Raw genomic sequence first — 60,948 nt, 5'->3', positions numbered from 1 at the left:
AATGTGGTTCTTGGAGGGGTAATGACTGCCTCACTCCTGAAGTCATCCAGCAATCACTGTCAATATGTTGAGACAGAGCCAGTGAAATTGGAGCAGTGCAGAGGATTTCAAGTAGGCCTATAATCTAGGCCTAAAGGTTATGCATGGCTGAGCATAAACAACACAAGGTCCGTCCCTGAAGACCTTAATTGACACAGTCCAACCTTGAAAAACAGCCACACTTTTTTGCCATACATGATAGCCTCAATCCTGCAAAATCCTCCATTTTTTCAAAGAACTTTTTGAAGGATTTGGGAAAAGTTAGGGTCAGTCAATTTAACTTCAAGGAAGCTTTATAAAATCTCCAAAATCCCATCAAGACTAAACTACATGTAATATCAAATTATCTGTTCATCTTATCTAAAGCTATATAGAAATACATGTGTTCTGAATTTCTGAATCCATCAAACTACATGTACAAAATCAGTGGATGGGATTTTGTGGATTCAGGATAGCTTGGGTTCAATTCAATTCAATTTATTTATTCATCATGTGACACACATGAAATGTGTTTCCCTTTGTACCGCAATAAACATTCAGTAAAATATATCAAAAATACACTCATTACAAAAAGGCGATATTCACAGCTAAGAACCAACAATAGAAATTGCACAGTAAAGAAAACAAAACAAATACATAAAACGGAATGAAAAACATCCTATGGACAACATGCTGAACCCCCCCCCCCCCCCATCTAAAACCTTGGCAGAATGGCAGAAACACAATCCAGATGACATACAGGGCACACCAAACAACAGATGATTTGTAATAAACAATTAAATGAATAGTAATATTATAATTTGTAAATGACAAGGTTTACAAAAAATATACTGAGCGATAGATTCATATACGTTTTAAAAATATTTGCACATATCATAGAACAGCTCAAAGCTACATGCTACCGGTACCTCTGAACAGTAGCATTCCCCCCACCAACTAAACAGTACACTAAAAGCGATCTTGGCTAAAAGCCAGGTCGAAATAGAAAACCAGGGGCCATACGGGGCACAAAACTCATTTATCTGCTAAACGTACAGTTAAAATTGTATAGGGCCTATGGCATTGGGTAAAACAGAATTTTCAAACCTCTTCGTTTATGACGAATTCTACCCGATATATTTGTGACAATCAATGGGTTAAGAGGGCGAGTATTGTCAGACAACATGCAATTGAACTTAAAGGTATAGTCCATCATTTGTAATTTGTGCATTTTGTTCGTTTGAAGCAACAAAAGTGCTCAAAATCTAAAGAAGGGAACTGAACAACTAACCTGATGAAGTTTCAGCTTAGCTTCAGCTGTACATTCCGAGAAAAACAGCATTCTAAGATCTCAATTTCAAATCAAAAGTTACTGAATCATGTTTTGAATTGTTTTGAATTGCAGCTATACGCGACGTCGCGCACTGATCCGACGAATTATAACAACCGCGCGCGCGTGTGCGTCGTTCCAATACTTGTGCGCGCTGCGCTGAATAACAAAACGAACTACTAATTTAAATTTTCCTACGGTGCTTCTTAAGAATCACAGTTGGAAATGCCTTCTTTCGTTGATTACTTCAAAATGACAGCTTGCCAGATAGAATAATTTCACAGGGAGTTTAGTCCCCTTACTATCTTTCAACCAAGTTTGTTTTTCAACAATAATTACGCCAGTTACTTTTCGGATGGCTGCAAATGATGGACTCTAGCTTTAAACGAGAGACCATTTTGTACCAACTTCTGAAGACCTTCAGTATCATCACCAATAATCCTGCCAGCATGTTTCACAATACGTTCTAGTTTCTAACGATTGTAAGAGAGTGAAACCAAGCGATAGAACAGAAACTTAGAACTGATTGGATTGTACTCTGGTAAAACAGTTTTAAAACCCTGGTATTTGCATGAAAAGATTTCAGTTTCCTAACAAAGTGTAACCGTTGATTGGCTTTTTTGTAAACTTTTGTGGTGTTAGAATTTTAGTTTAGCCGACTATCAACCACAGTGCCAAGGTATTTGTCATCTACGACTTCCACAGACTCATCGTTCAGTTTAATGGGTTGCATAGTTTGTTTGTTCTTTTGAAAATTAAAAACGATTTCTTTAGTTTTTTTCATATTGATAATTAAGTGATTTTTAAACACAATAATTCACAAACTGATCAATGTTGTTTCTACACTCCAATTCATCATTGCCAGTTATCAATCATGTCAAGGCGCACATCTGTATGCAACGTATGGGAGGGAAAGACATAACTAAAAGGATGTATACACAAACTTAAACAAAACTGGCAACTATCATGCCAATGTCAATTATGAAATTGTGTTGATTATTTTTGTAACACTGCTGTCAAAACAAAACCTAAAAAGATTACAAATGCGAACAATTATGAAACTTTCTCATGGTCTTACACAAGTACAGTGTACATTCTCTGTTAAAAAAGGCAAAACAGGAGTGATCTTCCACAAAGTGTTCGACATAACGATCAATACAACACTGTAAATGAACTATGGGTGATGACTACCAAAACAGCTCCACTCCATCAACTGGGAGGGAAAGTGACATTGACAAGCTTCGTGACAACTTTGACGAGAGTGTACACGGACTTCTTCAAATAAAATGGTTAAGTATTGAAATCATTGCACCAATCGGCATCCTCCTCAACATAGTCTTTCTCTTCACAGTCATTCGAGTGAAGTCCATGCGTACAATCATCAACATCTACTTATCCAATCTGGCTGTGGCTGACTCACTCTTCCTTTCAAGTGACTTACTATATGCACTGTTTATTCAACCAATAGACTCCTTGCAAGTTGCGGCCCGGGGCGTTCGTTATATGCTTCTAACAGTTTGTAATTCTTTTGTGGTTACCATAGCAGCTGAGAGATTCTCTGCAGTGCGAACTCCTGTGACACACAAAGAAAAAGCCTCTAAATCTCGAGCAGCAAAGATATCAGCAGGACTCTGGGTTCCAACAATTACTGTTGGTGTTATTCTCATATTCTTACCAATAACAGACACTGTCTTCAATGAAATAATCTTTTGGATTCCTCACATTATCAACATTGTCTGTTTAATAGCAACTCTTGCTTTGTACATCTACATAGTAGTGAAAGTGCGCAAGCAATCAGCCCTGTTGCCAAACCGTCCGAAGCGAGCAGGCAAAGTCCTCCGTTTGATAATCATCAATACTGCTGTGTTTTTCGTTTTGAACTCACTAGACATTGCAGCTGCAACTATTAGAATTGTACGTAACAGTTATACCAGGCCGGCTCAAGAGGCTGAATACCTAAAACTTGCAGAAAAACTATATGCTGTGACTATATGTTTAAACATTCTGGAACTTATCAACAGCTCAATCAATTCTCTTGTCTACAATGTCACGAACACTGACTATCGTGCAGCTGTAGTCATGGCTTTCTCATTCCTCAAACTGTGCTGTCATTGCTGCCCAAAACGGAATCTCAGCCGACCATCACAGCCAGGGAAGCAGATTGAGCTTCGTGTAATTCCACAGGCAGAAAATGACCAAGAGCCCCAAGCTGCCAGGCCAAGCAGCAGCAAGCCACCAAGCCAAGGGCATGCACAACACACAGCGAGAAAGCAGCCACTGGACAGCTGTCAAGAACAATGTTCCAGGCAAAGCAGCAGCAAGGCATCCATGCACAGTCAGCAGCATGTTCAAGTGCATGTTGAGATACATGCAGAACCAGCTGGGACCCCAGCGCTTGCAAGTTCTCATCAGGAATAATGCTCTAGCTAGTCTGACTGACTGCAAGCTATCCATGCAAAGGGAACAGTGTGAACATCCAGAACCAGCAGAGAGCCAGCAGTCACTTGCAAGTACTCAGGAACAATGTCCTGGGCTGACTGGCACCGAGCCATCAGCACAAGGGCAGCAGTATGCACATCCAGAACCAGAAGAGAGTCAATCATTGGAAAGTTAATTGTCAAGAACAGTGTTCTCTGGTAACTGATGATGAGTGAAAGCAATCCATGTAAGGGCAGCAGTGATGTCTAAAGAGTTGTGCGTATAGCTTTCAAACTCTAGTATGTCACATTTGGTCACAAGAAACTTTCACAGCACAATATACTGGAGTTGAAACATGTTTTACTTTAATTTAGTAGCGAATTATCGATGCTTACTTGTGGCATTAGAAATGTGCAGGCCCAGAACAGATTGCCACCAACTATCAGTGAAGTAAACAGCTGGAACTCATTCAATGTACATGTACATGTGTATTTATGCAAGTGGTTAAGAAATACTTCAAAATTGTGTTAATTGTTGTACTTGAATGAGGTATTTGTGTGTGTTTAATTAGCAAGTTTGTTTTTGTACTTTTTTTCTGCGAAAATATACATGCATTGGTACAAACAAATCTGTGTATATCCCAGCAGTTGATTTCATGAAACCTTAAGCAATGGTGCAATTCCGCTTACGCCACAATTTATTGCGTAAGTTGCACAACATTTAACGCTGCACAACATTACACTTATGACACATTTCACGAAAGTCAGATTATTGCGCAAGTCCACGACTTGCGCAATAATTTATGGAGTAACTCGCGCAATCATTTTAAGTGGCGTAAGTTGTGGCGTAGCGACTGAAAATGGCATATTTCACCAGCAAATCGGGACTGTCGTGGAGCCCATTAATGCACAACTTTTCAAGGTAGATACAAGACATTCATAAACGTTATGTTTGAAGTAAACAAATTTCTAATTTTTAGAGTTGCCGAACGATTCCGAAGAAAGTCAGACAAAATAATTTTCGAAATGGCGGGCTGAGGTGATCCAACAACAAATTAACACACAAACAGCCTTCATAAACGAACAAATTAACACACAAACAGACGTCGTAAATGCTGCTTTTATCCTCGTCCAAGATGTTTAAAATTATTTACAACGTTACACAGCTACGCCAAGTTTTGTGAAATCGATCATAAGCTTATTGCGCAGCTGCGCAACAAATTTGTTGCGTATAAAGTCTTACGCATGGCGCATCACTTTTTTGTGAAATCGGCTGCTGCAGTTTTAGCTGAGGGTAGCAGCTCAACAAATCATCATGTCTCTCTGTTAGTCCGTTAGTCTGTTAGTTAGTAACAAACACTGACATTGTCTATTGGTCCAACATATTTTGACCGATTTCAACCAAACCTTAAAAGTCAAAAGTATCAGGAGCCTAGCCCCAACAACATGTCACATGACCAGCTGGGGTTAAAGGTTATCCTGGGGTCAAGGTCAAAATTGGTCAAATTTCAAAGGGAAAATGGCAAAACAGTCATCAATATGTTGACCTTGGTCAAACACTAAAAATGACTTCGACAACTGACCTAAAGCTATGGGGCCAAAGATCAAAATCAGGCAAACACAAATGTGTTGGCCTGAAGCTTCTGAGATCCGTTCAAGCTTGTTCCACTGCAAAACTTTTTCAAAAAAGTGCCTTTGAAACAGATTTTGAGGTTTTTATTTGATGAAGGCGTACGACGCTTCACGTTTTTAAACATTTCTGTGAAAGTGCCAAGTCATGAGCAATACAGTGATGTCATGAGCTGGATCTTCAGTGTCACTGCTGATTGAGAACAAAAAGTTACAAAAAAGTTTTGTTTGAGGTTGATGTGACTATTTTGTTCATTTAGCATGAGGCACAGAGTCAGTGCGATACTTTAATGCACAAACTGCTATGTGTACTTAATGCAAAGAAGCTAAAGTTCATAAATTATTTAGAAAATCCCAAAGCTGTAAATGTTACATCCTAAAGCGATATCACAGTAATATTAGAAATAATTATTAAAGCGTACATGGAACAAGTGCACTGGAAGAAAAAAAGATTACAAGTATCTAGTTGTCTACCATTACTTTAATATCGACACGAGGCTAGGATATTTGCATGTTTCTTTGTGAAATTCATCCAATGGCCTTTTAATTATGCAAATAAATTATAATTATGAAATCCTAACCATGGAGCACAATATGAACTCTCAAAGAGCACAAACTGTATGATTATCGTTATCGAGGGTTTAGTGCTTAGAGAGCAAACTCACCGCAAATCCAAAATGTCTTGGGAGGTTTTGGATCTCAATCTTGAAGATCTCTGAGGTGAAATGCTGTTGCGTCAGATAGTGATAAGGATCTGTTTTGGCAGCGCCAGTCACTGGTACGTCAGAGGTGCTGGTGGAATGGTTATCTTGTGGGTCAAGACCTGATGGACAGAAAGGAACAAATTAAAAGACCAACTCCTATCGGAAGAAAATAAATTTACTTTGATTTTTTTAAGCATGAGATATTTGTAAGTTTAACTATGAGTTTCCAAGTGAGATACTGCACAAAAAACAGTTCACAATAACAACCAGATTGATCAATAAATTTCAAATTTTGAATAAGGAGCATTCCAAAGTTGTCTTAATAATAGTCTTAACACTGTAAATTTTAATTGAAAAATCAATGCTACAAAATATGAATGTATTTGTAAAGTTAGAGATAAACCTGTACAAATCTAAATTTGGTTGGTTCCCCAAAATGACCAACTTCTACAGTTCATGTAAGCTGGTATTTTTTGTGTGCGTAATTAAAAACTACCAAATACATATATGTACAAGTAATGCTTGGTTCAATCACCAGTCTGGTATTTGAGCTCGGGGTATGGTTCTCTGATACTTGATACTTTGTTGATGCCTCATAATATTTTGATTTTTTATTTCCCTTTTTTTAATGGGCTTTGTATTAATCAATCAAAGAATGAATGTTTTAAGATATGAATGGCTTTGTAAACTTGGATTCATTCATCAGAAACTGACAAGTTTGACAGTTCAACAAGGTGCAAATTTTTACGAAATTGAAACAATGAAACCGTCTTGCAGCAAATTAAGTCATTTGGCCAAAAGTATCCAGTTTTGCAACTGGGCAATTCCACAAAAAAAGAGGAAACTGTATGAAATCTTCCAAACTACAAGCATCACAACGTCAAATGTGGTGTCAAATTCAAAGGTACATATCAAAATCTTTCATTTGAGTGGTGTGTCGATGAGATGAACTGTAGTGAGTGATTTTTGGACCCAAAAAAATGGATTTTTGGTAGTCATTTTGGCACTCTGTTTTAACATGCAAAATGTGACTGTTATTGAGAGTTTTTGTGCTTCAGGCAGAGACAAAGGTTCATATATTATAAGAACAGAGTTTCCTTACGTTGCAGTTCATCAAACTCAGATTTTATGCCGTGTTAGAAACCATGAAGATGAAGTAACATGAGTGACGTAACGTGAGTGATGGTACCTCCCTGAAATCTAACGTCCCCAACTTCTAAAACACACACTTATTTGATTTGCGAAATGATAGTATGCGCATGCGTACTGTGATGAATCATCAACTATACGTTTTATACATTAACATGAACTGTATAGTGACTTGTCTGTAGTGCCCAGTCACTCATACTAGAACATCAGCATTTAATTGGCTAGCGCTGTTCGTGGGCGTGGCTTAAGTCATCTACTAAGCAATACTGCATTTTCATTGGTTGAGGCACCCTGTGTACTTAAGTAATGAGGTGCATTTATTGTATGTGAATGTATATGACCATGTTGGCCTATAAAAGGCACAGTTCGAGAGAACAAATCTCACTTCTTCGCCTGGTGGGACCAAAGAAGTCAAAGAAGTCTCCTGTCTCTGTTTTATTGTCTAATTGTCACTAATTAGGGTGTAAGTCTCCCCCACTTAAGCCACTTGAGCCACTAGAGCCACTCGAGCCACTTAAGCCACTGGTTAGCCACCCTGAGCCACCGGTCAACCACCCAAACCACAGGTTAATCCACCCAAAACCACAGATTAATCCACCCAATTCCCTAAATCCCAAACACAAGTTGAGTTAGCGCTTTCCCCTGGTGGAGCAGATTTGGGAGTGCTGTTCGTCACTTGGTGCTGTGGCCTCCAACCGCAGGTGCTTCAACTCCATCGGGACTGGGCCAGAGAGGCAAGGGACCGACTAGGCGACCGAAAATATTTTGACACAGCACTCAGAATACGTACACAAAATCCATTAATGCGCATGTACAATGTAGTTTGGTCATAAGGGACGAACAAGTACACACGTAAACATTCGATGGAAGAGTTTAAACGACTGTAGTGTATCAACAAAATATTCAAAATCACACTGTTCGAGTGATGTACCGAGGAGAAAATTTTTCGTCGGTTCCCTGCAGCAGCTCCCACGAGTTTCTACAAACCATCCAAACAAGTCAAAGTGCGAGTCAAAAATCTGGCAGAAATTACTCTTCTTAAGATTTTATCAAAAAGATCTTCGTGTATCAAGAAGCTTACATTTTCCTTATTAAAATGCACTTCGTCAGAAAAAAATATTGGACTCCAATTTGGAGACTAGTCCAAAAAAAGGTAGGTTTTTATTTGAAGCTATCTGGAACTACTGTAGGAAAAATCCAGAATTTTTGCACTCCTTAATAGTGTTTTTCCATCAGATTTACAACTTTTGGTACTTTTCAGGTTATATTGGTGGCCCAGTATGGACATTTTTCCTTTTTCTAACTAAGCATCTCAAACTTTCACGAACACACACGACGAAACATCATAACAAGTTACGCTATGAACGCAGTGCGTCTACGGCTACTTCTGCAGTACATTTCACTAAATAAAATAATGCAGATTTCACCAATAGCTATTAAAAACAACCAAATTAATGTCACTTTAATGAAAACAAATTTGTAGTACTGATACTGACGTAATACTAATAAATAAGAAAGTTTTCAGCCACTCAGACCAGAGTCAGAAGAATACGGGTAACGGCAGATTTACACAAGTCGCGTGTTTATGTTGTTGAATGCTGCCCTCATGTGTCGCTCGATTGGCAGCATGCAAGCTGTTTCAAAACCTCGGTCTGCATCGCAGACTCGCAGCTTCATCATTGAACTGGCATCCGTCTTCTTCTTTTTTACGAGACGCATACGTCTCCCGTAACGGAAGCCTAATAACACCTATTTGTCTCTTCTTAATAGACAACTCACGCTTTCTGAGTAGCTGTGTGGAAATTTCATAATCTTCAAATTATTATAACAGACGAATCCGTAAATGGCTTCGAATTTTGGAAAAACCCTTTAAACCACTTTTTGCCTGGAGGGCGCTGTTTAACTTTACGCTGAACACTAGTTATAGTTTTTCAACTTAATATTTTCCCCAAGAATTTATTTATGTGATTATTCAAGGCAAAGGATTTATTGAACATGGCTATTCATATGGTAGGTACCCAAGAGATTCTGAAAAATTATTTATATTTTTTAGTAGGACTAGGACACCTCGTCGTAAAAATAATTTAAAAAAAACAAAAAAGCAAAATGTTAAATCGCCCAGTTTCCGGACACTTCATAATATTGAATGGCTTTCGGAAAGATTCCCATATCTGGCCATCACTTATGTTTTCCTTCAGCGACCCATCAGCCATCAGAAAGTGATAATAATAATATGTCCTAAAAAGGGCGATCGTGAATTGAAGGGTCCGGTTCCTATAATTATAAGGGAACATTCCACTTTAAAAATTATTAGACCTACCAAACTAGTTGGCGACATTCTCAATCAACAGGTATGTCATAGATAGAGGGCAGGGTTTTGTTTTTTTAGGGAAAAACACGTGACCTGAAAATCAAGATGGCGATCACCATGCGATGTACCGTGAGCACGCACCGTGTGCTGAATCGCAAGGCACAAACCACGCAGGAAAATCATGTTTTCTACCCCTAGAATCTGTTCAAAATTGCAAAACGGGTCTCACTAGAATGAATTGAGAAAAGTCTGTTTTGATTGTAAAGGTGATTTTTGAGCAAAAAAACATATTTTTGACTCTAATTCGATCAAAATAAAACAGGGGCCCTTCACTTCACGCTCGCCCTTAAAAGTCAAATTTAGCAGGGAATTTACTGGGGTATTTACTGAGAAAAACACAAATTTTCAGACCAGTCTCATTCTGCACAGGATGACATTGACAAGTGATGGCCGGATACGGGAATCTTTCCAAAAAGAACATGCTTAGGGGGAGTTAGGGTCCTGCTTTTTGAAAAAAAAGGAAGCGGGAGGCCCTTGTTTTTCTATCCTCCAAAATGGTCGCCCGACAGGGCTATTTTTCAAGATGGCTGCCATTTGGTGTTTTTTTTTAAATGGCTGCCATTAAATTCAGAAAATTACATACCAGCTTTATATCGAAATGTGTTTATAGCTCCATGATGCAACAGATACAATGCAAGAGGCCAAAATTAAAAAAAAAAATGGTTAAAAAAAGAAAGAAAAAAATAAAAGGAGCGAAAGGAGGCAGCCTCCAAAAAGGAAGCAGGCAGGGACGCTTAACATGTTTTTGTTTTTTTATTTTTTTATTTGGCCTAATTTGTTCCCCCCCCCCTCCACTTTGAAAATTTCTGTGAAGGTTTTGATTGAGTTGAAAATGAGGTTTTTTTACTGATTTTATTGGCATTGCTGTTTAATACATTTACATATTTTTTTTTTTACATCATACATATAAATTTTTTTGCAACTATAGGCGCATCCATCAGTGTGGATGAAAGGCGCTGAGGCAGACTGGACGCCCATACAATGCACAGACAGGGAGTGTAGCCACTCCTTGATGAAGGCTCCGCATCTGCACTGTCCATTCTGCTCCCAGGACAGTCTCTTCACTGATGAGATTCTCCTCAAGGCGCACTACAGGGTCAAGCACGTGGATAAAGGCATCAACTTTTGGGGTGAGTTTGCATTTGGGAACAAGACCAAGCGCTTGCATACTTGTGACTGGATCCCAGAAATATGTTTTAGGTTTAGCCAAAGGACAATGTTTTTCACTTTCTCTTCACAGGTCATGCTACAAGATGACTTTTAAGGTCCATATGAGTTGAAGGCAACACTTGTCTAAGTGACAAGCCTGCCGAGTGCAGCATGATCCATCAGGTCAAAAGTCTCAAAGCCAAATTGCCTCGGAGTCTGTGGTCCTCGAACGCAGCAGGATACAACTGAGGCATTGTTCAATGGGATTAGCTCTCATTGTTTCAGAACTGGCTGTTGATGCACTGGTGTTGATAGCTGAAATGCAGCAAAGTGCACCAGACTTTTCCACCTGATGCACTGTGCTGCATGTGGCAGGGTTAGGGTTAATTAAGATAAGTTGAAGGTAGTGGACAGCAGGACAAGGTAGTGGCATTTGTGGTTGTTTTATGAAATTGACAGATACCTGGGCTGGTTATTCTTAGCAGATATCAGTGTTCAATAAACTCAATTGTCACAGGCCATGCCCAAGCGCCAGCTGTGTCTCGGGACGCAGGTGCGGTCGTAGTTGCTGGTGACGTAGTGCTGAAGTGCAGGTTAAAACAGAACAACTTGAAGCTAGTAAGTAACATCCCTCAATGCTGATTTGAACGCATCGAGGGACGGTAGACTGGCTGGGTCCAATGTCAGGGAGTTCCAGTCTCTGCAAGTTTGTGGGAAGAATGATGAGGAACAGACCAGTGTTGTGCAATGGGGCACGAAGAACCGTGAACTGTGACCTCTAGTACTAGATGTGTTCCAGTGTATGTCTACCAAGTTGAAGCGGATCCTATAAAGCATCCCTAGACGGCACTGGAGACGCCTGGCCTTGAGTGGACTCTAGTGCAAGTCGTTAAGCATTGATGTTACGCTGCAGGTGCGGTCGTAGTTGCCGGTGATGTAGCGGGCGCTGCTGTGCTGAAATTGCTCCAGTTTTTTTATATTTTTCTCAGTGTGGGGATCCCAGGCTGGAGCGGCGTTCTCAATGATGGGGCCAACATATGTCATATAGCTAGCCTGTCTCGGATACAGACTTATTTATAGCTTACATCTAAACAGAACTTGACCCGTGAAACCCCAACACCATGTTTTGTTGGATTCTGTCGGGATGGGTACAGTACCCCTGAACTAAGTCAGAAGTAGTATGTGTGTGTGTGCAGTTTCCCATATGGTGTTGGAATTTGCCAGGATGGGTATGGTTCCTAGTAAATCATGCTAGAGATTTAGGGTCAGAAGACTCCCTGAAATAAATTTCACAATCAAACTTTGAACATCCACAGTTTCAGTGCTGCTTCAAGACAACTGAGTATGCCGTTGCTGTGATGTAATGGTCCCCTTGTATAATCTGCATGAAAAAAAAAACACCATGAAATAAATTTAATCAGTTTGAATTTATGTACCTTGTGAGCAGGTATGGTAGTTCTACAAGGATTTGGGTGGATTATATCAAATGCCAACACTTTGTGCCTTTTAAAATGATTAATTGCGAACCTAATTTTATCACTGTACGTTTGTGTCGTAAATTGAATCTTTTGCAACTGTTCAGGTTTTAGTCACATTTTATCAACCTTAACGACTTCACTCCACCATTTATACCCAGGATGTCAACCAGATCTTCACCACATACACTGACCCAGCACCCAACAGTACCAGCCTGGTAACACACCTCATAGTCCCCCAGTCACAGCAGCCATCAGAGACGGACACATCATCCCCGGGGCTATGAGCAGACTGACGGGCAGCAGCCGCAGATCGAGTACCAGTACGCCTGCATCAATGATCCGAGCCAGAGCACTGCCAATGGGGAAGGTAAGATGGTAAGAATATTAACCCTGACCCTCCAAGAATCCTGCAGCATCTACCCAGAGGTTAGGGAGGATAATGCCACCAGCAGTGAAGGATAATTAGAAGAAGCTGACCAAAAAGCCAAGGGGGAGGCATTTGATGCAAGGAAGAACTCTTCCCCCAACCCCACCCCCCGCTTTGTTTTCAATTGATATATCGTGAATCCATATGGAAGAAGGGAATGGGTAGACAACAGCATGTTTAATACAGTTGTCTTCACTCCTGCACTTGTTTGGTCAATAAAATAAATAAAACAACAACCAAAAGTTCAGCATTTATTTAGGGGGTTGGGGTGGGTGAGGGCCAATATTGACAGTGGATTTTACAAATTGAAATTACAAGGTGCAAAGGGTGTGCCATTGGTGTTATTTAAGTTGATTGAATTTTGGAGGATTTAGGAAGGTTCTAAGCAAAAAAAAATCTAATAAGTCAGGGTGGCAGTACATTTTGAGAGCTGACTTCAACAATTAATTAAATATTGGCATTTGTCCTTCACCTTGCCCACCTAATGTTAGGAATACGGTTTGAAAAAGTGAGTGATTGCTTGCACCCAGTTACAAGGAATTACATGTTCTTGACACACTGCATCATTGGGGACTTTCTTGCCTGTATCCTGTTTTTACCGCTACATATTATCTGTCCCATTCAAGCGCAACATATATGTCGACCTTTCTACTCCATAAACTCCTCCCATCATTTCCCCTCTTTGTGTAGCCCACACCTGGAGTGACCTTTTGATGACCGACTTTCATTATTACAGGAATCATTATCCAGGATAATTACTCAACCTTTCCCTTTCGTAAACAGTTGTCCTTATTGAAATACCAGATGAAGGAAGCAAAGAGGATTTGGAGGACGAGACTTGCTACACAGAGCACAACTTGTCGCTGCTGCTGCAGGAGAAGGAAAGTCTGGAAAAGACTCTTGAGGAGGAGCGGACCACGTGGGCCCAGACAGAGCACAGAATGAAAGGTACTATAGAAAGGCTTCGTACAAAGGTGAGTGGGCATTCCATCTGGTCTTGGTCTAAGAATGAGTTTGGATCTTGTTCCCTGCATGCAACAGGTACCAAGGGCGTCAATCGCTTCTCAAAAGTGGGAGGGGGGACATACCTTGATCAGAACTAATGCAGGCACACTAATGCGACTGCGTTCTTTCAGTGGTCAGATTTCTGTCAGGATGCCAGCTGTCATGGCTGTGGGCGATCATGGTGTGCACTGTTGTTGTCATTGCTCTACATTTTCTACACGTTCTACGTTGTTTTATGCGCTGACGCTGCTTATGATAAATGCAGACAAATTGTTGCACACATTTTGTACACAAGCTCAGATGTGTCGTTTATCCTTGTGTAGAGGATTCGTGGTTTCACTCAAACTCTAGTTGCACTAAATAACTGGGTAACAACACATGTGCCTTCTTAAGCATTCAAGCTCCAACTGCACACATCATGAAGTGCATAAATGTCAGACTTTGGTGTGCGCTGTCATGGTTGTGATTGGTTACACATCATGGGGCAGAGCCTAATGGATTGGTCTATTAAAATTCCATCTGTAAACAAATAATTTCTCTGCCCATCCGTCTTGCCCTCCAGGTTGAGTATTTGTCCAACACAAACATGTCACTCAAGCAGCAGCTGTCCATGATTCACACGTCCAGTTTGAAACGTCTAACCAACGACAGCGAGAACCAGTCCATTTTGCAAGAGTTACTGCAACACATGTCTGAGGAGCACACCCAGCTGCTGCACCACCATCTAGCACAGCTACGGCTGTACGCTCAGGCCTGCGCATTATCCAAATCAGCCCCCGAGGAATCTGCAGCTGAATCTACAGTCTTGGTACCAGACCTGGCTGACCAATCACAGGACATCTCAAACATGGCCATGATGTCGTCCTCGGAGGGCACCCTTGGGAACATGGAGCAGACAGTCGTCATGACGATAACGTCTGAGGAGGATTCGGAGCCGCTCGGCAACATCGTGGATAACCCCGGAGATACTGTTGGACATGACTCCTTGACTTTGGATAAGGACGTTCACTTGTCACCAAATGACATTCTGTACCAACTGACAAGCGAGGGACTGTCATCAAGACATGCCACCTCTGAGTCGGGTCACGTTTATCAATCAGGTAGAACTCATTCATATCACAACACAGGCTGTGATGTCACGCAACAGGATTTTCACAAGAACAAAAGTTGAAAATTGGTTCTTTCCAACAGCATGCCAAAAATATTCTGCCCCGATGGCTTTGACAAAAGAACGTTTGATGACAACATGTCAAATGAGGGACCACCATTAAAATGTGGGAGAACTAACAGCCTGAAAGCCACTTAACTAAATAAAACCGGACATATTGTGTAAACAGCGTACACTCAGTGTTGTCCGAGGGCTTAGTTGGGGGGGGGGGGGACTTGAACTAATGAGTTGAGTCTTCATGGAAGTTTGTCTTACCTGAATGAAAAATTTTACCAAAGCAACTGGCCTTGGTCTCTCCTATCTTTTCGAGTTCTCGATGGGCAATCCCGAATCCGCTCAGTGAATGGGCGTCGTTGTAGGCCCAAACAGATCCATGTAGGTCCTCAAATCTATTACTGAAACATAAACGATGCAATTATGATTAACATTGAAACATTTGGTCGTATGTATAAAAACTAGCATTTGCTTTTTTTTTACTACATATTTTTAAGCATAACTTTTATTTGCATGAATAAAAATGAGAGCAAATGCTTTCACTATTTGCTTCAAGCTAAAAGTATTTGCTTTTTTACTTTTTGGCTTTTGCTAGACTAGAAGTGTGGACTGGTTTCAAACTTGAAAAAAATATAAATTTCAATTGACCTCAAAATTAATAAAATTTTAAAATCTAAAACTCCAACTGTGGGACTTGAACCAGCAACCTTCAGAAGTTCAGATTTAGGGTCATCAGTCCGTATTACTTGATTAAGCACAACTTCACACTATTTCGTGGTTACAAAATTAACTGTAAAGTTTCAATTGACCTAAAAAGTAGTAAAATTTTGAAATCTAAAATTCCCAGCGTGGGAATGAACCTGCAACCTTTAGATTTAGAGTCAGCAGTCTGAACCACTGCACTAAGCATAATTTCATGCTTTTTAGTGGTTACGGAATTAACTATCAAGTTTCAATTTACCCAAAAGAAATAAAACTTTAAAATCTAAAATTCCCACCCTGGATTTGAACCCACAACCTTCAGATTTCAAGTCAGCAGTCCATACCATTGGACTAAGTATAATTTCACACTTTTTAGTGGTTACGAAATTAACTATGAAGTTAAATTTACCCCAAAAGACATAAAATTTCAAAAACCAAAACTCCACCCCTGGATTTGAACCCACAACCTTCAGATTTCAAGTCAGCCGTCCCTACCATTGGACTAAGCATAATTTCACACTTTTTAGTGGTTACAAAATTAACTATCAAGTTTAAATTTACCCAAAAAGAACTAAATTTTAAAATCTAAAATTCCCCCCCTGGAATTGAACCCGCAACCTTCAGATTTCGAGTCAGTAGTCCATACCATTGGACTAAGCCTAATTTCACACTTTTTAAAGGTTACGAAATTAACTATAATGTTTTAATTTACCCCAAAAAGATAAAATTTTAAAATCTAAAATTCCCACCCTCGAATTGAACCACAACCTTCAGATTTCGAGTCAGTAGTCCATACCATTGGACTAAGTGTAATTTCACGATTTTTAAATGTTACGATATTAACTATAAAGTTTCAATTTACCCAAAAATAAATAAAATCTAAAATCTAAAATTTCCAACCTGGATTTGAACCCGCAACCTTCAGATTTAGAGTCAGCAGTCCATACCATTGGACTAAGCATAATTTCACACTTTTTAGTGGTTATGAAATTAACTATAAAATTTAAATTTACCCAAAAATAAATAAAATCTAAAATCTAAAATTTCCAACCTGGATTTGAACCCACAACCTTCAGATTTAGAGTCAGTAGTCCATACCATTGGACTAAGTGTAATTTCACAATTTTTAAGGTTACGATATTAACTATAATGATTTAATTTACCCAAAAAAGTAATAAAATTTTAAAATCTAAAATTCCCACCCTGGAATTGAACCCACAACCTTCAGATTTCAAGTCAGCAGTCCATACCATTGGACTAAGCATAATTTCACACTTTTAGTGGTTACGAAATTAACTATAAAGTTAAATTTACCCAAAAGACATAAAATTTCAAAAACAAACTCCACCCCTGGATTTGAACCCACAACCTTCAGATTTCAAGTCAGCCGTCCGTACCATTGGACTAAGCATAATGTCACACTTTTTAGTGGTTATGAAATTAACTATAAAATTTAAATTTACCCAAAAATAAATAAAATCTAAAATCTAAAATTTCCAACCTGGATTTGAACCCACAACCTTCAGATTTAGAGTCAGTAATTAATTAACTATCAAGTTTAAATTTACCCAAAAAGAACTAAATTTTAAAATCTAAAATTCCCCCCCTGGAATTGAACCCGCAACCTTCAGATTTCGAGTCGGTAGTCCATACCATTGGACTAAGCCTAATTTCACACTTTTTAAAGGTTACAAAATAACTATAATGTTTTAATTTACCCAAAAAGTAATAAAATTTTAAAATCTAAAATTCCCATCCTGGATTTGAACCCACAACCTTCAGATTTCGAGTCAGTAGTCCATACCATTGGACTAAGTGTAATTTCACAATTTTTAAATGTTACGAAATTAACTATGAAGTTTCAATTTACCCAAAAATAAATAAAATCTAAAATTTCCAACCTGGATTTGAACCCGCAACCTTCAGATTTAGAGTCAGCAGTCCATACCATTGGACTAAGCATAATTTCACACTTTTTTGTGGGTACGAAATTAACTATTAAATTTAAATTTACCAAAAAGACATAAAATTTTAAAATCTAAAATTTCCACCCTGGATTTGAACCGACAACCTTCAGATTTAGAGTCAGTAGTCCATACCATTGGACTAAGTGTAATTTCACAATTTTTAAGGGTTACGAAATTAACTATAATGTTAATTACCCAAAAAGTAATAAAATTTTAAAATCTAAAATTCCCACCCTGGAATTGAACCCACAACCTTCAGATTCGAGTCAGTAGTCCATACCATTGGACTAAGTTGATTTCACAATTTTTAAATGTTACGAAATTAACTATGAAGTTTCAATTTACCCAAAAATAAATAAAATCTAAAATTCCAACCTGAATTTGAACCCGCAACCTTCAGATTTAGAGTCAGCAGTCCATACCATTGGACTAAGCATAATTTCACACTTTTTAGTGGTTATGAAATTAACTATAAAATTTAAATTTACCCCAAAATAAATAAAATCTAAAATCTAAAATTTCCACCCTGGATTTGAACCCACAACCTTCAGATTTCGAGTCAGTAATCCATACCATTGGACTAAGCATAATTTCACACTTTTTAAAGGTTACGAAATTAACTATAATGTTTTAATTTACCCAAAAAAGTAATAAAATTTTAAAATCTAAAATTCCCACCCTGGAATTGAACCCACAACCTTCAGATTTCGAGTCAGTAGTCCATACCATTGGACTAAGTTGATTTCACAATTTTTAATGTTACGAAATTAACTATGAAGTTTCAATTTACCCAAAAATAAATAAAATCTAAAATTTCCAACCTGAATTTGAACCCGCAACCTTCAGATTTAGAGTCAGCAGTCCATACCATTGGACTAAGCATAATTTCACACTTTTTTGTCGTTACGAAATTAACTATAAAATTTAAATTTACCCAAAAAGACATAAAATTTTAAAATCTAAAATTCCCACCCTGGAATTGAACCCACAACCTTCAGATTTCGAGTCAGTAGTCCATACCATTGGACTAAGTGTAATTTCACAATTTTTAAATGTTACGAAATTAACTATGAAGTTTCAATTTACCCAAAAATAAATAAAATCTAAAATTTCCAACCTGGATTTGAACCCGCAACCTTCAGATTTAGAGTCAGCAGTCCATACCATTTGACTAAGCATAATTTCACACTTTTTTGTGGGTACGAAATTAACTAATAAATTTAAATTTACCCCAAAAGACATAAAATTTTAAAATCTAAAATTTCCACCCTGGATTTGAACCGACAACCTTCAGATTTAGAGTCAGTAGTCCATACAATTGGACTAAGTGTAATTTCACAATTTTTAAAGGTTACGAAATTAACTATAATGTTTTAATTTACCCCAAAAAGTAATACAATTTTAAAATCTAAAATTCCCACCCTGGAATTGAACCCACAACCTTCAGATTTCGAGTCAGTAGTCCATACCATTGGACTAAGTGTAATTTCACGATTTTTAAATGTTACGAAATTAACTATGAAGTTTCAATTTACCCAAAAATAAATGAAATCTAAAATCTAAAATTTCCAACCTGGATTTGAACCCGCAACCTTCAGATTTAGAGTCAGCAGTCCATACCATTGGACAAAGCATAATTTCACAATTTTTAAAGGTTACGAAATTAACTATAATGATTTAATTTACCCAAAAAAGTAATAAAATTTTAAAATCTAAAATTCCCACCTGGAATTGAACCCACAACCTTCAGATTTAGAGTCAGCAGTCCATACCATTGGACTAAGCATAATTTCACACTTTTTAGTGGTTACGAAATTAACTATCAAGTTTAAATTTACCCAAAAAGACATAAAATTTCAAAACCAAAACTCCACCCTGGATTTGAACCCACAACCTTCAGATTTCAAGTCAGCCTCCGTACCATTGGACTAAGCATAATTTCACACTTTTTAGTGGTTAAAATTAACTATCAAGTTTAAATTTACCCAAAAAGACATAAAATTTTATAAAACAAAACTCCACCCCCCCCCCAGATTTGAACCCGTAACCTTCAGATTTAGAGTCAGCAGTCCATACCATTGGGCTAAGCATAATTTCACACTTTTTTGTGGTTACAAAATTAACTATCAAATTTAAATTTACCCAAAAAGACATAAAATTTTAAAATCTAAAATTTCCACCCTGGATTTGAACCACAACCTTCAGATTTCGAGTCAGTAGTCCATACCATTGGACTAAGCCTAATTTCACACTTTTTAAAGGTTACGAAATTAACTATAATTTTTAATTTACCCCAAAAGTAATAAAATTTTAAAATCTAAAATTCCCACCCTGGAATTGAACCCACAACCTTCAGATTCCGAGTCAGTAGTCCATACCATTGGACTAAGTGTAATTTCACAATTTTTTAAATGTTACGAAATTAACTATGAAGTTTCAATTTACCCAAAAATAAATAAAATCTAAAATCTAAAATTTCCAACCTGGATTTGAACCCACAACCTTCAGATTTAGAGTCTGCAGTCCATACCATTGGACTAAGCATAATTTCACACTTTTTAGTGGTTACGAAATTAACTATGAATTTCAATTTACCCCAAAAGACATAAAGTTTTAAAATCTAAAATTCCCACCTGGAATTGAACCCACAACCTTCAGATTTCAAGTCAGTAGTCCATACCATTGTACTAAGTGTAATTTCACAATTTTTAAGTGTTACGATATTAACTATGAAGTTAAAATTTACCCCAAAAGACATAAAATTTTAAAATCTCAAATTTCCACCCTGGATTTGAACCCTCATCCTTCAGATTTAGACTCAGCAGTCCATACCATTGGACTAAGCATAATTTCACACTTTTTAGTGGTTACGAAATTAACTATGAAGTTTCAATTTACCTTAAAAGTAATAAATCTTGAAATCTAAAATATCCACCCTGGAATTGAACCCACAACCTTCAGATTTCGAGTCAGTAGTCCATACCATAGGACTAAGTGTAATTTCACAATTTTTAAATGTTACGAAATTAACTATGAAGTTTCAATTTACCCAAAAATAAATAAAATCTAAAATCTAAAATTTCCAACCTGGATTTGAACCCGCAATCTTCAGATTTAGATTCGGCAGTCCATACCATTGGACTAAGCATAATTTCACACTTTTAAGTGGTTACGAAATTAACTATAAAGTTTAAATTTACCCAAAAAGACATAAATTTTAAAATCTAAAATTTCCACCCTGGATTTGTACCTCATCCTTCAGATTTAGAGTCAGCAGTCCATACCATTGGACTAAGCATAATTTCACACTTTTGAGTGGTTACAAATTAACTATCAAGTTTAAATTTACCCAAAAAAGTAATAAAATGTTTAAATCTAAAATTCTCACTCTGAATTGAACCCACAACCTTCAGATTTCGAGTCAGTAGTCCATACCATTGGACTAAGTGTAATTTCACAATTTTTTAAATGTTACGAAATTAACTATGAAGTTTCAATTTACCCAAAAATAAATAAAATCTAAAATCTATAATTTCCAACCTGGATTTGAACCCGCAACCTTCAGATTTAGATTCGGCAGTCCATACCATTGGACTAAGCATAATTTCACACTTTTTAGTGGTTACGAAATTAACTATGAAGTTTCAATTGACCTTAAAAGACATAAAATCTTGAAATCTAAAATTTCCACCCTGGAATTGAACCCACAACCTCAGATTTCGAGTCAGTAGTCCATACCATTAGACTAAGTGTAATTTCACAATTTTTAAATGTTACGAAATTAACTATGAAGTTTCAATTCAATTCATAAATAAAATGTAAAATCTAATGTTTCAACCTGGATTTGAACCCGCAATCTTCAGATTTAGAGTGGGCATGCCATACCATTGGACTAAGCATAATTTCACACTTTTTAGTGGTTACGAAATTAACTATGAAAATTTAAATTTACCCCAAAAGACATAAAATTTTATAAAACAAAACTCCACTCCCCCCCCCCAGATTGAACCCATAACCTTCAGATTGAGAGTCAGCAGTCCATACCATTGGGCTAAGCATAATTTCACACTTTTTTTGTGGTTACAAAATTAACTATCAAATTTAAATTTACCCAAAAAGACATAAAATTTGAAATCTAAAATTTCCACCCTGGATTTGTACCCTCGTCCTTCAGAATTAGAGTGAGCAGTCCATACCATTGGACTAAGCATAATTTCACACTTTTTTGTGGTTACAAAATTAACTATAAAATTTAAATTTACCCAAAAAGAAATCCAATTTAAAATCTAAAATTCCCACCCTGGATTTGAACCCACAACCTTCAGATATCAAGTCAGCCGTCCGTACCATTGGACTAAGCATAATTTCACACTTTTTTAGTGGTTACAAAATTAACTATCAATTTTAATTTACCCAAAAAGAATCCAATTTTAAAATCTAAAATTTCCACCCTGGATTTGAACCCGCAACCTTCAGATTTAGAATCAGCAGTCCATACCATTTGACTAAGCATAATTTCACACTTTTTTGTGGGTACGAAATTAACTAATAATTTAAATTTACCCCAAAAGACATAAAATTTTAAAATCTAAAATTTCCACCCTGGATTTGAACCGACAACCTTCAGATTTAGAGTCAGTAGTCCATACAATTGGACTAAGTGTAATTTCACAATTTTTAAAGGTTACGAAATTAACTATAATGTTTTAATTTACCCAAAAAGTAATACAATTTTAAAATCTAAAATTCCCACCCTGGAATTGAACCCACAACCTTCAGATTTCGAGTCAGTAGTCCATACCATTGGACTAAGTGTAATTTCACGATTTTTAAATGTTACGAAATTAACTATGAAGTTTCAATTTACCCAAAAATAAATGAAATCTAAAATCTAAAATTTCCAACCTGGATTTGAACCCGCAACCTTCAGATTTAGAGTCAGCAGTCCATACCATTGGACAAAGCATAATTTCACAATTTTAAAGGTTACGAAATTAACTATAATGATTTAATTTACCCAAAAAGTAATAAAATTTTAAATCTAAAATTCCCACCCTGGAATTGAACCCACAACCTTCAGATTTAGAGTCAGCAGTCCATACCATTGGACTAAGCATAATTTCACACTTTTTAGTGGTTACGAAATTAACTATCAAGTTTAAATTTACCCAAAAAGACATAAAATTTCAAAAACCAAAACTCCACCCTGGATTTGAACCCACAACCTTCAGATTTCAGTCAGCCGTCCATACCATTGGACTAAGCATAATTTCACACTTTTTAGTGGTTACGAAATTAACTATCAAGTTTAAATTTACCCAAAAGACATAAATTTTATAAAACAAAACTCCACCCCCCCCCCCAGATTTGAACCCGTAACCTTCAGATTTAGAGTCAGCAGTCCATACCATTGGGCTAAGCATAATTTCACACTTTTTGTGGTTACAAAATTAACTATCAAATTAAATTTACCCAAAAGACATAAATTTTAAAATCTAAAATTTCCACCCTGGATTTGAACCCACAACCTTCAGATTTCGAGTCAGTAATCCATACCATTGGACTAAGCCTAATTTCACACTTTTTAAAGGTTACGAAATTAACTATAATGTTTTAATTTACCCCAAAAAGTAATAAAATTTTAAAATCTAAAATTCCCACCCTGGAATTGAACCCACAACCTTCAGATTCCGAGTCAGTAGTCCATACCATTGGACTAAGTGTAATTTCACAATTTTTAAATGTTACGATATTAACTATGAAGTTTCAATTTACCCAAAATAAATAAAATCTAAAATCTAAAATTTCCAACCTGGATTTGAACCCACAACCTTCAGATTTAGAGTCTGCAGTCCATACCATTGGACTAAGCATAATTTCACACTTTTTAGTGGTTACGAAATTAACTATGAAGTTTCAATTTACCCCAAAAGACATAAAGTTTTAAAATCTAAAATTTCCACCCTGGAATTGAACCCACAACCTTCAGATTTCAAGTCAGTAGTCCATACCATTGTACTAAGTGTAATTTCACAATTTTTAAGTGTTACGATATTAACTATGAAGTTTAAATTTACCCCAAAAGACATAAAATTTTAAAATCTCAAATTTCCACCCTGGATTTGTACCCTCATCCTTCAGATTTAGAGTCAGCAGTCCATACCATTGGGCTAAGCATAATTACACACTTTTTTGTGGTTACAAAATTAACTATCAAATTTAAATTTACCCAAAAAGACATAAAATTTTAAAATCTAAAATTTCCACCCTGGATTTGAACCCACAACCTTCAGATTTCGAGTCAGTAATCCATACCATTGGACTAAGTGTAATTTCACAATTTTTAAATGTTACGATATTAACTATGAAGTTTCAATTTACCCAAAATAAATAAAATCTAAAATCTAAAATTTCCAACCTGGATTTGAACCCACAACCTTCAGATTTAGAGTCTGCAGTCCATACCATTGGACTAAGCATAATTTCACACTTTTTAGTGGTTACGAAATTAACTATGAAGTTTCAATTTACCCCAAAAGACATAAAGTTTTAAAATCTAAAATTTCCACCCTGGAATTGAACCCACAACCTTCAGATTTCGAGTCAGTAGTCCATACCATAGGACTAAGTGTAATTTCACAATTTTTAAATGTTACGAAATTAACTATGAAGTTTCAATTTACCCAAAAATAAATAAAATCTAAAATCTAAAATTTCCAACCTGGATTTGAACCCGCAATCTTCAGATTTAGAGTCGGCAGTCCATACCATTGGACTAAGCATAATTTCACACTTTTAAGTGGTTACGAAATTAACTATAAAGTTTAAATTTACCCAAAAAGACATAAATTTTAAAATCTAAAATTTCCACCCTGGATTTGTACCCTCATCCTTCAGATTTAGATTCAGCAGTCCATACCATTGGACTAAGCATAATTTCACACTTTTGAGTGGTTACAAAATTAACTATCAAGTTTAAATTTACCCAAAAAAGTAATAAAATGTTTAAATCTAAAATTCCCACTCTGGAATTGAACCCACAACCTTCAGATTTCGAGTCAGTAGTCCATACCATTGGACTAAGTGTAATTTCACAATTTTTAAATGTTACGAAATTAACTATGAAGTTTCAATTTACCCAAAAATAAATAAAATCTAAAATCTATAATTTCCAACCTGGATTTGAACCCGCAACCTTCAGATTTAGATTCGGCAGTCCATACCATTGGACTAAGCATAATTTCACACTTTTTAGTGGTTACGAAATTAACTATGAAGTTTCAATTGACCTTAAAAGACATAAAATCTTGAAATCTAAAATTTCCACCCTGGAATTGAACCCACAACCCTCAGATTTCGAGTCAGTAGTCCATACCATTAGACTAAGTGTAATTTCACAATTTTTAAATGTTACGAAATTAACTATGAAGTTTCAATTCAATTCAATAAATAAAATGTAAAATCTAATGTTTCCAACCTGGATTTGAACCCGCAATCTTCAGATTTAGAGTGGGCATGCCATACCATTGGACTAAGCATAATTTCACACTTTTTAGTGGTTACGAAATTAACTATGAAAATTAAATTTACCCCAAAAGAAATAAAATTTTATAAAACAAAACTCCACTCCCCCCCCCCCAGATTTGAACCCATAACCTTCAGATTTAGAGTCAGCAGTCCATACCATTGGGCTAAGCATAATTTCACACTTTTTTTTGTGGTTACAAAATTAACTATCAATTTAAATTTACCCAAAAAGACATAAAATTTTAAAATCTAAAATTTCCACCCTGGATTTGTACCCTCGTCCTTCAGATTTAGACTCAGCAGTCCATACCATTGGACTAAGTTGATTTCACAATTTTTAAATGTTATGAAATTAACTATGAAGTTTCAATTTACCCAAAATAAATAAAATCTAAAATTTCCAACCTGAATTTGAACCCGCAACCTTCAGATTTAGAGTCAGCAGTCCATACCATTGGACTAAGCATAATTTCACACTTTTTTGTCGTTACGAAATTAACTATAAAATTTAAATTTACCCAAAAAGACATAAAATTTTAAAATCTAAAATTCCCACCCTGGAATTGAACCCACAACCTTCAGATTTCGAGTCAGTAGTCCATACCATTGGACTAAGTGTAATTTCACAATTTTTAAATGTTACGAAATTAACTATGAAGTTTCAATTTACCCAAAAATAAATAAAATCTAAAATTTCCAACCTGGATTTGAACCCGCAACCTTCAGATTTAGAGTCAGCAGTCCATACCATTTGACTAAGCATAATTTCACACTTTTTTGTGGGTACGAAATTAACTAATAAATTTAAATTTACCCCAAAAGACATAAAATTTTAAAATCTAAAATTTCCACCCTGGATTTGAACCGACAACCTTCAGATTTAGAGTCAGTAGTCCATACAATTGGACTAAGTGTAATTTCACAATTTTTAAAGGTTACGAAATTAACTATAATTTTTAATTTACCCCAAAAGTAATACAATTTTAAAATCTAAAATTCCCACCCTGGAATTGAACCCACAACCTTCAGATTTCGAGTCAGTAGTCCATACCATTGGACTAAGTGTAATTTCACGATTTTTAAATGTTACGAAATTAACTATGAAGTTTCAATTTACCCAAAAATAAATGAAATCTAAAATCTAAAATTTCCAACCTGGATTTGAACCCGCAACCTTCAGATTTAGAGTCAGCAGTCCATACCATTGGACAAAGCATAATTTCACAATTTTTAAAGCTTACGAAATTAACTATAATGATTTAATTTACCCAAAAAGTAATAAAATTTAAAATCTTAAATTCCCACCCTGGAATTGAACCCACAACCTTCAGATTTAGAGTCAGCAGTCCATACCATTGGACTAAGCATAATTTCACACTTTTTAGTGGTTACGAAATTAACTATCAAGTTTAAATTTACCCAAAAAGACATAAAATTTCAAAAACCAAAACTCCACCCCTGGATTTGAACCCACAACCTTCAGATTTCAAGTCAGCCGTCCGTACCATTGGACTAAGCATAATTTCACACTTTTTAGTGGTTACGAAATTAACTATCAAGTTAAATTTACCCAAAAAGACATAAAATTTTAAAACAAAACTCCACCCCCCCCCCCCCCCCCAGATTTGAACCCGTAACCTTCAGATTTAGAGTCAGCAGTCCATACCATTGGCTAAGCATAATTTCACACTTTTTTGTGGTTACAAAATTAACTATCAAATTTAAATTTACCCAAAAAGACATAAATTTTAAAATCTAAAATTTCCACCCTGGATTTGAACCCACAACCTTCAGATTTCGAGTCAGTAATCCATACCATTGGACTAAGCCTAATTTCACACTTTTTAAAGGTTACGAAATTAACTATAATGTTTTAATTTACCCAAAAAGTAATAAAATTTAAAATCTAAAATTCCCACCCTGGAATTGAACCCACAACCTTCAGATTTCGAGTCAGTAGTCCATACCATTGGACTAAGTTGATTTCACAATTTTTAAATGTTACGAAATTAACTATGAAGTTTCAATTTACCCAAAAATAAATAAAATCTAAAATTTCCAACCTGAATTTGAACCCGCAACCTTCAGATTTAGAGTCAGCAGTCCATACCATTGGACTAAGCATAATTTCACACTTTTTTGTCGTTACGAAATTAACTATAAAATTTAAATTTACCCAAAAAGACATAAAATTTTAAAATCTAAAATTCCCACCCTGGAATTGAACCCACAACCTTCAGATTTCGAGTCAGTAGTCCATACCATTGGACTAAGTGTAATTTCACAATTTTTAAATGTTACGAAATTAACTATGAAGTTTCAATTTACCCAAAAATAAATAAAATCTAAAATTTCCAACCTGGATTTGAACCCGCAACCTTCAGATTTAGAGTCAGCAGTCCATACCATTTGACTAAGCATAATTTCACACTTTTTTGTGGGTACGAAATTAACTAATAAATTTAAATTTACCCAAAAGACATAAAATTTTAAAATCTAAAATTTCCACCCTGGATTTGAACCGACAACCTTCAGATTTAGAGTCAGTAGTCCATACAATTGGACTAAGTGTAATTTCACAATTTTTAAAGGTTACGAAATTAACTATAATGTTTTAATTTACCCCAAAAGTAATACAATTTTAAAATCTAAAATTCCCACCCTGGAATTGAACCCACAACCTTCAGATTTCGAGTCAGTAGTCCATACCATTGGACTAAGTGTAATTTCACGATTTTTAAATGTTACGAAATTAACTATGAAGTTTCAATTTACCCAAAAATAAATGAAATCTAAAATCTAAAATTTCCAACCTGGATTTGAACCCGCAACCTTCAGATTTAGAGTCAGCAGTCCATACCATTGGACAAAGCATAATTTCACAATTTTTAAAGGTTACGAAATTAACTATAATGATTTAATTTACCCAAAAAAGTAATAAAATTTTAAAATCTTAAATTCCCACCCTGGAATTGAACCCACAACCTTCAGATTTAGAGTCAGCAGTCCATACCATTGGACTAAGCATAATTTCACACTTTTTAGTGGTTACGAAATTAACTATCAAGTTTAAATTTACCCAAAAAGACATAAAATTTCAAAAACCAAAACTCCACCCCTGGATTTGAACCCACAACCTTCAGATTTCAAGTCAGCCGTCCGTACCATTGGACTAAGCATAATTTCACACTTTTTAGTGGTTACGAAATTAACTATCAAGTTTAAATTTACCCAAAAAGACATAAATTTTATAAAACAAAACTCCACCCCCCCCCCCAGATTTGAACCCGTAACCTTCAGATTTAGAGTCAGCAGTCCATACCATTGGGCTAAGCATAATTTCACACTTTTTTGTGGTTACAAAATTAACTATCAAATTTAAATTTACCCAAAAGACATAAAATTTTAAAATCTAAAATTTCCACCCTGGATTTGAACCCACAACCTTCAGATTTCAAGTCAGTAATCCATACCATTGGACTAAGCCTAATTTCACACTTATTAAAGGTTACGAAATTAACTATAATGTTTTAATTTACCCCAAAAAGTAATAAAATTTTAAAATCTAAAATTCCCACCCTGGAATTGAACCCACAACCTTCAGATTCCGAGTCAGTAGTCCATACCATTGGACTAAGTGTAATTTCACAATTTTTAAATGTTACGATATTAATTATGAAGTTTCAATTTACCCAAAAATAAATAAAATCTAAAATCTAAAATTTCCAACCTGGATTTGAACCCACAACCTTCAGATTTAGAGTCTGCAGTCCATACCATTGGACTAAGCATAATTTCACACTTTTTAGTGGTTACGAAATTAACTATGAAGTTTCAATTTACCCCAAAAGACATAAAGTTTTAAAATCTAAAATTTCCACCCTGGAATTGAACCCACAACCTTCAGATTTCAAGTCAGTAGTCCATACCATTGTACTAAGTGTAATTTCACAATTTTTAAGTGTTACGATATTAACTATGAAGTTTAAATTTACCCCAAAAGACATAAAATTTTAAAATCTCAAATTTCCACCCTGGATTTGTACCCTCATCCTTCAGATTTAGACTCAGCAGTCCATACCATTGGACTAAGCATAATTTCACACTTTTTAGTGGTTACGAAATTAACTATGAAGTTTCAATTGACCTTAAAAGTAATAAAATCTTGAAATCTAAAATTCCCACCCTGGAATTGAACCCACAACCTTCAGATTTCGAGTCAGTAGTCCATACCATTGGACTAAGTGTAATTTCACGATTTTAAATGTTACGAAATTAACTATGAAGTTTCAATTTACCCAAAAATAAATGAAATCTAAAATCTAAAATTTCCAACCTGGATTTGAACCCGCAACCTTCAGATTTAGAGTCAGCAGTCCATACCATTGGCCAAAGCATAATTTCACAATTTTTAAAGGTTACGAAATTAACTATAATGATTTAATTTACCCAAAAAAGTAATAAAATTTTAAAATCTTAAATTCCCACCCTGGAATTGAACCCACAACCTTCAGATTTAGAGTCAGCAGTCCATACCATTGGACTAAGCATAATTTCACACTTTTTAGTGGTTACGAAATTAACTATCAAGTTTAAATTTACCCAAAAAGACATAAAATTTCAAAAACCAAAACTCCACCCCTGGATTTGAACCCACAACCTTCAGATTTCAAGTCAGCCGTCCGTACCATTGGACTAAGCATAATTTCACACTTTTTAGTGGTTACGAAATTAACTATCAAGTTTAAATTTACCCAAAAAGACATAAAATTTTATAAAACAAAACTCCACCCCCCCCCCCAGATTTGAACCCGTAACCTTCAGATTTAGAGTCAGCAGTCCATACCATTGGGCTAAGCATAATTTCACACTTTTTTGTGGTTACAAAATTAACTATCAAATTTAAATTTACCCAAAAAGACATAAAATTTAAAATCTAAAATTTCCACCCTGGATTTGAACCCACAACCTTCAGATTTCGAGTCAGTAATCCATACCATTGGACTAAGCCTAATTTCACACTTTTTTGTCGTTACGAAATTAACTATAAAATTTAAATTTACCCAAAAAGACATAAAATTTAAAATCTAAAATTCCCACCCTGGAATTGAACCCACAACCTTCAGATTTCGAGTCAGTAGTCCATACCATTGGACTAAGTTGATTTCACAATTTTTAAATGTTACGAAATTAACTATGAAGTTTCAATTTACCCAAAAATAAATAAAATCTAAAATTTCCAACCTGAATTTGAACCCGCAACCTTCAGATTTAGAGTCAGCAGTCCATACCATTGGACTAAGCATAATTTCACACTTTTTTGTCGTTACGAAATTAACTATAAAATTTAAATTTACCCAAAAAGACATAAAATTTTAAAATCTAAAATTCCCACCCTGGAATTGAACCCACAACCTTCAGATTTCGAGTCAGTAGTCCATACCATTGGACTAAGTGTAATTTCACAATTTTAAATGTTACGAAATTAACTATGAAGTTTCAATTTACCCAAAAATAAATAAAATCTAAAATTTCCAACCTGGATTTGAACCCGCAACCTTCAGATTTAGAGTCAGCAGTCCATACCATTTGACTAAGCATAATTTCACACTTTTTTGTGGGTACGAAATTAACTAATAAATTTAAATTTACCCCAAAAGACATAAAATTTTAAAATCTAAAATTTCCACCCTGGATTTGAACCGACAACCTTCAGATTTAGAGTCAGTAGTCCATACAATTGGACTAAGTGTAATTTCACAATTTTTAAAGGTTACGAAATTAACTATAATGTTTTAATTTACCCAAAAAGTAATACAATTTTAAAATCTAAAATTCCCACCCTGGAATTGAACCCACAACCTTCAGATTTCGAGTCAGTAGTCCATACCATTGGACTAAGTGTAATTTCACGATTTTTAAATGTTACGAAATTAACTATGAAGTTTCAATTTACCCAAAAATAAATGAAATCTAAAATCTAAAATTTCCAACCTGGATTTGAACCCGCAACCTTCAGATTTAGAGTCAGCAGTCCATACCATTGGACAAAGCATAATTTCACAATTTTTAAAGGTTACGAAATTAACTATAATGATTTAATTTACCCAAAAAAGTAATAAAATTTTAAAATCTTAAATTCCCACCCTGGAATTGAACCCACAACCTTCAGATTTAGAGTCAGCAGTCCATACCATTGGACTAAGCATAATTTCACACTTTTTAGTGGTTACGAAATTAACTATCAAGTTTAAATTTACCCAAAAAGACATAAAATTTCAAAAACCAAAACTCCACCCCTGGATTTGAACCCACAACCTTCAGATTTCAAGTCAGCCGTCCGTACCATTGGACTAAGCATAATTTCACACTTTTTAGTGGTTACGAAATTAACTATCAAGTTTAAATTTACCCCAAAAGACATAAAATTTTATAAAACAAAACTCCACCCCCCCCCCCAGATTTGAACCCGTAACCTTCAGATTTAGAGTCAGCAGTCCATACCATTGGGCTAAGCATAATTTCACACTTTTTTGTGGTTACAAAATTAACTATCAAATTTAAATTTACCCAAAAAGACATAAAATTTTAAAATCTAAAATTTCCACCCTGGATTTGAACCCACAACCTTCAGATTTCGAGTCAGTAATCCATACCATTGGACTAAGCCTAATTTCACACTTTTTAAAGGTTACGAAATTAACTATAATGTTTTAATTTACCCCAAAAAGTAATAAAATTTTAAAATCTAAAATTCCCACCCTGGAATTGAACCCACAACCTTCAGATTTCGAGTCAGTAGTCCATACCATTGGACTAAGTTGATTTCACAATTTTAAATGTTACGAAATTAACTATGAAGTTTCAATTTACCCAAAAATAAATAAAATCTAAAATTTCCAACCTGAATTTGAACCCGCAACCTTCAGATTTAGAGTCAGCAGTCCATACCATTGGACTAAGCATAATTTCACACTTTTTTGTCGTTACGAAATTAACTATAAAATTTAAATTTACCCAAAAAGACATAAAATTTTAAAATCTAAAATTCCCACCCTGGAATTGAACCCACAACCTTCAGATTTCGAGTCAGTAGTCCATACCATTGGACTAAGTGTAATTTCACAATTTTTAAATGTTACGAAATTAACTATGAAGTTTCAATTTACCCAAAAATAAATAAAATCTAAAATTTCCAACCTGGATTTGAACCCGCAACCTTCAGATTTAGAGTCAGCAGTCCATACCATTTGACTAAGCATAATTTCACACTTTTTTGTGGGTACGAAATTAACTAATAAATTTAAATTTACCCAAAAGACATAAAATTTTAAAATCTAAAATTTCCACCCTGGATTTGAACCGACAACCTTCAGATTTAGAGTCAGTAGTCCATACAATTGGACTAAGTGTAATTTCACAATTTTTAAAGGTTACGAAATTAACTATAATGTTTTAATTTACCCCAAAAAGTAATACAAATTTAAAATCTAAAATTCCCACCCTGGAATTGAACCCACAACCTTCAGATTTCGAGTCAGTAGTCCATACCATTGGACTAAGTGTAATTTCACGATTTTTAAATGTTACGAAATTAACTATGAAGTTTCAATTTACCCAAAAATAAATGAAATCTAAAATCTAAAATTTCCAACCTGGATTTGAACCCGCAACCTTCAGATTTAGAGTCAGCAGTCCATACCATTGGACAAAGCATAATTTCACAATTTTTAAAGGTTACGAAATTAACTATAATGATTTAATTTACCCAAAAAAGTAATAAAATTTTAAAATCTTAAATTCCCACCCTGGAATTGAACCCACAACCTTCAGATTTAGAGTCAGCAGTCCATACCATTGGACTAAGCATAATTTCACACTTTTTAGTGGTTACGAAATTAACTATCAAGTTTAAATTTACCCAAAAAGACATAAAATTTCAAAAACAAAACTCCACCCCTGGATTTGAACCCACAACCTTCAGATTTCAAGTCAGCCGTCCGTACCATTGGACTAAGCATAATTTCACACTTTTTAGTGGTTACGAAATTAACTATCAAGTTTAAATTTACCCAAAAAGACATAAAATTTTATAAAACAAAACTCCACCCCCCCCCCCCAGATTTGAACCCGTAACCTTCAGATTTAGAGTCAGCAGTCCATACCATTGGGCTAAGCATAATTTCACACTTTTTTGTGGTTACAAAATTAACTATCAAATTTAAATTTACCCAAAAAGACATAAAATTTTAAAATCTAAAATTTCCACCCTGGATTTGAACCCACAACCTTCAGATTTCAAGTCAGTAATCCATACCATTGGACTAAGCCTAATTTCACGCTTATTAAAGGTTACGAAATTAACTATAATGTTTTAATTTACCCAAAAAGTAATAAAATTTTAAAATCTAAAATTCCCACCCTGGAATTGAACCCACAACCTTCAGATTCCGAGTCAGTAGTCCATACCATTGGACTAAGTGTAATTTCACAATTTTTAAATGTTACGATATTAATTATGAAGTTTCAATTTACCCAAAAATAAATAAAATCTAAAATCTAAAATTTCCAACCTGGATTTGAACCCACAACCTTCAGATTTAGAGTCTGCAGTCCATACCATTGGACTAAGCATAATTTCACACTTTTTAGTGGTTACGAAATTAACTATGAAGTTTCAATTTACCCCAAAAGACATAAAGTTTTAAAATCTAAAATTTCCACCCTGGAATTGAACCCACAACCTTCAGATTTCAAGTCAGTAGTCCATACCATTGTACTAAGTGTAATTTCACAATTTTTAAGTGTTACGATATTAACTATGAAGTTTAAATTTACCCCAAAAGACATAAAATTTTAAAATCTCAAATTTCCACCCTGGATTTGTACCCTCATCCTTCAGATTTAGACTCAGCAGTCCATACCATTGGACTAAGCATAATTTCACACTTTTTAGTGGTTACGAAATTAACTATGAAGTTTCAATTGACCTTAAAAGTAATAAAATCTTGAAATCTAAAATTCCCACCCTGGAATTGAACCCACAACCTTCAGATTTCGAGTCAGTAGTCCATACCATTGGACTAAGTGTAATTTCACGATTTTTAAATGTTACGAAATTAACTATGAAGTTTCAATTTACCCAAAAATAAATGAAATCTAAAATCTAAAATTTCCAACCTGGATTTGAACCCGCAACCTTCAGATTTAGAGTCAGCAGTCCATACCATTGGCCAAAGCATAATTTCACAATTTTTAAAGGTTACGAAATTAACTATAATGATTTAATTTACCCAAAAAAGTAATAAAATTTTAAAATCTTAAATTCCCACCCTGGAATTGAACCCACAACCTTCAGATTTAGAGTCAGCAGTCCATACCATTGGACTAAGCATAATTTCACACTTTTTAGTGGTTACGAAATTAACTATCAAGTTTAAATTTACCCAAAAAGACATAAAATTTCAAAAACCAAAACTCCACCCCTGGATTTGAACCCACAACCTTCAGATTTCAAGTCAGCCGTCCGTACCATTGGACTAAGCATAATTTCACACTTTTTAGTGGTTACGAAATTAACTATCAAGTTTAAATTTACCCAAAAAGACATAAAATTTTATAAAACAAAACTCCACCGCCCCCCCCCCAGATTTGAACCCGTAACCTTCAGATTTAGAGTCAGCAGTCCATACCATTGGGCTAAGCATAATTTCACACTTTTTTGTGGTTACAAAATTAACTATCAAATTTAAATTTACCCAAAAAGACATAAAATTTTAAAATCTAAAATTTCCACCCTGGATTTGAACCCACAACCTTCAGATTTCGAGTCAGTAATCCATACCATTGGACTAAGCCTAATTTCACACTTTTTTGTCGTTACGAAATTAACTATAAAATTTAAATTTACCCAAAAAGACATAAAATTTTAAAATCTAAAATTCCCACCCTGGAATTGAACCCACAACCTTCAGATTTCGAGTCAGTAGTCCATACCATTGGACTAAGTTGATTTCACAATTTTTAAATGTTACGAAATTAACTATGAAGTTTCAATTTACCCAAAAATAAATAAAATCTAAAATTTCCAACCTGAATTTGAACCCGCAACCTTCAGATTTAGAGTCAGCAGTCCATACCATTGGACTAAGCATAATTTCACACTTTTTTGTCGTTACGAAATTAACTATAAAATTTAAATTTACCCAAAAAGACATAAAATTTTAAAATCTAAAATTCCCACCCTGGAATTGAACCCACAACCTTCAGATTTCGAGTCAGTAGTCCATACCATTGGACTAAGTGTAATTTCACAATTTTTAAATGTTACGAAATTAACTATGAAGTTTCAATTTACCCAAAAATAAATAAAATCTAAAATTTCCAACCTGGATTTGAACCCGCAACCTTCAGATTTAGAGTCAGCAGTCCATACCATTTGACTAAGCATAATTTCACACTTTTTTGTGGGTACGAAATTAACTAATAAATTTAAATTTACCCCAAAAGACATAAAATTTTAAAATCTAAAATTTCCACCCTGGATTTGAACCGACAACCTTCAGATTTAGAGTCAGTAGTCCATACAATTGGACTAAGTGTAATTTCACAATTTTTAAAGGTTACGAAATTAACTATAATGTTTTAATTTACCCCAAAAAGTAATACAATTTTAAAATCTAAAATTCCCACCCTGGAATTGAACCCACAACCTTCAGATTTCGAGTCAGTAGTCCATACCATTGGACTAAGTGTAATTTCAAGATTTTTAAATGTTACGAAATTAACTATGAAGTTTCAATTTACCCAAAAATAAATGAAATCTAAAATCTAAAATTTCCAACCTGGATTTGAACCCGCAACCTTCAGATTTAGAGTCAGCAGTCCATACCATTGGACAAAGCATAATTTCACAATTTTTAAAGGTTACGAAATTAACTATAATGATTTAATTTACCCAAAAAAGTAATAAAATTTTAAAATCTTAAATTCCCACCCTGGAATTGAACCCACAACCTTCAGATTTAGAGTCAGCAGTCCATACCATTGGACTAAGCATAATTTCACACTTTTTAGTGGTTACGAAATTAACTATCAAGTTTAAATTTACCCAAAAAGACATAAAATTTCAAAAACAAAACTCCACCCCTGGATTTGAACCCACAACCTTCAGATTTCAAGTCAGCCGTCCGTACCATTGGACTAAGCATAATTTCACACTTTTTAGTGGTTACGAAATTAACTATCAAGTTTAAATTTACCCCAAAAGACATAAAATTTTATAAAACAAAACTCCACCCCCCCCCCCAGATTTGAACCCGTAACCTTCAGATTTAGAGTCAGCAGTCCATACCATTGGGCTAAGCATAATTTCACACTTTTTTGTGGTTACAAAATTAACTATCAAATTTAAATTTACCCAAAAAGACATAAAATTTTAAAATCTAAAATTTCCACCCTGGATTTGAACCCACAACCTTCAGATTTCGAGTCAGTAATCCATACCATTGGACTAAGCCTAATTTCACACTTTTTAAAGGTTACGAAATTAACTATAATGTTTTAATTTACCCAAAAAGTAATAAAATTTTAAAATCTAAAATTCCCACCCTGGAATTGAACCCACAACCTTCAGATTCCGAGTCAGTAGTCCATACCATTGGACTAAGTGTAATTTCACAATTTTTAAATGTTACGATATTAACTATGAAGTTTCAATTTACCCAAAAATAAATAAAATCTAAAATCTAAAATTTCCAACCTGGATTTGAACCCACAACCTTCAGATTTAGAGTCTGCAGTCCATACCATTGGACTAAGCATAATTTCACACTTTTTAGTGGTTACGAAATTAACTATGAAGTTTCAATTTACCCAAAAGACATAAAGTTTTAAAATCTAAAATTTCCACCCTGGAATTGAACCCACAACCTTCAGATTTCAAGTCAGTAGTCCATACCATTGTACTAAGTGTAATTTCACAATTTTTAAGTGTTACGATATTAACTATGAAGTTTAAATTTACCCCAAAAGACATAAAATTTTAAAATCTCAAATTTCCACCCTGGATTTGTACCCTCATCCTTCAGATTTAGACTCAGCAGTCCATACCATTGGACTAAGCATAATTTCACACTTTTTAGTGGTTACGAAATTAACTATGAAGTTTCAATTGACCTTAAAAGTAATACAATTTTAAAATCTAAAATTCCCACCCTGGAATTGAACCCACAACCTTCAGATTTCGAGTCAGTAGTCCATACCATTGGACTAAGTGTAATTTCACAATTTTTAAATGTTACGAAATTAACTATGAAGTTTCAATTTACCCAAAAATAAATAAAATCTAAAATCTAAAATTTCCAACCTGGATTTGAACCCGCAATCTTCAGATTTAGAGTCGGCAGTCCATACCATTGGACTAAGCATAATTTCACACTTTTAAGTGGTTACGAAATTAACTATAAAGTTTAAATTTACCCAAAAAGACATAAAATTTTAAAATCTAAAATTTCCACCCTGGATTCGTACCCTCATCCTTCAGATTTAGACTCAGCAGTCCATACCATTGGACTAAGCATAATTTCACACTTTTGAGTGGTTACAAAATTAACTATCAAGTTTAAATTTACCCAAAAAAGTAATAAAATTTTTAAATCTAAAATTCCCACTCTGGAATTGAACCCACAACCTTCAGATTTCGAGTCAGTAGTCCATACCATTGGACTAAGTGTAATTTCACAATTTTTAAATGTTACGAAATTAACTATGAAGTTTCAATTTACCCAAAAATAAATAAAATCTAAAATCTATAATTTCCAACCTGGATTTGAACCCGCAACCTTCAGATTTAGAGTCGGCAGTCCATACCATTGGACTAAGCATAATTTCACACTTTTTAGTGGTTACGAAATTAACTATGAAGTTTCAATTGACCTTAAAAGACATAAAATCTTGAAATCTAAAATTTCCACCCTGGAATTGAACCCACAACCTCAGATTTCGAGTCAGTAGTCCATACCATTAGACTAAGTGTAATTTCACAATTTTTAAATGTTACGAAATTAACTATGAAGTTTCAATTCAATTCAATAAATAAAATGTAAAATCTAATGTTTCCAACCTGGATTTGAACCCGCAATCTTCAGATTTAGAGTGGGCATGCCATACCATTGGACTAAGCATAATTTCACACTTTTTAGTGGTTACGAAATTAACTATGAAAATTAAATTTACCCCAAAAGACATAAAATTTTAAAAACAAACTCCACTCCCCCCCCCAGATTTGAACCCATAACCTTCAGATTTAGAGTCAGCAGTCCATACCATTGGGCTAAGCATAATTTCACACTTTTTTTGTGGTTACAAAATTAACTATCAATTTAAATTTACCCAAAAAGACATAAAATTTTAAAATCTAAAATTTCCACCCTGGATTTGTACCCTCGTCCTTCAGATTTAGACTCAGCAGTCCATACCATTGGACTAAGCATAATTTCACACTTTTTTGTGGTTACAAAATTAACTATAAAATTTAAATTTACCCAAAAAGAAATCCAATTTTAAAATCTAAAATTCCACCCTGGATTTGAACCCACAACCTTCAGATATCAAGTCAGCCGTCCGTACCATTGGACTAAGCATAATTTCACACTTTTTTAGTGGTTACAAAATTAACTATCAAGTTTAAATTTACCCAAAAAGAAATAAATTTTAAAATCTAAAATTTCCACCCTTGATTTGAACCAAAACCTTCAGATTTCGAGTCAGCAGTCCATACCATTGGACTAAGCATAATTTCACACTTTTTAGTGGTTACGAAATTAAATATGAAGTTTAAATGTACCCAAAAAGAAATCAAATTTTAAAATCTAAAATTTCCACCCTGGATTTGAACCCGCAACCTTCAGATTTCGAGTCAGCAATCCATACCATTGGACTTAGCATAATTTCACACTTTTTAGTGGTTACGAAATTAAATATGAAGTTTAAATTTACCCAAAAAGACATAAAATTTTAAAATCTAAAATTTCCACCCTGGATTTGTACCCTCATCCTTCAGATTTAGACTCAGCAGTCCATACCATTGGATTAAGCATAATTTCACACTTTTTTGTGGTTACAAATTTAACTATAAAATTTAAATTTACCCAAAAAGAAATCCAATTTTAAAATCTAAAATTCCCACCCTTGATTTGAACCCACAACCTTCAGATATCAAGTCAGCCGTCCGTACCATTGGACTAAGCATAATTTCACACTTTTTTAGTGGTTACAAAATTAACTATCAAGTTTAAATTTACCCAAAAAGAAATAAATTTTAAAATCTAAAATTTCCACCCTTGATTTGAACCCAAACCTTCAGATTTCAAGTCAGCAGTCCATACCATTGGACTAAGCATAATTTCACACTTTTTAGTGGTTACGAAATTAAATATGAAGTTTAAATTTACCCAAAAAGAAATCCAATTTTAAAATCTAAAATTTCCACCCTGGATTTGAACCCGCAACCTTCAGATTTCGAGTCAGCAATCCATACCATTGGACTTAGCATAATTTCACACTTTTTAGTGGTTACGAAATTAACTATCAAGTTTAAATTTACCCAAAAGAAATCCAATTTTAAAATCTAAAATTCCCCCCTGGAAATGAACCTGCAACCTTCAGATTTAGAGTCGGTAGTCCATACCATTGGACTAAGCCAAATTTCACACTTTTATAGGTTACGAAATTAACTATAATGTTTTAATTTACCCCAAAAGTAATAAAATTTTAAAATCTAAAATTCCCACCCTGGAATTGAACCCACAACCTTCAGATTTCCAGTCAGTAGTCCATACCATTGGACTAAGTGTAATTTCACAATTTTTAAATGTTACGAAATTAACTATGAAGTTTTAATTTACCCAAAATAACATAAAATTTTAAAATCTAAAATTTCCAACCTGGATTTGAACCCGCAACCTTCAGATTGAGAGTCAGCAGTCAATACCATCGGACTAAGCATAATTTCTCACTTTTTAGTGTTACGAAATTAACTATCAAGTTTTAATTTACCCAAAATAACATAAAATTTTAAAATCTAAAATTTCCACCCTGGATTTGAACCCACAACCTTCAGATTTCGAGTCAGCAGTCCATTCCATTGGACTAATCATCATTTCACACTTTTTAGTGGTTACACTATCAAGTTTAAATTTACACAAAAAGACATAAAATTTTAAAATCTAAAATTTCCACCCTGGATTTGAACCCACAACCTTCAGATTTCGAGTCAGCAGTCCATTCCATTGGACTTATCATCATTTCACACTTTTTAGTGGTTACACTATCAAGTTTAAATTTACACAAAAAGACATAAATTTTAAAATCTAAAATTCCCACCCTGGATTTGTACCCTCAACCTTCAGATTTAGACTCAGCAGTCCATACAATTGGACTAAGCATAATTTCACACTTTTGAGTGGTTATGAAATTAACTATCAAGTTTAAATTTACCGGAAAAAACACAAATTTTAAATCTAAAAATTCCACCCTGGATTTGAACCCACACCCTTCAGATTTCGAGTCAGTAGTCCATACCATTGGACTAAGTGTAATTTCACAATTTTTAAAGGTTACGAAATTAACTATCAAGTTTAAATTTACCCAAAAAGAAATACAATTTTAAAATCTAAAATTCCCCCCTGGAATTGAACCCGCAACCTTCAGATTTCGAGTCGGTAGTCCATACCATTGGACTAAGCCTAATTTCACACTTTTTAGTGGTGACGAAATTAACTATCAAGTTTTAATTTACCCAAAAAGGAATAAATTTTAAAATCTAAAATTCTCAACCTGGAATTGAACCCGCAACCTTCAGATTTCGAGTCAGCAGTCCATACCATTGGACTAAGCATTATTTCACACTTTTAAATGGTTACGAAATTAACTATCAAATTTAAATTTTCCCAAAAAGACATAAAATTTTAAAATCTTAAATTCCCACCCTGGATTTGTACCCTCAACCTTCAGATTTAGACTCAGCAGTCCGTACCATTGGACTTAGCATAATTTCACACTTTTGAGTGGTTATGAAATTAACTATCAAGTTTAAATTTACCCAAAAAGAAATAATTTTTAAAATCAAAAATTTCCACCCTGGATTTGAACCCACAACCTTCAGATTGAGAGTCAGCAGTCCATACCATTGGACTAAGCATAATTTCACACTTTTTATTGGTTACGAAATTAACTATCAAGTTTAAATTTACCCAAGAAGACATACAATTTTAAAGTCAACTTAAACTTTATAGTTAATTTTGAAACTAGTGTATGGTGTGAATAGTAGTAGTCGAGTGGTGTGGACTGCTGACTCTGAATCGGAAGGTTCCAGGTTCAAATCCTACAGCGAATTTTTAGGTTACGAAATTTTATTTATTTTGAGGTCAACTTAAACTTTATAGTTAATTTTGAAACTAGTGTACGGTGTGAAATGGTGGTAGTCGAGTTGTGTGGACTGCTGACTCTGAATCGGAAGGTTGCAGGTTCAAATCCCACAGTGTATTTTTAAGTTACAATTTTTTTTTTTATTTTGAAGTCAACTTAAATTTTATAGTTAAATTCTAAACTAGTGTACAGTGTGAAATGGTGGTAGTCGAGAGGTGTGGACTGCTAACTCTGAATCGGAAGGTTGCAGGTTCAAATCCCAAAGCATATTTTTAGGTTACAAAATTTTATTAATTTTGAAGTCAACTTAAATTTTATATTTAAATTTGAAACTAGTGTACGGTGTGAAATGGTGGTAGTCGAGAGGTGTGGACTGCTAACTCTGAATCGGAAGGTTGCAGGTTCAAATCCCACAGCATATTTTTAGGTTACGAAATTTATTAATTTTGAGGTCAACTTAAACTTTATAGTTAATTTCGAAACTAGTGTACGGTGTGAAATGGTGGTAGTCGAGTAGTGTGGATTGCTGACTCTGAATCGGAAGGTTGCAGGTTCAAATCCCACAGCATATTTTTAAGTTACAAAATTTTATTAATTTTGAGGTCAACTTAAACTTTATAGTTAATTTCAAAACTAGTGTATGGTGTGAATAGTAGTAGTCGAGTGGTGTGGACTGCTGACTCTGAATCGGAAGGTTCCAGGTTCAAATCCTACAGCGAATTTTTAGGTTACGAAATTTTATTTATTTTGAGGTCAACTTAAACTTTATAGTTAATTTTGAAACTAGTGTACGGTGTGAAATGGTGGTAGTCGAGTTGTGTGGACTGCTGACTCTGAATCGGAAGGTTGCAGGTTCAAATTCCACAGTGTATTTTTAAGTTACAAATTTTTTTTTTATTTTGAAGTCAACTTAAATTTTATAGTTAAATTCTAAACTAGTGTACAGTGTGAAATGGTGGTAGTCGAGAGGTGTGGACTGCTAACTCTGAATCGGAAGGTTGCAGGTTCAAATCCCAAAGCATATTTTTAGGTTACAAAATTTTATTAATTTTGAAGTCAACTTAAATTTTATATTTAAATTTGAAACTAGTGTACGGTGTGAAATGGTGGTAGTCGAGAGGTGTGGACTGCTTACTCTGAATCGGAAGGTTGCAGGTTCAAATCCCACAGCATATTTTTAAGTTACAAAATTTTATTAATTTTGAGGTCAACTTAAACTTTATAGTTAATTTCAAAACTAGTGTATGGTGTGAAATGGTGGTAGTCGAGTAGTGTGGACTGTTGACTCTGAATCGGAAGGTTGCAGGTTCAAATCCCACAGCGTATTTTTAAGTTACAAAATTTTATTATTTTGAAGTCAACTTAAATTTTATAGTTTATTTGAAACTAGTGTACGGTGTGAAATGGTGGTAGTCGAGAGGTGTGGACTGCTAACTCTGAATCGGAAGGTTGCAGGTTCAAATCCCACAGCGTATTTTTTAGGTTACGAAATTTTATTAATTTTGAGGTCAACTTAAACTTGATAGTTAATTTTGAAACTAGTGTACGGTGTGAAATGGTGGTAGTCGAGAGTCAAAATTTCTTGAAAAGGGCACTTGCACATCGTGCTGAAATGTAGACATGTTTTTTTTTCCGGACATTAATCCGATGATTATGCACACTAACGGACAATATATGGTCCTTTTCAGGACAATACATGCGTGAAGTAAAAAAAAGGCACCCGGAATGGCCGCAGGCACATGGAAGGGCACGACATCTTTTTCAAAAGGGCATTTGTTCAGAAAAAAAGGGCACTTTGCAAAAAAGGACACTCTTTACAACAAAATGAGGAAGGGGGGTAAGCACTGGTGAAAAAGCATTTGAATGGAAAAGGGCAGTCTTGACACAAATATTGGGGGTAAAATACCTCCCCCCCCCCCTTGCTACGCTGATGGACACTACATGTATATATTATGCTTGTTAGTTTGTACCCACATTGGGGAGTTGTACGTTCTTAATTTGTTTGCACTGTTGGGAATGAGTCCCACAGAGTTGGTAGGCTGCGGCCGTCCTCGTCTCCTCGTCACCGTCAATAAAACACAGACCAGGTTATTTGCCATAACCTGTAAGTACTATTATTGCTTTGCAGATTCCAAAGTAACATTTCAAAGTGCAAATTGATATTGGTATAACTGTTGTAAAACATTTTAAATGTGCCTTGGCAATAACTAGTTGTTTGGGTTTTTGTGTATAAAATGTACCTTGCATTTTATGGTATGTTAAATGATATTGAGCTGCTATGGACGATGCATGTAATAATCTTGTGTAGGAGATGCATTACTGGTGACAATTTGTACTTAATTTTAAACCAGGGTTTTTGGGTGTAACGTCTGGTGTGACAAACTCCGCAGTGAGACAGACATCCTCGGCCGACCGAAGTTAAGTCCACCATTGACCAGTCGGATTGCCAGACAGGTCACGCATGCTATTCATTGTGTAGAATAGTCACTTCAGGTTCTGGCACTCACGCCGTATATCCAACCCTTATTCGTCTTCCATTGCTTACGGTATTTACTTACATAGTTTGGCTTAGTTTGCGTAATGTCGACAGAGGCAGACCACTCCACGAATCCTGATCCGTCGGCGTTTATGTTCGACAAATGTAAAGATTACTTTGACAAGAAGTTTAACGCTATCTCTGCACCGAAAGAGGACTCCACCTCCATTCGGGAACTCAAGAATAAACTGGACTCCAAAGAGTTAACAAAACCAGGCAACTTGGCCCGATTTGAGTTTTGTGGGAAACTTCAAATTGCCTTGGCGACATCAAGACGGCAATTATCGTTAAAGGCGATACAGACCAAGCCAGCTGCTGGCAGAACACAGATTAAGATCGCCAACTCGAGCAAGGCAGGGTGGATGACCGTCTCGTATATGGACAAACAAAAAGGAACAGGCAACTTGTCTCCAGATCAACAGAAAATCATAACAGCGGAGAAAGAAGTTTTTAAGGACACTGAAGCCCGAAAAAGAAGAAAGCGAGACTACCAGCATGGCCCAGTCGGTTAAGATGCTGCTGATCGTCGCCTTTTTTGAGGTACATGTATTGACCCTATTATCTCTCCCCCTTGCATACTTTGTTATTTCAGCCTGCATGCCTGTGTGCAGGCCAGCACCCATCATGTATAATAATAAAATTCTGAATATGAACAAATTGTGTCCTCCTTTTCCTTTATAACGTTCTGTAAAACCTAACTGTTTTTCATGCGTATGAGCGAAGCGAAGTAGCATGAAAATGTGTTCGTATGTTACTTACAAGCTTGATGCTTGAGTGATCATGATAAAGAATAGGTTAAATTTGAATAGAATGTCATTGAGGACGTAATTGAGTAAATTAAAGGGAAAATACAACATTTGCAAACATCGAACAACAAAACTACCAAGTTTTTACGAAATACACAACAGGATGTTGGTAAATGACAGTCTAAAGCATCCTGTAAAATTATGGCACCTGGTGTGAAGTCACTTTCAAGAAAATGGTAATTTTGTATACATTTCCAACGGTGGTCGGCTGACCACCGTTGGAAAAACCTAACTGTTTTTCAACTACTGCTCCAAATGTACAATTTTTTTTCAGCCCAAATTTTGTTTGCTATTGGTTGCATGTTCTGAATAGGTGCAGGCCAGCTAGACTGGTTCCCTAATCGTACAATTTTCCGGCATCTATAAATTAATCCATTTAATCTTCAGTGGAGTCAGGGAACCAGAATACTCAAACATTTTTGTTTTTCTTAGTTTTTCCAGCAATTTCCAACACAAAACTTCAGACATGTCAGTGTAACAATAATTTGATATATTATACTAACCCCTCAAGTAGTTCATTTCTGAAAACTAATGCAAATGCCAATGATGTACATGTACATGTACATTCCCTTGAGTGATCATGATAAAGAATAGGTTAAATTTGAATAGAATGTCATTGAGGACGTAATCGAGTAAATTAAGGGCGTGTGTGGCTGTAGTATGGCCATTCTAGCCTGTGTTCACCACGTCGCTAGGTCAGTAATTTTCATAATGACCACAATACATCGTATATTTTAATTTAAAAGAAGAGGAGAAACTCGGAGTATGTAAGTATTAAAGTTAATGTATGAGGGATCGGCCACAAGGTTTTCCAGAGTTTTTACCTCATATAGAGTTTTACCTCTGGTGTTTCACTCTGGGCACTTGACAAGTAATAGAATGAAATCATAGATCTATACAAATTCAGTATTAATTAAAATTTTAATTTACATTACAGCAAACATAAATGAAAGCAGTGGCGGTTCTACCGGGGGGGGGGGGGGGGGCAAAAATTTGGCTAGCCCCCCCCCCAAAAAAATTCCATACAAAAAAAAAAAAGCACTAGCAAAGTGTAAGAATTTGATGTACAGGGGAACGGTCTCCCCCTAAATGAGAAGGGTGCATTTGTACACTTTTAGTTAATAGGCCTACAACATGTATAGTGTGCCTGATTGTAGGATTTTATCAGCGCTCCCCATAGAAAATATGGCACGAGCCCCCCCCCCATCTTTCGAGACAATTATTTCTTCTTTCTTAATTATGAAAACATAATTCCTAGTTTCAGGGGCAAACATAAGTAACTCTACTGCCATGATTCTCCCACTTATGAAGTATGCAGACTAATAAAACGCCGGGAGATGATGACTTGCCCAAAGAATTCTACGTTCAATTTTGGGATCTTTTATGCTCAGACTAGATCTTCTGAAAGTGTATCATAGATCTTTTGACGATAACATCTCGCCAACTTTCAAACACAGAAGTATGATAACTTTGCTTGAAAAAGCTGGAGATCAGCTTAATCCTCAGAAAAAAAGACTAATTTGGTTACTCAACGTAGATTACAAGATTGTCTCTAAAGCTATTTACCTTCGTCTGGGCAAAGTTATCCCTTTTGTTTAATATTAATCCTTTCCAGACCTGCAGGATCAAAAGGCAGAAGTATTCACAATAACGCCAGACTTCTGAGAGATTTGGTTGACTATATGAGCTCCATGCGCTACCAAAAGAGGGCGCCCTTTTACCTAGCAACGACGTCCCATGGGCGGTACATTTCGCTGGTTGACGCGCACCGTTCCTTGTGTGTGATGCGTACACCAGGGGATTTGTTCTATGTACACGCAGTGGCCGCGCACCCTCAACTGTACTTCCTTTGCTGGTGAGGGGGTACTTGTGAACAGAGCGGATAAGTTCAAAGGGTATTAATTCCTTGGTCATTTCATATCAATTTGTTAGCGCTCCTTTTCAAGCGCCCACACAGTCCCTGATTTTCCGCTATGGGAGTTGCCATCAAAAACTGTGCCTCAATGTCTCTTTTTGTACACCATTGAAAAACGGAACAACGCTTTCACTTCTTAAAAGAATACAAGACAGACAATAATATTCTACATGTACATCATACTGATAAGAAATATTGAATTTATATTAACAGGAAAGCCTGTACTTTTCAGGATTTATATTGTTGTTTTAGCAGAATTTTACCTGCACCATTTCAACTCGCCGTAAATACAAACAGCGCCACCGTATGGCCTTCTTAAAAAAATCATTGTTAGGGAAGGTTTTGGTCTAACTAACTATGTATTCTGATTAGACCTTGTTAAGACCTGTACTTTTAGGATTGAAGAAGATGATCGCCAATCATAACCCCGCTTACATACGCCATGGGCATTGCATTTTGTGTGTGCGTGCGTGCGTGCTATTCGATAATCAGGTCCAAAGATATAGCGCACAAAGTACGATCACTTCCACACACACGCGTGCGCGCATTTGTCTTACATTTTGTTAAAATTGAGCAATGCGCAAAATCGAGTTGAATCAAATAAGATAAATAGGAGTGCGGTTTCGGCCATAAACAAATTGATATACGTTATCAATAAAAAACTTTTGAAGGGTTATTTAGAATTTTCATTTTAAAGCTTTGGAACCTGTTTCGACCCTGTTTTTATTCATTATATTAAGGGTTTTAATTAATGGTTTTATGTCCGACCCCTTTCAATTTTCAAAGGTGCTAAGCAGGGGTGTACATTATCCCCACTTTTGTTGAGAATTGAGATTTGAAGTTGTTGCTGATATTTTTAAACTGATAGTTACAGTAATGTCTTTTTATACTAGTGGGAAAAGCAAATGAAAAGTACCAAGCCTATTGCGTTCTACTTAAAGTTGCGCATAATCAGAAACTAAAACCAGAGATTTATTTCATTTCACAATTCTTCTTTTTGAATTGTTTGAATTAAGAGTTCATAACTTTGAAATATACCTTTATTGTTTTCCACCTTCCTAGTGATTCGGAGCACTGCATAAGTTGACGTACATATGTATAAAGTTTGACAACAGATCTTTTTATGACTTAATAATAATTGTAAATACTGCAAGTGGAAGAATTAGACTTGCAAATTATATTGCACATAATAACGTGTACATAGAACTGAACTTGTCCAATATTTGGTTTTTGTATTCTGATCGTCTTGATCTTTTCAAGCTCCACTGATGTGCTACTCTCTGGCATTCATGCAGAGTCAAAACAGATCAACCTAAAATCATCATATCATGCCTAGCTGTATTGACAGGCAATTATGACAAGCTCACTACACCCCATCTGCAAGTTATCCAGTTATTCAGGGTATCTACGTGACATGGTATCATCACCCTGTTCCTCATTGGTGTTTGTCAGCAAAATACATTGTAAACTTCACCAAGACCTCATGGGCTGCAACTACAATATAGTGTCCCTGCTTAAGAGGGCTACACACGTAGTTCTCATGTTGCTATACAAGAAAGTAATTATTTCAAAGGATTAGGCCTACATTTTCAGGTTCTGCAAAAAAAAAACTGGCAGTGCAGAGCAAAAATAAGCATTCTGCACACAATACAAAATTGGTGAAAACTTATCAAAATAACACAGCATTGTTGGCATAATGATGCAGCGTCCCCTTTTGTTTCCTGTGGGGATACATGTGTTGACCCTGTCACGATTAATTCCAGAATAAGAATTATCTTTGCCTGCGTTACAGTTGTATAGCAGGCAAATGTGTCTAATCGGTTGAGGAATGAATTCTGGGAGGCGGATTTACATAAGGGTAGAAAGGGTGTGTCAAATTTGCATAGGAAAGAACGTGCGTTTAACATAGAACGTACGTAGAACGTACGAGGCGAAGGTGTGGTGGGATCATTCTAGCTTGCGACTTCAGTTCAGTTAAGGACAAACTGAAAATGGATCAGCTTTAAAAATAGCTTTGTGTAAACGTGCGAAATGTTTTGTTTTGCTGGCAACCACAAGGTTTTCCAGAGTTTTTGCTCATTGAGTTTTATCTCTGGTTTTTAATCTAGTGGGTTTCTTCGGGAGTTTGTAACAGTGTATAAAAAATTCAATTACATGGAATTTCTATAATTAGTCCTATTGTTTGTAATTAAACAATTAAAAATCCAGCACCAACTGGTTGACTGCCCCTTGGCAAGCCGTACCCTATATGGTGATATATGTCGTATATTAATTTGGTGTTGTGTTCATAGGAAAGGATGTATCATTAGAATAGACTGGCAAGAGCAGTCTTGTCTGCTCAAAGAACAAGAGATATATGATTGTAGACATCATCAAAGCAAGTCTTACCCTGTCCAGATTTTGTATCAGAGGCTTTGTTGAAGTTAAGGAGAGCAAAGAAAATGCAAGAGGCAAGGTGAAAGATATCACAAATGGTTCAACTGCACTTCCTCGGAATCTGAACATGAACCAGCCAAGAATATCTTGAAGGGTATCTGCTAATAGCTCCATGTAATTAGCTTTCATAATGATCAAGTGGACAAGATTTCTTTGGCCAAGAGTTTGCCATGGAATCATTCATTATGAACAACAGAATATTAAATATATTTAAGACTATTTCAGTACCTGTTAGTACCTATTACGCGAACGACCTTAAATATTGCAAGGGACAATATTCAACGGAAGCGAAAGGTGATTCAAAGGATTGAATGATGAAGACCTGATTTATGATTGGATAGTTTGTCACTGTGGGTATATGTACATGTACAGGTACACCAGTACTTTCTAAGAGCTCGGTAGGAAAACAATCACAAGCTTAGTCAGCTTCTAGTGAACAAATGACCTCTTGTTTATATTCAAATATATTAGCTCAAATTTGGATTACCCCAAACGACAAAATTGCAACACGAAAGTTCATCTAGGAAAACAGCATCAGCTGACTAATTTTGTATCAATGCCTTATATTAGGCATGGCAGTTTTGGATGCTACAGTAAATAGGCATGGCAGTTTTGGGCACTACAGTGTAAAGTTTACATGTACATCCATAAGAAGGATTAGCCTTCATTACTTAAACAATTTTTATTGTAATCCCCATTCACACTTTTATCAATAAAATGCTAGACTATGGAAAACTAACATTAACTTTAAAAGCCTTTAAACTGATTACTGTAATGAGTGAGGTACACAGTCAGAAAAAAATATGGCTTTACTTTGCCTTCAAATAAGGTACCGGTACATGTAAAGCTTTAATAAGCAACAGATGAAAAGCATGAGTTTAATGAAGAGTAAAAACAGTCAACAAGAGGCTCCTAAACCGAAGTGTAGGGTCATCGACGCCTTCACCGACAGATCGATACCCCCAGTGTCACCCTGATGTTGGGTTATTCCGAGGATTGGGCGCCTATTCCTTATTTCCACATACCACACACTAATGTTGTAGAAAATGGCATCATATTCATGGAAAGCACATTCACAGGCAACACAAACCACATTGGCATGATGAACTTCCATGTTCAATTTCATGAGTTTATGTTTTCTGTGTTGTTTCTAGATGGTTTGTAGCCCACACATTTTAGGGGCCTTGGCTTTATGGTTGGGCTATACAACAAACCACCACCTCGGCTTGTGTTTCCCACTAAAACTGAAAGGAATATTTAGTTAAAAATATAATAAAAAAAAAATTGGTTGTTATCAAAAATGAATCTTCAGGTACATGTAGGTTGGCAGGCACAAGTGAATTAAATTAATTAATGAACACAAATTAGTTAACATGTTTGAATGTAATCAGTAGCATAGCTTTTTGTGGCGGGGGGGGGTGTCTGAACTATCTTAAAAGCTCTTAAAAAGATTGTTCTTTTATGACACCATTAAATGCTGCCAGGGGCCTTCCCCCCACCAATACCACCATCCAGCTAAATAAAGGCCACTGTACTTTTTATGCATCAAATTACTTTTTACAAAGGCATTTGGTCTGAACACCTTCATATATTTAAGCCAATATTTCACTTGGTTTTGCCCTCACCTGCCGTAATCAGTGAAGGGCAAATTCAACATTTAACCCTCCTATGCAAACATACATTCTGTTTAAAGTTGTCCTTTCAGTCTAATTCTCACAAGTGACTGTTTTCAACAGTTAAGAGCTCCCAGCCCTTATAAAGCAGGATTGACTGGCTGTGACTGTTTATGTAACTTGATACAGCTATACTTTGACTGTACATTATTGATAAGACAGCTGTGCCTACTTCCTGCCTGCTGTTGTCTGATGACTGAGTTTGACTAGTCACTTGCTAGCTTGCTTGAAATATGATCTGACTGTTGGTGACTAGCTTAGGTAAAAAGCATGGCAGAGGAAGAGGATTATTTTTTTTTTACTGTCTGTGACCGTTGAAACAGCAGGAGGGTTAAAATTGAGAAATTGTGTCATTGTGAAAAACCTTACATTAAAATTACACCAACCTGACGCAATTTCCATCAAAAGTCTCTACTACGTAAACTATCAATTAAAAAGAATTCATCACAATGAAAAGTGACCACAAAAATATACAATTGCTAAAATTATAACAGCTTTTAAATGCTTTGTTTCATAAAGTATAAAAAGCAATACATTTAAATTTTGCTGGATCAAATATTAAACTGTCACTTTCAAGAATCTAAATTTTTCGTTCTCATAAAACAACGGATGAATTACATATCATGTGATACTTCAGTCTCAAACGACAGTATGGATTACGCCTTCACCGACAGCCAGATACTGATACCCCACTGTCACCCTGATGTTGGGTTATTCCAAGGATCAGGCACCTCCTCTTTTTAACTCTACACTGATTACAAGCATCTCGCTTTTATGCCAAGTGCCACTGCATTGTTTAAGGGTCTCGATCCAGCTGAGTCTCTGTACTGCTGAAGAGTTCATCAGAAAATCATTATCAGAGCTGAATCCTTCATCTATGCCAAGTCCTGCTGCAAAGTTTCAGGTTCGGCGGATTTCTGCAGAGTGACCCAGACCCACAGCTCAAATGAACCTAGGACATGCACAAAGCTGCTGTATCAGATGTCCCGCTGCAATACTTGAGAGTAATGAGCCAAAACACTGCCTTCACCGACAGTCAGATACTGATACCCCACTGTCACCCTGATGTTGGGTTATTCCAAGGATCAGGCACCTCCTCTTTTAAACTCTCTGCTAATTACAAGCATCTCGCCTTTATGCCAAGTGCCACTGCATTGCTTAAGGGTCTCGATCTAGCTGAGTCTCTGTAATGCTGAAGAGCTCATCAGAAAATATCACTATCAGAGCTGAATCCTTGATCATCTATGCCAAGTCCTGCTGCAAAGTTTCAGGTTCAGCAGATTTATGCAGGGTGACCCACAGCTCAAACTAACCCAGGACATACACAAAGCTGCTGTATCAGATGTCCCACTGCAATACTTGAGGATAATGAGCCGAGCCACTGCCATGCAAACGAGCTCAGAAAACATTATCAGAACAAAATCATCGACATGCAGGTATTCCATGTTCTGCTGCAAAGTTTCCAGTTTTAAGCAGAGTCTCTGCAACATCTCTACAGCTCAAGAAAGCATGTCCACGTACAGTTTTTATTAAGCTACTTCAATGGCAGAATCTCTGATGAACATCATCTCTGGCTTTGAAGTACATGTATCCTAGGATACAGACATCTTTAAACGGCCAACTAGATGCTTATCTGTTACACCGTTAGTGGAAGTTTGGCAGGATTACCGATGTGACAACTCAGGGAAAACAACCATCTCACTAGGCGTATGTACAGTTAGGCCTACCCAATTAGCTGTAAGCAAGGGGCAGCTTGTACTACTTGCAATCACTTCAGGCCTAGTTGAGTCTGCAGGTGTTTATGCCAAGTTTCTTGCATATCATCCAGTAAGGCTTATCCTGGATTTCTAATACTGCAGGTGTTCTGCTGCATAATACGGGTAAAAGTCGACCAGGATCTGATGAGCTGTCACTGTCATTTCCCTGCTAACTTAAACTGTACGTGAACAGCTCTGCTGTGTTTCTTTAGAGACAAATATTCCACCGTGCATCAATGCCTCGTGTTGATCAGGGATGGCGCAAAGTTCACCTACATGTATGATCGTTTCCACTGCACTGTAAACTTGTCACCCTGAGATCGAGACCCTTTTTATTATCAGGTACTAGCGACTGAGTCAGTTGGACCTGGGGATCGGCACGGGAAGGGTCCAAACTCCCTGAAGAAGCAATTGCAATGACACAGCTGCATTCACTGCTTATTAAATTACTCTTTAGAATCCTTGCCGGATCATACATGTTCACATTTGCATTTATTTATAAATCTGATAAATTTGGCTTTAACCAAGGGTAAAGTTTTTACTTTACACCGAAATAAACGTAGTCATATCATGTCTTGGCACCAAGATGCAGGAAGTAGTGGCTTACTTTTGGCACAAAAGCCATCTTGCCAACAAATAAATAAATGTACGGCATTGCACATCAATAATGTGTAATAATTGTATCTTGCACACACCAAGGAGGTCATCCTCTTAAATATGACTTGGGTGCCAATGCTATCTCACTTTTATTTTCAATGTACCCTGCATTGATCACGGTATAACGTGTACAAGCAGTGAATGGGCAGATGGCCTCTGGTACAAAATTGGATCAATATTGTAAGACTCCTGTGGTGTGGGGCGTGGTGTTTTACCAAGACCAAGTGCTCCATGGTACCTTCAGCTTTGTGTTTGAGTGCCATGCATCTTGAGCAATAAATGCCCTACATGAGTAAATACACAGTATTGCATTGACATGCTGAGCTATACTGGTCAACATACAGTTTGAACAATTTCCCTATTTTTAGACAAACATATTTGTAAAAGCAGACTACTGTATGTTAGCATACTTTTCATTGAAGAGTTCTGTCATTACTTTTTGTCCTGTAAAACTGACACCAGGAATTCTGGTGCAATCCACTTCTAACATTCTAACTGCAACATACCCAAGGGCTGTTACAATTACAAGACCATACTCTTACACCAAGCCACTATAATTGCAAACATGTGGGCTCTCTTTCCATTCATCATTAGAAAAATTACACTTTGTCAGTATTTGACTTTTGATGGAATTTGCATCAGGATAATTTATATTTTACAAATAATGAATGTTTCACGTTCGTGCAGTGGTAAGAATAATTCCATTCGGTGACAGATGAAAAGTTCCATTCCACTATTGAAATTATTCTTACCATTGCACTCACAAACATTCATTATTTGTATACTATAATTACTGGCACTGTATAATCAGTGCTTTTCAACAGAAATTAAAACCAATAGCAAAAGCTATCTTGAAAGGCCAATAGTATCATTTGCAATTACAGAAATGTAAATAAAATGGCTGACTTTTCAGCTCAAGTGTCATGTATCTTTTAATAAAGATCATGAACACAATTTGTGCTTTTATTAACAGGTTACTTCAAAAGGCAGATTTTTGAGTACTTGCAAATGATCCTGTCAAGCCATGTTACTTCCAACCTACATGTAGGCCAATGAGGCCTTTACTTTTAAAAGATATGCCAGGCCTGTACAGAGGACTTTCAAATGAGTGTCATGTATGTTTCTATCGGGGAGTGTTCATATCAAGTAGCAAAGACTATTCATAAGATAGAATTTGCATCAATATTAGGTTTTGTCCTTCATTGACGTACAAACACTGTATACTCAGTGTGTTCAACCTGAGTGAAAGTCAGCAAAAGCACTCGGGTGGGAATCGAACCCACAACCTTCTGCTTTGTTGAGCAGACGTCTTACCACTCGACCACCAAGCACGTGAGGTTGTTAACTTTCACTCGGGTGTAACACACCGAGTAGACAGTGGTTATATGTCGGTGAAGGGCAAAACCTAATTATTGCAAATTGTAAGACTTAAATTGTGGAAGCAAAATGTATGCAAGATATAAATCACACAACAAAAATATGATTTAGCTAAATAACACTTTTCAATGGTACATGTATTAGCACCCATCTCTGGTGCAGGCCTGCATATTTTATTTTAACTTTTAGTCACTGTAGCGCCCAAAACTGCCCTGCCTGTTACTCACTGTAGCACCAAAACTGCCCTAGCACTCTTAGGGTACATTCGAGTACAATGTACATGTACATGTACATGTAGCTCACCCGGATGATGTCTCAGGTTAGCCCCTTGCCATTCAATTCGCTCCAACGTCTCGAGTCAGCCACCACAGAAACTGCTCAAGGACAAAACTCAGTGGTGGAAACAGGTCCCATGCATACAAGTGTTGTTCATTTCAAGAAACGAACAAATTTGGCGGCTAGACAGCGAAAATGTCGAGCGGACCCAAAAATCAACTTATTTCAAGCAAAAGGGTAATTATTTATTTAGTTAATTTCAACTTTAGAGGCTGTAATTCCAGCCCAACATTTTACTTTTGCAAATCTCTAAAAAGCAGTAAATCTCAAACTTAACACCCAGTCTGAAATGGGCATTTTGTACGGACATCACGTGAGGATCGTGATGGCCCACGGTTGAATGTTTGATTAGTCCGGCTGTTATAGCTAACGTCTCCCTTTACAGAGTCGATCCCAGTGAGCTACTTAAAGGCACCCTATGATTAATAATTTTTTCAGTGAATAAATACACTGTAATACAGACCAAGATGCTAATGGGTAAATTATATTGAATGCCAGATATAAAAATCATCAGTTAAAAAAAGATTGCTCAGCCATTCAGAAGAACATAAATTGCAATTGGTCTCAAATTAAAGCTGATGGTCAAGTGCATAACACACTACCAAAGCTTATATCATCATAGTTCCTTGATTGTTTATTTAAGCACTGTTTTGTAACTGATGCATCTTTTATGCACACCCTGCGTAACAGCTACATGTATTTAAAGTGCTTTTGGGCGGCCAGGGGAGAGTAGGATTCTCAACGGGAAGAAAATGGCGTATATCTCATTTTGGAAATACACTCTTCATATGTTCATATATGTACACCACACAACAAACATTTCATATTACAGCTTTAGCTAGAAAAATATTCTCACTAATAGGAAATTAGATCTTCATCATTCAATCCTAACTATGAGGTGTTTTACGTGAAAAATAGGGAGGGGGACTTCCACAAATGACTTCTTTGATCAAGTGATACTAACTTTTCTTTCATTTTGTTTTTAAGTTGTGCACCATGTTACACAATTGTTAAAAACCCGATTAAAAACTCTTTTCTTTTTACATTCTTGCAATGGTTGACATGTACATAGAACTCTCTGAGAAGTTGCAGTTGTATAAAAGAGAAGAGATATAAGCCACAGAAAAATCACTATCTGATAATGCTTGTCCAGTAACTTTACAGAAAACGTTGTTGCTGACCAAGATTTGGTCAGTGACGGATGACATAGTTTGGTTTAATTAGCATTTTACAGAGATTTTACACTTCAGATCAAACGTTTGTTTGAAAGTGATATTTATGGGAGTATGCACTCTGTATGCCTAACAGCAACAGTTACAGGTCCCTTGAATATGGCCACTTGGTCATTTTGTCAGGCAACACAACCTACATAATGACACACTAGCAGGGCAAATTCATCAAGGCAACAGAAAGGGACACAGGGGAAAAAAGTGGCCTGAGTGAATCAAAGAGGACCAAGCTCTCGGTGAAAGATTGATTCAAACAGAAAGAGGTACAAGCATATAAGGGCAGCCGACCTCCAGACTGGACAAAGTGCTGGGTGGAAAGGTACATAGTTTACGATGGAAAAAATATCATGTTTTCACTGTTTACATGCCAACTTAGTTGGACGGAAAATGAACGAACATAGATATTGACAAGATGCGTATTGTAATTTGCAATGTTTCAAAGTCACGACAAGTAATCCACAGGACCAAGACAATTAATCCACAAGACAAAAAGAAAAGTAGAGGCCAACAAGCACTGTGTTATTCAGATGAGTTTTCACCATGGGAATTACACATTTTTCTTTCGAGATAGTTTCTTTTAAGAATGATTAAAAAGTATGGCACAGTCTTACCTAGCAACTGCAATTGGGACAAGCTCGTGTTTCCATGACTCCTGGTCTCCATTCTGTGCATCATCAGTGACAGGAGATGCTAATGAGACGAGAGAAGCTGGGGCTATCCTTGAGGGCTGGATGACTCCTGACTCCTTGGCTATGGAGATGCTCCTACAGAGTAATCATAACTGCTCCTCCAGTGAAGGTAAACGAAGCAGGTCTATTGTCCCTGGGTCCAGCACAGGAGTGAGATGCCATGGGTATAGAAGACCCGTAGGCTTGCTAAAGTGGGGAAACATTGCTATGGGTGCCGAGTCCTTGGGTATAGGTGACCCGTCGGACTGTCCAGTGGGGATGGGCTAAAACAGGGGTCTTTATTCACCGAGTCTCGCATTGCACTTCACCACATTCGTAGCAGATTCTCCAAGTCTGCACTTCAGGTCCTGCTTGTCCTTGTGGGATTGTAAAAGGCTGTGAATACTGATTAGTGTGCCTTGTAAAATAATATAGCAAACCACCAAACAACTGGCCAGTAGTAAGGTGGTCTTCCAACTGACATTCAATTTGGCGTTTGGCACTATGCTGAAGTTTCATTGGAGTCAACATTGATTTGAATTTGTTGACTCTCAAGCATTTTGATCGTCAGAGAAAGCAAATCCCAACTTAAGTGTCCTACATGTATATATTAAGACCTGTTCTGTATACCAATACTCTAATATAGTAAAATGCCATTTTTAATATATTTTCAAAGAGTATGGTGGCATATTGATCTCATTTAATCAATGTTCGCAGTAGCGTTAATCCTTCATCATTGCCTTCAGTATTATTCCCATGCAATATTCACAAGCAACTAAACTTTCAAAGTTAAGCTGATGAGTATAAAGTATTGACTCAGACATATTCAAGTTGACTATGAAAGGACAATAAATATTACCATATTATGCTATGAATTATCAATAACATAACTGCGTACGAGTAATAACTTGAGTACTATATTATTCAAACATTTCCAGAGTTTTCTAATTTAAAAGAATAATTTCACATTTTACTGGTATTTTCAATGGTTTTTGATAGTCGGTAATTGAAGAAAGTAAAATATTTATGGTTAGAAAGTTGGCACATGATCCATATGTGAGAAGAATTAGATTACCATTTTATTTGTCAAGGTAGGTCTATATCTTGTTTAAATGAAACAATCAGAGAACAGTTTCCAAATTATATTTCGATGAAACACTGAGGCACACAGAGTATGGTGGCATTAATGTTAAATCTATTTTTGCAGTAACATTACCCCCCCCCCCTTCATTGCCAAAGGAATTATTCCAACGCAATTTTCACATCCATTTTTTTTATTTGCAAAGTTAAGCTGGTGAGTATACAGTATACATGTAGATTCCGACATATTAGAGTTGACAACTATAAAGCATGTGAAGTGCTGCTATGAAGTGCGTCACCTTTTCAGTTTGGTAGCGCAGATCATTGAGGGCGTACTTGTGGGAAAAAGAGGCGTTGCGCATTAGTCTGTTGCTAGCCAGGGAACAGAGTGCTGCATAGACTCAAATCGGGGTAATAGCACACCAGGCCAGGCGTCATTTTTAATCCTTGTTCTGTTCTTTCAGTATATTTTACTTTTTTAAGAATGTGGTGATTTTGTGATGTGAACATGTTTTTTTTTCTTGTTTTGTTTTGTCTCATAGTGCAATATTGTGGCACATGTATCTTCTGTGCATAATTCTTATAATTTACTATTTCACTGTATTGATGTCCTTTATATTATTATATTGTTATTGTGTGTGTCACTATTTATAGCTATAGCTTCCTATGGTTGTGAGTCCAAGGGCAGACTAGCGTAGAGTGGATGCCTTTGAGATCTGGGCATACAGACGCGTTCTCCGAGTGTCGTGGATGGAGAGGAGGACCAACCGCTGGGTATTGGATACCACAGGGAGTGAGTTGATGCTGAGACAACAGATGGCTGTGCGGAAGATGCATTTCTTTGGCCACGTCATGCGCCGCGAAGGAATCGACAAAGAAATAATCCAGGGATTGGTCTATGGGAAGAGACGTCATCCAACAACATCATGGAACCAACGACATAAAGCAGTTGACCAGACAGGGACTTGCAGCAGCATCAAGATCGGCAGTGGATCAAGATTGTTGGCGTAGACTAGTAATGGCCACTGAGCGCAAATTGCGCCATCGGACTGAAGAGAGAGGGAGGTACTTGACCGTGATTCATTCATGTGGTATCCCCCATTCAACATGTGGTATCCCCCCTTCGGCCACTACGTTCACTGTTTAACCAAGAAGAATCGTGATTTCATATGGGACGAGTAGTGTGACAGCTCTTTCAACACCCTCAAGACAGGATTGCAGGAGGTCACTATCCTGGGTTACCTCAACTGGAGGGCCAATACATACTCGATCAGATGCCAGCAGGGATGGGATCAGTCAGTTCTCTCGCAAATTTAGGAAGGGAAAGAAAGAGTTATCATCAAGTCTGGCATTGTCCGAACCAGGTGCCTACCTATGTTGCCCAATACCTACATGTTCCACAACCCTAACACTGGAAGCATCTGCATCTGAGGCCTTTACTTTTAAAAGATATGCCAGGCCTGTACAGAGGATTTTCAAATGAGTGTCATGTATCGTTTCTATCGGGGAGTGTTCATATCAAGTAGCAAAGACTATTCATAAGATAGAATTTGCATCAATATTAGGTTTTGTCCTTCATTGACGTACAAACACTGTATACTCAGTGTGTTCAACCTGAGTGAAAGTCAGCAAAAGCACTTGGGTGGGAATCGAACCCACAACCTTCTGCTTTGTTGAGCAGACGTCTTACCACTCGACCACCAAGCACGTGAGGTTGTTTAACTTTTACTCGGGTGTAACACACCGAGTAGACAGTGGTTATATGTCGGTGAAGGGCAAAACCTAATTTTTGCAAATTGTAAAGACTTAAATTGTGGAAGCAAAGTGTCTGCAAGATATAAATCACACAACAAAAATATGATTTAGCTAAATAACACTTTTCAACGGTACATGTATTAGTACCCGTCTCTGGTGCAGGCCTGCAATGGTGATTCATTCATGTGGTATCCCCCATTCAACTACTATAGTGGCATGGTGGCAGCGTTGGAAACATTTCCATGCACTTTTCAGCTCATAAAAGGACTGGTCACAACAAACCGCCCACTTTGAGTGCTACATTTGGACTTCTGACCCGGTGCATCATTCACAAACAGGTGAACAGCTAGCCAGCTGATACTACAGCTGCGTAATAACACTAACTTTCAGTTTTTACCAACAAGAGTGTCCTTACCCTTCCAATCACCATTGCCAGTTCACATCGAGCACCAAAACAATGTTGTTTGGACAAGAATAAAACTGTCAACTCCTTCGACATCTGGAAACACAACCTACAATACATATCATTTCAAATATTTCAAGCTTCCTTGTAAAGTTCACATGGAACTCCACCGAGTAAATAAACCCAATCCCGAGCTTATTTGGCCAAAAACAAAAACAATGAACACGTTATATTCAACCTATCATAAGCTATCCATCTCCACATCAGAGAAAACAGCCCTGAGTAAAGATTTAAACTTTGTTCCCACTCTGGCCAAACCACTACCAAAGACGAATGAGAATTGCATACCTCATGCAAAACAAACCCTTCAAACATACAAAGACCATTCAAACCTTTGTGAGGAACTTTTCAAAGTCTTCTTCCTACTGGAAGAACGAGATACACTCACTACAAGCACGGCCACTACGTACACTGTTTTACCAAGAAGAATCGTGATTTCATATGGGACGAGTAGTGTGACAGCTCTTCCAACACCCTCAAGACAGGATTGCAGGAGGCCCCTATCCTGGGTTACTCTCAACTGGAGGGCCAATACATACTCGATCTGATGCCAGCAGGGATGGGATCAGTGAGTTCTCTCGCAAGTTTAAGAAGGGAAAGAAAGAGTTATCGCCTATGCAAGTCTGGCATTGTCCGAACCAGGTGCCCACCTATGTTGCCCAATACCTACATGTTCCACAACCCTAACCCTAGAAGCATCTACATCTAACCCTAAGCATCTAACCCTAAGCATCTAACCCTAAGCATCTAACCCTAAGAATCTAACCCTAAGAATCTAACCCTAAGCATCTAACCCT

General features: G+C 36.2%; 1 protein-coding gene across 1 annotated transcript; it reads left to right on the top strand.

Moving 5' to 3' along the window:
* The first annotated feature begins 12,477 nt into the window (after window positions 1-12,477).
* Window positions 12,478-15,065, top strand: LOC119743433. The gene is made up of 3 exons (XM_038219833.1): window positions 12,478-12,612; window positions 13,456-13,646; window positions 14,240-15,065. Exons 2-3 carry the CDS (start codon window positions 13,614-13,616, stop codon window positions 14,846-14,848), a joined length of 642 nt encoding a protein of 213 aa, XP_038075761.1. The 5' UTR covers window positions 12,478-12,612; window positions 13,456-13,613; the 3' UTR covers window positions 14,849-15,065.
* The last annotated feature ends 45,883 nt before the right edge of the window (window positions 15,066-60,948 follow it).

Source organism: Patiria miniata, unplaced genomic scaffold (genome assembly GCF_015706575.1).
Source record: "Patiria miniata isolate m_02_andy unplaced genomic scaffold, ASM1570657v1 HiC_scaffold_6, whole genome shotgun sequence".
Classification (NCBI taxonomy): Eukaryota; Metazoa; Echinodermata; class Asteroidea; order Valvatida; family Asterinidae; genus Patiria; species Patiria miniata.
The sequence above is the reverse complement of the archived record's forward strand: the minus strand, read 5'-3'. Positions and strand labels throughout refer to the sequence as shown.

Coding starts and splice junctions, on each gene's coding strand:
- LOC119743433 (XM_038219833.1), top strand. CDS start 13,614: ATGAAAGGTACTATAGAAAGGCTTCGTACAAAG. Junction 13,647..14,239: donor TAGAAAGGCTTCGTACAAAG/GTGAGTGGGCAT, acceptor CTTGCCCTCCAG/GTTGAGTATTTGTCCAACAC.